Source organism: Salvelinus sp. IW2-2015, linkage group LG36 (genome assembly GCF_002910315.2).
Source record: "Salvelinus sp. IW2-2015 linkage group LG36, ASM291031v2, whole genome shotgun sequence".
NCBI lineage: Eukaryota > Metazoa > Chordata > Actinopteri > Salmoniformes > Salmonidae > Salvelinus > Salvelinus sp. IW2-2015.
In genome coordinates, this window is record NC_036875.1 from 7,080,682 (window position 1) to 7,146,294 (window position 65,613).

Consider the following 65,613-nt stretch of genomic DNA (forward strand, 5'->3'; position numbering starts at 1 on the left):
GAACTACAGACCCAGTACTCTGCTTAGAAGCAGAGGTCAGGAAGACTCAGGTGAACAAGGAGACTGTTGTAMCTTTTTTGATGTGGAGAAGGCATATGATATGATGAGGAATGAGGGGTTGTTATTCAAGCTTGATATTATGAGGGTAGGAGGAAGGATGTCCTGTTTGGAAGGTCTATCCAGGTGAGGGTGGGGATGTCTCTATCAGGCAGCGAACTGGTGGATAACCGTACAGGGGAGCGTGATTAGTCCTCTGTTTTTCTCAATCATGATCAATGATGTTTACTCTCAGGTACAGCCGGATATTGGGAGGTTGTTATTTGCAGATGATGGGGCCTTATGGAAGTGGGGAAGACATATGCCATACATAGTCAGGAAGGTACAGAAAGCAATTGATGAGGTAGAGCGGTAGGCATTCATGTGGGGATCCAGGTTCTCTGTAGAGAACTCAGACAGTCTTCTTTACCAGAAGGAAGGTGGGAGATGAGGTATGCTTGAGGTTATATGGGAGACACTTGGAGAGCATGGGGGCCTTCAGGTTCCTTGGGGTAAACTTTGACACTAGACTGATCTGGGCAGAACACATTGAGAGAGTGGTGGGAAAGTGTAAGAAGGTGCTAAATGTGATGCGCTGTCTGACGGGGATGGAGTGGGGGGCTGGGCYTTCCTCATTGAGGACCATGTATGTTGCATTGATCTGATCTGTAATAGACTATGGCAGTATAGCGTATGGATGGGCAGCCCGGACCTCATTGGAAAGACTAGAAGTCATACAGGGGCAAGGACTCAGAATATGTAGTGGGGCGTTTCAGACTTCCCCAGTTGCTGCGCTACAGGTGGACATGGGGGATATGCCATTGCAGATTAGGAGACAGCAGCTGGCAATGAATTATTGGGTTAACCTTAAGGGACATGGGGTGTCTCATCCTGCAAAAGGGATTTTACAGGAATGCTGGCTACATGAGAGAAGACAGAACACAAGCTTTGGGTGGGTGGGTAATACCCAGGCGAAMGAGATGGGACCGTATGGAAGGGAGTTTAGTCCAATGGTAGCTATTCCTGTAAATCCACCATGGCTACTCSTGCCTCCAGTAGTTGATCTAGAAGTGTTGGAGAAACTAAAGAAAGATAGGGAGGGTGTTGATCCATCTGGTTTGTTTAAGAGACGTCTGGATACTGTGTATCAGGATTTTGTGGCCATTTACACAGATGGTTCAAAAGATCCAAGGACYGGACGTACTGGGTCAGCATTTGTAGTGCAAGAATGTGGGGTGGCAGTCAGGAAACGTATTACAGATCYTCTGGCTGTATATACGGCGGAGCTGATGGCCATACTGTTGGCCTTGCAGTGGGTAGAGGAAGTCAAGCCAGACAGAGAAGTTATTTGATCTAATTCATGTGCAGTGTTGATGAGTCTCCAGTCCTTTAGCTCACATAGCATACAAGACCTGCTTTATGACGCTCTACAAACCCATGGCAGGATTAGACAGATGGGTATACAGATAAGATTTACTTGGGTCCCAGCCCATGTGGAGGTGGAGGGGAATGAGGCAGTTGATGTAATGGCTAAAGAAGCACTTAGTAGTGGGGATGTTGATGCTGTAGTTTCAATGAGCAAGGCAAAAGGCCTGCTATGGAGAGGGATGGTGGAGAGATGGCAGGAGCAAGGGAATAGAGATACTAAGGGCAGAAATGTATTTCAAGTACAGAGGAAATTCGGTGAGGGTTAGGACGGCAGGAAGGGACAGAAGAGAGGAGGCTATTTTTACAAGATTAAGAGTGGGACACACCCCGTTGAATAAGACCTTAAATGTGATAGGAAAGCATCTAACAGGAAAGTGTGATTATTGCCAGGAAACAGAGACCCTGGAGTATGTATTGCTACAGTGTGGGCAGTATCAGAGGGAAAGAGAGAGGCTGAGATCTAGTATGAGGGAGAAGGGGATATACAGTTTAACACAAAAGTGAGTACACCCCCTCACATTGTTGGAAATATTTGAGTATATCTTTTCATATGACAACACTGAAGAAATGACACTTTGCTACAATGTAAAGTAGTGAGTGTACAGCTTGTATAACAGTGTACATTTGCTGTCCCCTCAAAATAACTCAACACACAGCCATTAATGTCTAAACCGCTGGCAACAAAAGTGAATACACCACTAAATGAAAATGTCCAAATTGGGCCCAAAGTGTCAATATTTTGTGTGGCCACCATCATTTTCCAGCACTGCCTTAACCCTCTTGGGCATGGAGTTCACCAGAGCTTCACAGGTTGCCACTGGTCCTCTTCCACTCCTCCATGACGACATCACAGAGCTGGTGGATGTTAGAGACCTTGCACTCCTCCACCTTCCGTTTGAGGATGCCCCACAGATGCTCAATAGGGTTTAGGTCTGGAGACATGCTTGACCAGTCCATCACCTTTACCCTCAGCTTCTTTAGCAAGGCAGTGGTCGTCTTGGAGGTGTGTTTGGGGTCGTTATCATGTTGGAATACTGCCCTGCGGCCCAGTCTCCGAAGAGAGGGGATCATGCTCTGCTTCAGTATGTCACAGTACATGTTGGCATTCATGGTTCCCTCAATGAACTGTAGCTCCCCAGTGCCGGCAGRACTCATGCAGCCCCAGACCATGACACTCCCACCACCATGCTTGACTGTAGGCAAGACACACTTGTCTTTGTACTCCTCACCTGGTTGCCGCCACACACGCTTGACACCATCTGAACCAAATAAGTTTATCTTGGTCTCATCAGACCACAGGACATGGTTCCAGTAATCCATGTCCTTAGTTTGCTTGTCTTCAGCAAACTGTTTGCGGGCTTTCTTGTGCATCATCTTTAGAAGAGGCTTCCTTCTGGGACGKCAGCCATGCAGACCAATTTGATGCAGTGTACGGCGTATGGTCTGAGCACTGACAGGCTGACCCCCCACCCCTTCAACCTCTGCAGCAATGCTGGCAGCACTCATACGTCTATTTCCCAAAGACAACCTCTGGATATGACGCTGAGCACGTGCACTCAGCTTCTTCGGTCGACCATTGCGAGGCCTGTTCTGAGTGGAACCTGTCCAGTTAAACCGCTGTATGGTCTTGGCCACCGTGCTGCAGCTCAGTTTCAGGGTCTTGGCAATCTTCTTATAGCCCAGGCATCTTTATGTAGAGCAACAATTCTTTTTTCAGATCCTCAGAGAGTTCTTTGCCATGAGGTGCCATGTTGAACTTCCAGTGACCAGTCAGTATGAGGGAGTGTGACACCAAATTTAAGACACCTGCTCCCCATTCACACCTGAGACCTTGTAACACTAACGAGTCACATGACACTGGGGAGGGAAAATGGCTAATTGGGCCCAACTTGGACATTTTCACTTAGGGGTGTACTCACTTTTGTTGCCAGCGGTTTAGACATTAATGGCTGTGTGTTGAGTTATTTTGAGGGGACAGCAAATMTACACTGTTATACAAGCTGTACACTCACTACTTTACATTGTAGCAAAGTGTCATTTCTTCAGTGTTGTCACATGAAAAGATATACTCAAATATTTACAAAAATGTGAGGGGTGTACTCACTTTTGTGATATACTGTAGGATATTCGTTTAAAGAGTATATTGAGCAGAGCGTTTTAATGAGCAGTATATTGAGCAGAATTTTCTTTTAAGAGCAACGGGACTGGCAGGTAGGATTTAGTTTCTCCCTGTCTCTGGCCCACACTCCAGTACAGTAGGTGACGGTAATGCACCATAATATTGGTTGCCAACCACCGATATACTCCACCGAAGAAGAAGAGCTTGCTGGTGGCACACGTTTCAAATAAGCAAACAATCATACTAGCAAACATTACTCGGTGTGGCGTCAGTTTGGCATGGCAGTGCTGTGACTGAGTCAGAGGTAGGTTATAGTGATAGAGTAAACAAAGCCAGTATGTAGCATAGTGGTACAAGTAAATGGGGGAATGGGAAACAGAAAAAGAAAGAGGGAGCGAGAGGTCTATGAAAGCGGAGATATTGAAGACAGCAACGTAGATTCCACTGCCAGCAGAGGCAGTTTGGAGGTAGAGAGTGGCGAGGAGGAAGGGCAAGGTACGCCGAGAGGAGATCAATCAAGTGAGCAAAAAGTGACTGAAGTTCATGGAGGAAGGGGCAGGGAGTTGGGGATCTGAATCTGATTAGGTTGATGAATGTGATAAAATAACTGATTGGGGAAGTTGTAAATGCTAAAGTGTTAAGAGATGGGAGCTTTTTGGTGTAAGGGCTAGGTGCAGAGGGGAAAAGCCCTCAAAGTAAAGCAAGTAGTAAGGTGTAAGGTGTTGAACAGAGGGGTAATAACACTTAGACTTCAGTTTATACATACTATCTATATTTTACGGACACAGTATATTTTACAATAGTTCTCTTTTGTTTGTTTTTAGTCCGATCCTTCAGCTCCACTCAAACCCTCCCATCTATTTTTGAGTTCTATTTGCCATATATTTTTCAGCTGTGATTTTTTACAAAAAGTTCTGAACATTTCTATTCTCATAGATTCTACATATTGTAAATAAAAAATGTACTTTTTTGCTAAGAGTTATTATATCATTGATTGACTATGACTTTTTAAATCACCAACCAGTGCTATTTGCAGATGGGGACATTACGTGGCAGGGGGTCTAACATTTCTTTGGGCATCTAAAACGCATTTCTACACAATCTAATATGACCCTTGGCCCTTCTAGCCTTCTCTATTTAGAACAACAAAAAGTAAGCAAAAATGCTCACAGTCATCAAGCTAGGTAAGCGATTATTAAATATTTTTAGGTGATTGAGAAGACTGAACTAGATCCATGATAATTAAATAATCAATATTGTGTTGCACCTTTAACAAATAGCCTAACAAATGAACAACTTTTACAAATAAAGTACAAAGACAATTTTTTATTTACTTTAAGGCATCCTCTATATCAAATTTCAGCCAGACCGCCCACCCAACCTGAGCCGCCTACACGCCCGACCCCCACCAGCCTATTCAATAACTCAACTCTCTCCCCAAGACAACTTCCTTCCCATCTTTGGAAAATAAAAGTTGAATGAAAACACACATACAGCAGTTCCTCCTTTAAAAGGTGTGTCGTATTGCAGCACAGCTTGCGGGCTGCCGCAGAATTCTATGGCACGTTATTTAAGTGTCAGCCACTGTTGCCATTAATGCTAGTTAGTGCTAGTTTGACCACCAGAGGGCATCTTTGAGAAGCATTTGACTGTTTTTAATATTGGCTGTACTAGAGAATTTAAAACCTTTTTTGTAAGAACATAGTGTATGGGATAGATTTAGAAATGTAGTTTAATAAATTGTATTAATATTATGGTGTTTCTATTCCAAGAAAAACAAAAATGCATTTTACAGTAGCCTATGTGCAGTAGCCCTCAGGGTTTCCGTTAGGAAAATATGGCGCTGTACAACGTGACCGGTCGGGATAGGCCTAGGCTACTAAGTGACTGCGAGTGATAATAAAATAATCCTAACATTTCAAAACCCTAATTTTAGACTAACCAATACCCAAACGAGGATTCAGTGAAAATAAAAATCTCATTGATTTATCAAGACCAGTCCCCATGTTTGTCTCAGAGCAGCGCGAAATGGTGCTGAAATAGTTGACCACATGCGGGTAGGCTATTGCTTCAAATACTATTATAATATTATAATAATTATAATTATTATAATAATTGAATGACTTTGGGTGTTCCAGTAAGCAACAATTTGGTGCCTTCATTAGTCTACTTTATTCCAATATTTCTGTCATTCAGTGATATTTATTCCCATAGTAATTCGTTATGGATCCATCCAGAGGTGGTTAGAAAACAGTGCATTTGGTGGGCTATGCAAAAGAGATGGAGTAGTAACATGCCTCGCAAACATCCATTAATGTTTAAAGTCCCTAAACTTGGTAAGAGTCTATTGTCCTGCTGATAGCCCATCAAGGGTGGATGGCTTCTTTTGTATTCTTAATAGATTCTTAATAGAACACAGAGAAGAGAAAGGACCCTTGAATAATTAAACATGTCTGTAAAATACTGTTCGATTTAGGGATTATGGTCACGAACAGTGCTATTCGCAAACACTATCAGGTGCCTGTGTTACACCGAACGCAAAAGCCCAGGAAAATGAACAGGTACAGTAGCCTGCAAAACTGTAAAGTAGGCCTAATAATGCTAAAAATAGTGCTTAAATAAATCTACTGCTGGTCATTACTGTATGCTGCACATTTTTACATTGTATTCCATTTCCAGCGAGACTATTCAAGCCAACGACTCACTGATGGGTGAAGATGATGAGCGATCGGCAAAGGCCATCTGTAAACTGCTGGCATCACGGCACAACATCACTCTAATCACAGTCAGAAGACAGTTGAAGAAACTTGAGTGGACTTATGGAAAGGCTATGTAAGACTTTTTTTTTTTCTCTCCCAGAACATTAACCATGTGTGTTCTCTTGTTTTGTACTGTTCTGTAGTTTCGACCCAATGATTTGTCTGACAACCAAAGCACTTGGTTGGATCAAAGCTGGCGAGACATTCAATGACATCATCAAGAGATATGTCAGAGAAGTGTTTTTGGGACCACATCGTTTCTTTCAAGGTAGATTTATAGACATATTTTGTTATGTTTAGGCCTATTTACATGTATATTTCTATTATTTTATCTAATGTTGACTATTAGGCTAATGTCATTCTTTTTCTCCAAATGCAGACAATGACCCAAAACACACTGCCGCCAGGGTTTGCATTGCAAATGAGTGCATGAACTGGGTCAAGACGCCAGCAGAGTAAGTAGACCTACAACATTTTTAACAGCACATTACTCAACACTAGTGAGACTCACAACACCTACAGTAGGCCTACAGTATATCTACAAATATTTTTTTCATATCTACATCTACAGTTCTCCTGATTTAAACCCGATCGAACTTGTTTGCCTGCAGTTATGCCTGCAGTTAACTGTTCTGCCTGCAGTTATGGAACCGCTACCTGTCCCAGACCTGCTGTTTTCAACTCTTAATGATCGGCTATGAAAAGCCAACTGACATTTATTCCTGATTATTATTTGACCATGCTTGTCATRTATGAACATTTTGAACATCTTGGCTCTCTCTAATTCTCTCCTTCTCTCTTTCTTTCTCTCTCTCGGAGGAACTGAGCCCTAGGACCATACGTCAGGACTACCGGGCATGATGACTCCTTACTGTCCCCAGTCCACCTGGCCTTGCTGCTGTCCCAGTTTCAACTGTTCTGCCTGCGGTTATGGAACCCCTACCTGTCCCAGACCTGCTGTTTTCAACTCTTAATTATCGGCTATGAAAAGCCAACTGACATTTATTCCTGATTATTATTTGACCATGCTTGTCATTTATGAACATTTTGAACATCTTGGCCATGTTCTGTTATAATCTCCACCCGGCACAGCCAGAAGAGGACTGGCCACCCCTCATAGCCTGGTTCCTCTCTAGGTTTCTTCCTAGGTTTTGGCCTTTCTAGGGAGTTTTTCCTAGCCACCGTGCTTCTACACCTGCATTGCTTGCTGTTTGGGGTTTTAGGCTGGGTTTCTGTACAGCACTTCGAGATATTAGCTGATGTACGAAGGGCTATATAAAATAAACTTGATTGATTGTTTGTTTGGCATCAGCTGAAAACATGAATCTGTAACTGTGTCAAACCTACAAGCAAAGATGAACTGGTGAAGGGCATCAAGACATTTTGGCTTGAGAAACTGATGATACAACAATGCAACAAATACATTGATCATCTCAGAAAGGTTTTACCTGTGGAGCAACTAAAATGTAGCTGAAATGTAAGGTAGTTGAAATAAACATCTGCATTTTGAAATAGTATTTTTATCATTATTTTATTAACGAAAGCATAAATTATATGCTTTATCCAACATTTTGCAGTTGCATGAGGTTTGMAGTTAGAGATGTAAAACTTGTAAATTGGGGGAATTTTCTTTTCACACCTAGCCAAGCTATTAGACTATCCTTTTGTAAATAAATGGAGGTATGAAGAGTCTATTGCTTGCTAGTAGCCCATCATGGAAACGTTGTTTGCAGAGTTCGCAACCTGCTACACTTGTGAAAAACAAGTGTTTGACAACATGTTTTCAAAATGCCTCCAGCTGTCACTACTGTAAATAAAAACAGCATCTACAGTGGTACAAATCTGTTATTGAATTCAATTACAAAAATACAAATGCACATAATTTTCTATGTTATACTAACAAGTGGTTGTAATTGTTTGTAAGCTTGTGTAGTCTCAAATGAATCTATGACCGTATGCTATCCATTTGTTTTTTGTATGGTGTTCTTTGTATGCAAGTTTTATATTTGAGAATTAACCAATGATATTAGGCCACATTTGGCCATGATTACAGACATCTGTGTGTCTTTTGACACTATATAAATGAGTCAACCCGCAGTGCTTGTGATTATACCCTGATGAAGACAGCTTGGCTGTCGAAACGTTGGACATTACATTTTTGCATCTGAGCTCCTAGAGTGTGCGGCTCTCCTTTGTTTTCAAGTTTTCTACTCCGCTGGCCAGCACCTCACCTAAATAGGTGTGCGTTTCTTTTTCTTCTAGATTATACTAACAAGTGGTTGCCATGGTGAATAATCGAATTCTATTTGGTATGACACGGCTCTTAAAAMTCTTATGGCTGGGGGCAGTATTGAGTAGCTTGGATGAATAAGGTGCCCAGAGGTGCCCAGAGTAAACTGCCTGCTCCTCAGTCCCAGTTGCTAATATATGCATATTATTAGTAAATCCGGATAGAAAACACTCTGAAGTTTCTAAAACTGTTTGAATGATGTCTGTGAGTATAACAGAACTCATATGGCAGGCAAAAACCTGAGAAAAAATCCAACCAGGAAGTGGGATATTGGTCATGTTGCACTTCCTAAGGCTTCCACTAGATGTCAACCGTCTTTAGAAACTTGTTTACTGTAAAGGCGGGCTGAATGAGAGGGGATTGAGTCAGAGGTCTGGCAGAGTGCCAGGAGCAGGTCACGCGCATTCAGATGAGAAGTAGCTCCCGTTCCATTGGCTTTTTCTGAAGACAAAGGAATTCTCCGGTTGGAACATTATTGAAGATTTATGTTAAAAACATCCTAAAGATTGATTCTATACATCGTTTGACATGTTTCTACGGACGGTAACGGAACTTTTTGACATTTRGTCTGCAACTAGTGAACGCGTGAGTTTTGATTTGTTTACCAAACGCGCTAACAAAAGTAGCTATTTGGACATAAATGATGGACATTGTCGACCATATCAAACATTTATTGTGGAACTGGGATTCCTGGGAGTGCATTCTGATGAAGATCATCAAAGGTAAGTGAATATTTATAARGTTATTTCTGACTTCAGTTGACTGCACAATATGGCGGATATCTTTTTGTCTTGATTGGGCTCTGAGCGCCGACCTCAGATTATTGCATGGTTTGCTTTTTCCGTAAAGCTTTTTTGAAATCTGACACAGCGGTTGCATTAAGGAGAAGTGGATCTAGAATTCCATGTATCACTTGTATCTTTGATCAACGTTTATTATGAGTATTTCTGMAAATTGATMTGGCTCTCTGCAYAATCACCGYATGTTTTTGGAACTACTGAACATAACGCGACAATGTATACTGAGATTTTTTGATATAAATATGAACTTTACCGAACAAAACATGTATGTATTGTGTAACARGAAGTCCTATGAGTGTCATCTGATGAAGATCATCAAAGGTTAGTGATACATCTTATCTCTATTTCTGCTTTTTGTGTCTCCTGTCTTTGGCTGGAAAAATGGCTGTGTTTTTCTGTGATTTGGCGGTGACCTAACATATCGTTTGTGGTGCTTTCGCTGTAAAGCCTTTTTGAAATCAGACACTGTGGTTGGGATTAACAACAAGATTACCTTTAAAATGGTATAAGATACTTGTATGTTTGAGGAATTTTAATTATGAGATTTCTGTTTGAATTAGGCGCCTGCACTTTCACTCCCGTTAACGGGATCGCCGCCATAAGAAGAGCGGCTTCTAAATGAAAACATTTGCAGATCAAATAATTTCCCTGTAGATCTAATTACATTAGAGATTGAGGATTCTAAATTAATATCTAAGGGGCTTTTATACAATTATAATGCAAGTTAATAATAAATTAATATATTTAGGGTTGATGCATTTTTCGTTAGGGCAAATCTGGTCTGTGATATTGAGTTAGAAATGTAAAAACCTTACAGAAAATATATAAGGGGATTTTATACATTATAATGCAGGGTTAATAATAATCGTTGGATAACAAATCGGCACTCGGAATCAATAAGACTTCTAGCTTCAAAAAAATCTGAAGAGCTGGGAAGGTTTGTGTCCCCATACATATAACATTCTATTGGTTGCAAGAATTTAATTGAAAAATTCAGAGTTTTAAATCCGGCGTCATTTTGCGTGTCAATTCATGTAACCTTTATTTATTAACTAGGCAAGTCAGTTAAGAACAAATTCTTATTTACAACGATGGCCTACACCGCCAAACACAGACGACGCTGGGCCAATTGTGTGCCACCCTATGGGACTCCCAATCATGGCGGTTGTGGTACAGCCTGTGCCATAGATACAGCCTGTGCCATGGAATCGGTACATCAAAAAATCTCTTCCCAACTATTTTGCAATATATGGCACAACTGTCAATTTTTTGGTCCTTGAATGAATGGTATTATTTTTTATTCAACACAATTTTCTTTAACCAATTTTGGTCTTTAATGCAAGGCCTCTTCCATTTTTGCGGTATTGCTGCAATTAGTTGGTTGTAATTTTGGGTAGAGCAGACATTTCCATATATTTGTGTTAGCTGTATGTGTGACATTACTCCACCAGTCCTACATATGATATAATTTAAAGATTATACTTTTTGTTCTATAAAAAAAATAAAGTTTTTTTAATCAATTAATGTATTTGAGTTTAACCACAATATTTTATGTATTATTTGTTCTGTCTTTTCTGGTGGATTAAACTGAAATTGCAATCAAGTTTCTATGACTTGGGAACTGTCGCCGGACTTGGGAACTGTCGCCGGACTGGGAACTGTCGCCGGAAGCTCTGGACTGGGGATCGTCGCTAGAAGCCTGGTGCGTGGGGCCGGCACTGGTGGTACCGGGCTGGTGACACGCACCTCAGGGCGAGTGCGGGGAGGAGGCACAGGATGTACTGGACTGTGGAGGAGCACTGGAGGCCTGATACGTGGGGCCGGTACAGGTGGCACCGGGCTGGTGACACGCACCTCAGGGCGAGTGCGGGGAGGAGGCACAGGACGTACTGGACTGTGGAGGTGCACTGGAGGTCTAGAGCGTAGAGCTGGCACAACGCGTCCTGGACAAATGACCACCTTCGCACGGCAAGTGCGGGAAGCTGGCACAGGACGCACTGGGCTGTGAAGGCGCACTGGGGACACAGTGCGTAGAGCCGGCGCAGGATGTACTGGACCCTGGAGGCGTACTGGAGACCAGGAGCGCTGAGCCGGCACAACCCGTCCTGGACAGATACCCACTTTAGCACGACAAGTGCGAGGAGCTGGCACAGAACGCACCGGGCTGTGGATGGGCACTGGAGACATAATGCGTATCACCGCAAAACATGGTGCCTTACCGGTCACACGCTCCCCACGGTGAGTAGATAACCCACCCTAGTCACTGTCACGCCCTAACCAACATAGAGAATAAACAGCTCTCTATGGTCAGGGCGTGACAGATATTTTGGAGATTATTTCGTTTTCAAATAACCGAAAGTGAGTGGTTGTAATCTGAATAAAGGGAAAAAGGCCATTCTTGAACATAGGGTGAGACATTCTTACCAATTTGCTAGAGAACCAGTTRGGATTTAAGTATAACTTRTGTATGACTGACACCTTTAGTGAGAGGTCAAATGCTTTAATTTTCAATCATTTCTGCCCTCCGAATTKATATTCATTATATAAATAGTCCCTTTTAATTTTGTCTGGCTTGCCATTCCAAATAAAATTGAATATTTTTTGCTCATATCATTTAGACGGTTGCTAGGTTTCTAGGTGTAGGCAAAACCATAAGAAAATAGGTAAACTGTYATGTGACTAAAGAGTTTTCCAKAAATAGACAGGTATTTTCCTTTCCATGGTAGCAAGATCTATTTTTTTGCTAACTTTCTATAAAAATGTATTGGAGTGAGATCATTTCAGTCCATTTTAAAGGTAAACTACACGGTAATGTAAAATGRATATTTTTTTGTGATCCAATACATAATATAGTAAGTTWAAAAAAAATAAAGCTTGCAGCACGRATCTGATTATTCCTTACAAATAGGATTTATTTGACTTATTTTGTTTACATTCTTCATTGTAACCACAATGTCACAAATAATTGAACACACACAGCATGAGCAGATTAATTTGGTCAAAAGAGTCAAAGCATTTCTTTATTAAAGACTATCAGAAAGGCTGTTTGGACTTGTTTATTTTGATCCAAAGCCATGAATGAGTGAGTCACTCAGCTTTATGCTGACAAATCCTCGCTGGACTCTCTTTCATTCCGTTTCTTCTTCACATCAGCAAAGAAGGACTCCGTGTTTCAGAAACTCACTTTATATAGAGGGGCTATCACTCTTTCACACTGGTAAATAAATCCAGTTTGTTATTTACAAATATTGTTTTTAGAGGGAGAGAAACCAAAAGCCCAAGGTGCTTTTTCGAATTATCGTCAGTCCACATGTCAAGTGTAATTCCCCCATTTGTGTTTAACTAAGTCTCTCAACTCCAGGACCACCGTCAACGTTTTTTGTTGTTGCTGTTGCCTGATTCAGGACTCTAGTGCCAGAGAAGAGAAACTCTCGGACTGAAAACACCTCCATTCATTTACGAAAAGATAGTCAATTTGTGCCACAGTTTAGACTACCGGTAGATCAGCACTCTAACTCCCCCTTGTGATAGTGTGGTGCAATGACAGGACAATGCAATCTGCCACCATCAACCACAAACGGTCGCTGCATAAAACGTATAACTTTTAAAGGAAGAACCACTGTACGCCTACACAGTAACACACAGAAGCAGTACACCCTCCATATAATTCATATTGTAGGCCTAATAGTACTGTAGAGCTTTTTTTTTTAACTTATAACTGGGTAATCCCGTCCTGCTCTTAGGGGTCCACAGCCCTGTAGTGCCCCAACACAACACACCCCACTCAGCTTTAGGATCTTAGTGAAATATTCATTATTGGTTTTAGATGTGTTAGGCCAAGGCCAGAGTGACAACAGTACAGCAGACCCCCAGGGCCAGGACTGAGCAGCCCAGCAGCTAGGGATTGCTTATATCTCCCCTAACGTGGGCATGTTTTCAATACAGACTTCTTTTGTCTTACAGTATTCAATATAAGGCATCCAGACCMTATGAAATTTGCACAGTATAGCCTTAATCTTAAAACAGATCTAGTGATACTGTACATAACTTGACATTTCTTCCARACATTGTGGGAGGATAACCAACCTTCCAATTAATGGCAATGCATTTATTAGCCATTATAAATGATAGGTTACACAGTTTCTTCAGATAACAGTCTCCAGTATTAACATTTCCAAGCAAACAATAACAGGGAGAAGGGAGAATCTGTAGACATGCTGAGATAAAAGAACATACTCTTTGCCAMAATTCAGCCAGCCTTCACAAGACCACAGCATATGCAAATATGTCCCCTTTTGTGCTTTACCCCTCATGCAGAGTAATACAATTTCTGAGTGCATGATATTCAGTTTCACTGGCATGTAGTACTTTCAATGAATGGTCTTAAACTGCAGTAATTTATGTCTGAGATTATATGAACATGACTGGGCATTCTAACATCTGTACCCATTCATCATTATCAATTGCGTCTCCCAGGTGTCACGTTCTGACCTTAGTTCCTTTTTTATGTCTTTATTTTAGTTTGGTCAGGGCGTGAGTTGGTGGGCATTCTATGTTGTTTTTCTATGTTTTGTTCTGTTGTTGGATTTCTATGTGTTGGGCCTAGTATGGTTCTCAATCAGAGGCAGGTGTCAGTCGTTGTCTCTGATTGGGAGCCATATTTAGGTAGCCTGTTTTTCATTGTGGGTGATTGTTTCCTGTGTCTGTACCATACGGGACTGTTTCGATTTTCGTTTGTGCTTTCACGTTGTTATTTTGTATTTTTGTAATGTTCAGTTTTAACTATTAAAATGGACACTTACCACGCTGCGTATTGGTCCGATCCTTGCTACTCCTCAGACGAAGAGGACGAGAACCGTTACACCAGGTCTTCCTCACATTTTTGTTTTACATGTTTTGTGTCATCGGGAAAATCTATCAACCCTTGATACAGTTTGGAAATCGCGTTTGGAGGTTTGTCAGACTGCCTTAAAATAGCATCTGGCTTGTCCAGTGTTCGCTAGACAGAGAGAATAAAGTGTTGTATCTGTAAAAATTCACCTCACATCTGTCACAGACTGGTCTTTCATGGCTGCCTGACTCTGCTGAGACCCCCTTCACCATCTGATCCTCCTAAAATGAGTCATGACAAAGATTTACCTTGGTGTACATTTATACATTATATTATCCAAGAAAATAATCAATGCTTCAATAATTTAAGTTACCATTATTCCCAGATCCCAGACTGTAGCTTTAAGCTGAAGCTACTGTCCTGTAGCTACTGTAGGTCTACCCATCTAGCTAGCTAGATTACATTCAACTCGGTTCCATTGTGGCAAGCTAGCTCTCTGCCACGAACGTTAGTAGCTATTTGTCCCTGGCTTTATTTGTAACCTAAAAGGGTTCTGTTTAGGCTGGCTGAGTCCATAGGACTGTGGTCAATTTTTAACTAGGTATACCTAATAAGTGTCCCCATGAATCAATTACAATTCCGTGGTAATCAGATTCCATGCTAGGTAGTAAGTTTTCCGTCAGGCCAGCATCTAAAATAGCTAGCTAGTGAGTGAGTGAGAGCTAGCTAGTTACAATGGAACCGAATTTTATGTAATCTAGCTAGTTAGTTTAGCTAGCTAAAGTTTGCATAGCTACAGTTAGCTCATTAGTTAAATACACTATATATATAGATATATATATATATATATATATATGCACTACTGTTCAAAAGTTTGGGGTCACTTAGAAATGTCTTTTTTTTTCAAAGAAAAGCCAGCATCCCGGAGTTGCCTCTTCACTGTTGATGTTGAGATTGGTGTTTGCAGGTACTATTTAATGAAGCCAGTTGAGGACTTGTGAGGCATCTGTTTCTCAAACTAGACACTCTAATGTACTTGTCCTCTTGCTCAGTTGTGCACCGTGGCCTCCCACTCCACTTTCTATTCTGGTTAGAGACAGTTTGCGCTGTTCTATGAAGGGAGTAGTACACAGCGTTGTACGAGATCTTCAGTTTCTTGGCAATTTCTCGCATGGAATAGCCTTCATTTCTTAGAACAAGATTAGACTGACGAGTTTCAGAAGATAGGTCTTTGTTTCTAACCATTTTGAGCCTATAATCGAACCCACAAATGCTGATGCTCCAGATACTCAACTAGTCTAAAGAAGGCTAATTTTCAGCTGTGCTAACATAATTGCTAAATTATTTTCTAGCCCTTTAAAATTATAAACTTGGATTAGCTAACACAACGTGCCATTGGAATACAGGAGTGAGGGTTGCTGAAAATGGGCTGCTGTACGCCTACGTAGATATTCCATAAAAGAATCAGCCGTTTCCAGCTACAATAGTAATTTACAACATTATCAATGTCGACACTGTTTTTCTGATCAATTTGATGTTATTTTAATGGACCAAAAATTAGCTTTTCTTTCAAAAACAAGGACATTTCTAAGTGACCCCAAACTTTTGAGCGGTAGTGTATATGTGCATTAACAGTCAAAAGTTTGGACACACCTACTCATTCAAGGGTTTTACTTGATTTTTACTGTTTTCTACATTTTAGAATAATAGTGAAGACATCAAAACTATGAAATAACACATGGAATCGTGTAGTAACAAAAGTGTTAAACAAATCTAAATATATTTTATTTTTGAGTTTCTTCAAAGTAACCACGCCTTGATGACAGGTAGGCGCACTCTTGGTATTCTCTCAACCATCTTCACCTGGAATGTTTTCCACATATGCTGAGCACTTGTTGGCTGTTTCACTCTGCGGTCCAACTCATTCCAAACGATCTCAATTGGGTTGAGGTCAGGTGATTGTGGAGGCCAGGTCATCTGATGCAGCACTCCATCCTGCTCCTTCTTCGTCAAATAGCCGTTACACAGCTGGCGCCAGAGAGGATGTGTCACGCCCTGGCCTTAGTTATCTTTGTTTTCTTTCTTATTTTAGTTAGATCAGGGTATGACATGGGGAATGTATGTGTTTTTGAATTGTCTAGGGGTTTTGTATGTTTAATGGGGCAGTGTCTTGTATAGGTGTTTGTATGTCTATGGCTGCCTAGATTGGTTCTCAATTAGAGGCAGCTGTTGTTCATTTGTCTCTGATTGAGAGCTATATTTAGGCAGCCATATTCATTGGGTATTTGGTGGGTAATTGTCTGTCTAAACGTTAGTAGCTTGTGTCTGCACTTTCGTTTTGTAGCTTCACGGTCGTTTATTGTTTTGTTAGTTTTGTAAAAGTGTTTCGTTCGTGTTCATCTTCTCTCGTTAAAATAAAAGAAGATGTATTCACTTCACGCTGTCCACTCTTCCACATAAAGACGATCGTGACAGGATGGCTGCCGTTTCATGGGTTCTTAACCAACCGTGCTGTTTTGTTAGTTTTTTTGAATTTTTTGTAACTTATTTTGTATATAATGTTGCTACCATCTCTTATGACTGAAAAGAGCTTCTGGAAATCAGAACAGCGATTACTTACTTTGACCTGGATGAAGAATTTCTCTTTAATGAGTCGCACGAGAGGGATTTACTCCAGACACCCGAACAGGCCCTCATCCCCGTCATTCGCAGGAAAAAGAGACAGAAAAGATATTGCGAAAAGATATCGGGGTGCCTTGTGAGGATCTGCCGACGAGTGGCTAAACGTACAATCGCTGGAAAATAAATTGGACAAGCTAAAAACACATATAACCTACCAACGGGACAATAAAAACTGTATACTATGTTTCAACGAGCCGTGGCTGAACAACGACATGAATAACATAGAGTACAGCTGGCAGGTTACACACTGCATCGGAAGGATAGAACAACAGCCTTTGGTAAGACACAGGGTGGCAGTCTATGTATATTTGTAAACAACAGCTGGTGCACTATATCTAAGGAAGTCTCAAGGTTTTACTCGCCTGAGGTAGAGTATCTCATGATAAGCTGTAGACCACACTATCTACCTAGAGTTTTTATCTGTATTTTTCGTAGCTGTCTACATACCACCACAGACCGATGCTGGCACTAAGACCACACTCAATGAGCTGTATATAAGCAAACAGGAAAACGCCAATCCAGAGGCGTCGCTCCTAGTGGCCAGAGACTTTAATGCAGGGACACGTAAATCTGTATTACCTCATTTCTATCAGCATTTTAAATGTGCAACCAGAGGGGAACACAACTATAGACCCCCTTTACTCCACACACAGAGACGCGTACAAAGCTCTCCCTCACCCTCCATTTGGCAAATCTGACCATAATTATATCCTCCAGATTCCTGCTCACAAGCAACAATTAAAGCACCAGTGATTCAGGTCAATAAAAAAATGGTCAGATAATGCAGATGCTAAGCTACAGGACTGTTTTGCTAGCACAGATGGGAATATGTTCTGGGATTCTTCCGATGGCATTGAAAAGTACACCACTTCAGTCACTGGCTTCATCAATAAGTGCATCGATGTCGTCGTCCCCACAGTGACTGTACGTACATACCCCAACCAGAAGCCATGGATTACAGGCAACATCCGCACTGAGCTAAACGGTAGAGCTGCCGCTTTCAAGGAGCAGGACTCAAACCCGGAAGCTTATAAGAAATCCTGATATTTCCTCAGACGAACCATCAAAAAGGCAAAGCGTCAATACAGGACTAAGATCGAATCGTTCTACACCGGCTCCGATGCTCGCCGGATGTGGCAGGGTTTGCAAACTATTACAGACTACAAATGGAAGTAAACCTGAGAGCTGTCCAGTGACACAAGCCTACCAAACAAACTAAATCACTTCTATGCTCGCTTCGAGGCAAGTAACAATGAAACAATCAGCTGTTCGGACGACTGTGTGATCACTCTCTCCACAGCCAATACAAGTAATACCTTTAAACAGGTCAACATTCACAAGGCTGCAGGGCCAGACGGATTACCAGGACGTGTACTCCGAGAATGTGCTGACCAACTGTCAAGTGTCTTCACTGACATTGACAACCACTCCCTGTTTAAGGGAGTAATACCAACATGTTTCAAGCAGACCACCATAGACCCTGTGCCCAAGTACACTAAGGTAACCTGCCTAAATGACCCATAGCACTCACGTCTGTAGCCATGAAATGCTTTGAAAGGCTGGTCATGGCTCACATCAACACCATTATCCCAGAAACCCTAGACCCACTCCAATTTGCATACCGCACCAACATATCCCCAGATAATGCAATCTCTATTGCACTCCACACTGCCCTTTCACACCTGGACAAAAGGTAGCTAAATATGTGAGAATGCTATTCATTGACTACAGCTCAGCGTTCAACACCATAGTGCCCTCAAAGCTCAACACTAAGCTAAGGACCCTGGGATGAAACACCTCCCTCTGCAACTGGATCCTTGACTTCCTGATGGGCTGCCCCCAGGTGGTAAGGGTAGGTAACAAACATCCGCCACGCTGATCCTCAACACGTGGCCCATCAGGGATGCATGCTCCCTGTTCACTCATGACTGCATGGCCAGGCACGACTCCAGCACCATCATTAAGTTTGCCGATGACACAACAGCGGTAGGCCTGATCACCAACAACGACGAGACGGAGACGGRCTATAGGGAGGAGGTCAGAGATCTGGCCGTGTGATGCCAGGACAACAACCTCTCCCTCAACGTGATCAAGACAAAGGAGGTTATTGTGGACTACAGGAAATGGAGGACCGAGCATACCCCAATTCTCATCGACGGGGCTGTAGTGAAGCAGGTTGAGAGCTTCAAGTTCCTTGTTGTCCACATCAACAACAAACTAACATGGTCCATGCAGATCAAGACAGTCGTGAAGAGGACACAACAAAACCTATTCCCCCTCAGGAGACTGAAAAGATTTGGCATTGGTCCTCATATCCTCAAAAGGTTCTACAGCTGCACCATCGAGAGCATCCTGATTGTTTGCATCACTGCCTGGTATGGCAACTACTCGGCCTCCGACCGCAAGGCACTACACAGGGTAGTGCGTACGGCCCAGTACATCACTGGGGCCAAGCTTCTTTCCATCCAGGACCTCTATACCAGGCGGTGGCAGAGGAAGGCCCTAAAAATAGTCAAAGACTCCAGCCACCCTAGTCATAGACTGTTCTCTCTGCTACCGCATGTCAAGCGGTACCGGAGTGCAAAGTCTAGGTCCAAGAGGCTTCTAATCAGCTTCTACCCCCAAGCCATAAGACTACTGAACATCTAATCAAATGGCTACCCAGACAATTTGCATTGTCTTTTACGCTTCTGCTTCTCTCTGTATCTATGCATAAGTCACTTTAATAACTCTACCTACATATCTATTACCTCAATTACCTCATCTAACCGGTGCCCCCGCACATTGACTCTGTACCAGTACCCCCTGTATGTAGCCTTGCTATTGTTATGTTACTGCTGCTCTGTAATTATTTGTCCTTTTATTTCTTATTTTTATTTCTGTATTTTTCTTAACTTCCTTTTTGGTTACTGGCTTGTAAGTAAGCATTTCACTGTAAGGTCTACACCTGTTTTATTCGGCGCATGTGACAAATACAATTTGATTTTATTTGATTCRGAGTCAAAAAGCAAGCCGAGATCTACCGCTCAGATGTTTTTWAAAAATTTGACTTAAAAAAACATAAGTCTATGCATCATTAATCTACTAAAAACAGTTATGTAGTAATGAGGCTTGTGCAGTAGGCCCAATACATTATGACTGCATATTTGCTACCCTTGAATTGCCCTGCCAATGTGGTTCTTCTCAGACCGTTTTTAAATAATATTTAAAAAAAATTGTAGGTATATGATCACACTGGTAATATGTAATTTATTGTATTACAAAGCTTAGTGAGCATAATAATTAGCTTTATTTTACTGGACTAATGGCCTGCATCTGTTGGTCAGTTTGAGGGGAGGGAGGAAGGGAGAGCGCGGCAGCGAGGTTGAATGACTTCCAACATCTGATTCAGTATAAGCAGGCCCTGGTGAGGAGGACTATACATCAGGCAAAGAGGGCATGTTGGCGTCATTTKTGTGATACCATTGGAAGGGTGACATCTGTGGGAGCAGTGCGAGATGAGGATGAGTGGGGTCAGAAGGGAGTGGGATTATCTTGTGTTGACAAATTTGGGGGATATGACAGTAACAGATGAGGAGAAGGTTGGAGTTGATGGACAAAGCATTTGTCCAAGTGCAAAGCTCTGTTAATCTGTCAGAGGAAGGGGAGAGCAAGAATGAYAGAGGAGCACCCTGGAGTGCTGGACAGGAGGGAGGATGTAAATTATGTGGCGTCGAATGCACCATTTACCATGGCAGAGATGAAGAGGGCAATAGGCAAGCCTGGGTTAACACCTGGGGAAGATGAGGTGTGCTATGTCATGTTGGCTCATCTCATTGATGAGGCGCTGGAGAAGGTATTGGGTCTGTACAAGTGTGGGAGGACGGGAAACTAGTGGGCAGCCGGAAGGAGGCATTAGTTGTGCCGATCCGGAATACAGGGAAGGACCCAACGAGGCCTACAAGCTATCGGCCAACAGCCCTAACATCACATGTATGTAAGATTATGGAACGTATGATTACGGAGAGACTAACGTACTTCCTGGAGAGCAGGGGGCTAGTGTCAACACATCAATCAATCGTATGTATTTCTAAAGCCATTTTTTTACATCAGCAGATGTCACAAAGTGCTTATACAGAAACCCAGCCTAAAACTCCAAACAGCAAGCAATGCAGAAACAGCATGCAACACATCAGAGTGGATTCAGGAAGGGGAACTATGGACCCAGTGCTCTGCTTAGAAGCAGAGGTCAGGAAGGCCCAGGTTGTCTTTTTGATGTGGAGCAGGTGTACAATATGATGATGAAGGAGGGGTTGCTAATCAAGCTTGATCTTATGGGGGTAGGAGGTAGAACGTTCAACTGGATTGGGAATGGGAATGGGACTAAAAACAAACAGGGACTATGAGAAAATAATAAAGGAAAATATATTTTTTATATATACTATCCATTTGGAAAGTATTCAGACCCCTTGACTTTTTCCACATTTTGTTTTGCTAGCTTTATTCTAAAATGTATTACATTGTATTTTTCCCCCTCATCAATCAACACACAATACGCCATAATGACGAAGCAAAAACAGTTTTTTCGACATTTCTGCAAGTGTATTAAAAATTCAAAACAGAAATATAACATTTACATAAGTATTCAGTACCCTCTCAGTACTTTGTTGAAGGACCTTTGGCAGCGATTACAGCCTCAATTCTTCTTGGGTATGACACTACAAGCTTGGCACGCCTGTATTTGGGAAGTTTCTCCCATTCTCCTCTGCATATCCTTTCAAGCTCTGTTAGGTTAGATGGGGATGCTGGCCAGCTATTTTCAGGTCTCTCCAGAGATGTTCAATCGGTTTCATGTCCAGGTTCTGACTGGGCCACTCAAGGACATTAAGAGACTTGTCCCCGAAGTCACTCCTGCGTTGTCTTGGCTGTGTGCTTAGGGTCGTTGTCCTGTGGGAATGTGAACCTTCACCCCAGTCTGAGGTCCTGAGCGCCCTGGAGCAGGTTTTCATCAATGATCTCTCTGTACTTTGCTCTGTTCATCTTTGTCTCGATCCTGACTAGTCTCCCAGTCCCTGCAGCTGAAAAATATCCCCACAGRAAGAAGCTGCCACCACCATGCTTTACCGTAGGGAKGGTGCCAGGTGTCATTCAGACGTGACGCTTGGCATTCAGGCCAAAGAGTTCAGACTAGATAATCTCATAGTCGGAGAGTCCTATAGGRGGCTTATGGTAAACTCCAAACGGGGTGTCATGAGCCTTTTACAGAGGTGTGGCTTCTAAAGGCCTGATTGGTGGAGTGGTGCAGAAGTGGTTGTCCTTCTGGAAGGTTCTCCCATCTCCACAGAGGAACTCTGGAGCTCTGTCAGAGTGACCAAGGAGGTGACCAAGGCCCTTCTCCCTGATTGCTCAGTTTGGCCCGGGCGGCCAGCTCTAGGAAGAGGCATGGTGGTCCAAACTCGGGTGGTTGTTTTCCTTGATAATATTTTTGGCCTTCCTGTGACATCGGGTGCTGTAGGTGTCCTGGTCAGGTAGTTTGCACCCGGTGATGCGTTGTGCAGACCGCACCACCCTCTGGAGAGCCCTGCGGTAGTGGGCGGTGCAGTTGCCYTACCAGGTTGTGATACAGCCTGACAGAATGCTCTCAATTGTACATCTGTAAAAGTTTGTGAGGGTTTTAGGTGACAAGCCACATTTCTTCAGGGTCATGAGGTTAGAGGCGCTGTTGCGCCTTCTTCACCACACTGTCTGTGTGGGTGGACCATTTCAGTTTGTCCGTGATGTGTACGCCGAGGAACTTAAAATCTTTCCACCTTCTCCACTGCTGTCTCGTCCGTATTGGTGATCAAGCCTACCACTGTTGTGTTGCCTGCAAACTTGATGATCGAGTTGGAGGCGTGCATGGCCACAAAGTCATGGGTGAACAGGGATTACAGGAGGGGGCTGATCACGCACCCTAGTGGGGCCCCAGTGTTGAGGATCAGCGAAGTGGAGATGTTGTTTCCTACCTTCACCACCTGGGGTCGGCCRGTCAGGAAGTCCAGGACCCAGTCGCACAGGGCGGGGTTGAGACCCAGGGCCTCAAGCTTAYTGATGAGCTTGGAGGGTACTATGGTGTTGAATGCTGAGCTGTAGTCAATGAACAGCATTCTTACATAGTTATTCCTCTTGTCCAGATGGGATAGGGCAGTGTGCAATGTGATGGTGATTGCATCGTCTGTGGACCTATTGGGGCGGTATGCAAATTGCAGTGGTGACAGGTAAGATGGAGGTGATATAATTCTTGACTAGTCTCTCAAAACACTTCATGATGACATAAGTGAGTATGGGGCAACAGTCATTCAGATCAGTTACGTTTACCTTCTTGGGTACAGGAACAATGATGGCCATCTTGTAGCATGTGGGGACAGCAGACTGGGATAGGGAGAGATTGAATATGTTCATAAACACACCAGCCAGCTGGTCCGTGCATGCTCTGAGCACGNGGAGGGTACTATGGTGTTGAATGCTGAGCTGTAGTCAATGAACAGCATTCTTACATAGTTATTCCTCTTGTCCAGATGGGATAGGGCAGTGTGCAATGTGATGGTGATTGCATCGTCTGTGGACCTATTGGGGCGGTATGCAAATTGCAGTGGTGACAGGTAAGATGGAGGTGATATAATTCTTGACTAGTCTCTCAAAACACTTCATGATGACATAAGTGAGTATGGGGCAACAGTCATTCAGATCAGTTACGTTTACCTTCTTGGGTACAGGAACAATGATGGCCATCTTGTAGCATGTGGGGACAGCAGACTGGGATAGGGAGAGATTGAATATGTTCATAAACACACCAGCCAGCTGGTCCGTGCATGCTCTGAGCACGCGGCTAGGGTTGCCGTCTGGGCCGGCAGCCTCGCGAGGCTTAACATGTTTAAATGTTTTACTCACATCGGCCATGGAGAAGGAGAGCCCACAGTCCTTGGTAGCAGGTTGCATCGGTGACACTGTGTTATCCTCAAAGCGTGCAAAGAAGGTGTTTAGTTTGTCTGGAAGCAAGACGTCGGTGTACGTGACGTGGCTCATTATCTTTTTGTAGTCCGTGATTGTCTATAGACCCTGCCACATACTTCTCCTCTCTGAGCTGTTGAATTGCGACCTTTGTCTCTATACTGACATTTCGCTTGTTTGATTGCCTTGCGGCGGGAATAACTACACTGTTTGTATTCAGACATTTTCCCGGTCGTCTTTCTATGGTTAAATGTGGCGGTTTGCACTTTCAGTTTTGTGCAAATGCTGCCATCTATCCACGGTTTCTGGTTAAAGTTTTAATAGTCACAGTGGGTACATGTCCTATGCACTTCCTTATAAACTCACTCATCGAATTGGCGTATAAATCTATATTTTTCTCTGAGGCTACCCAGAACATGTCCCAGTCCACGTGATCAAAGCAAGCATGAAGTGTGGATTCCGATTGGTCAGACCAGCATTGAATGGTCGTTGTCACGGTACATCCTGTTTGAGTTTCTGCCTATAGCAGGGGAGAAGCAAAATTGAGTCGTGTACAGATTTGCCGAACGGAGGGCGGYGGAGGTCCTTGTATGGATGGTGGAAGTTAGAGGAGCAGTGATCCAGTGTTTTTCCAGCCCGGGTACTACAATTAATATGCTGCTAGAATTTAGGTAGCCTTGTTCTCAAATTTGCTTTGTTAAAATACCCAGCTACAATGAATGCAGCCTCCGGATACAGTTGAAGTCTGAAGTTTACATACACTAAGGTTGGAGTCATTAAAACTAATTTTTCAACCACTCCACAAATTTCTTGTTAACAAACTATCGTTTTGGCAAGTCGGTTAGGAAATCTACTTTATGCACGACACAAGTAATTTTTCCAACAATTGTTTACCGACAGATTATTTCACTTATAATTCACTGTATCACAATTCCAGTGGGTCAGAAGTTTACATATACTAAGTTGACTGTGCCTTTAAACAGCTTGGAAAATTCCAGAAAATGATGTCATGGCTTTAGAAGCWTCTGATAGGCTAATTGACATCATTTGAGTCAATTGGAGGTGTACCTGTGGATGTATTTCAAGGCCTACCTTCAAACTCAGTCCCTCTTTGCTTGACATCATGGGAAAATCAAAGGAAATCAGCCAAGACCTCAGAAAAAAATTGTAGACCCCTGTTTCATCCTTGGGAGCAATTTCCAAATGCCTGAAGGTACCACGTTCATCTGTACAAACAATAGTACYCAAGTATAAACACCATGGGACCACGCATCCGTCATACCGCTCAGGAAGGAGATGTGTTCTGTCTCCTAGAGATGAACGTACTTTGGTGCGAAACGTGAAAATCAATCACAGAAAAACAGGACCTTGTGAAGATGCTGGAGGAAACAGGTACAAAAGTATCTATATCCACAMTAAAACGAGTCCTATATCGACATAACTTGAAAGGCCGCTCAGCAAGGAAGAAGTCACTACTCTAATACTGCCATAAAAAATCCAGACTACGGTTTGCAACTGCACATGTGGACAAAGATCGTACTTTTTGGAGAAATGTCCTCTGGTCTGATGAAACCAAAATAGAACTGTTTGGCCATAATGACCATCATTATGTTTGGAGGAAAAAGGGGGATGCTTTCAAGCCGAAGAACACCATCCCAACCGTGATGCACGGGGGTGGCAGCATCATGTTGTGGGGATGCTGTGCTGCAGGAGGGACTGGTGCACTTCACAAAATAGATGGCATCATGAGGGAGTAAAATTATGTGGATATATTGATATATCTCAAGACATCAGTCAGGAAGTTAAAGCTTGGTTGCAAATGGGTCTTCCAAATTGACAATGACCCAAGCATACTTCCAAAGTTGTGGCAAAATGGCTTAAGGACAACAAAGTCAAGGTATTGGAGTGGCCATCACAAAGCCCTGACCTCAATCCTATAGAACATTCGTGGGCAGAACTGAAAAAGTGTGCGAGCAAGGAGGCCTACAAACCTCACTCAGTTACACCATCTCTGTCAGGAGGAATGGGCCAAAATTCACCCAACTTACTGTGGGAAGGTTGTGGAAGGCTACCTAAAATGTTTGACCCAAGTTAAACAATTGAAAGGCAATGCTACCAAATACTAATTGAGATTATGTAAACCTCTGACCAATTTGTAAGTCGCTCTGGATAAGAGCGTCTGCTAAATGACTTAAATGTAAATGTAATGACCCACTGGGAATGTGATGAAAGAAGTGAAAGCTGAAATAAATCATTGTCTCTACTATTATTCTGACATTTCACATTCTTAAAATAGTGGTGATCCTAACTGACCTAAGACAGGGAATCTTTACTAGGAATAAATGTCAGGAGTGTGAAAAACTGAGTTTAAATGTATTTGGCTAAGGTGTATGTAAACTTCAGACTTCAGCCCTATATGACTTCCAGTTTGCATGGAGTATATTGGAGTTCCTTGAGGGCTGTCGTTGTATCGGCTTGAGGGGGATATACATGGCTGTGACAATAACAAACAATTATTATCTCAGGAGACCGTACGGACGGCATTTGATTGTGAAGAATTCAAGGTCAGAAGGACTTGAGTTCCTGTATGTTGTTACAATTACACCATGAGTCCTAATACATTGGGTGGATCGAACAAAGGATCCACTTCGGGAAAGTCGTATTCCTGTTCGTAGTGCTGGTAAGTTGACGTCGGTCTGATATTCAATAGTTCTTCCCGGCTGTATGTAATAACACTTTAGATTTTCTGGGCTAACAATGTAATAAATATTACATAAAAAATACTGCATACTTTCCTAAGGATTAGAACCGAGGCGACCCTCTCTGTCTGCGCCATCTTGCTTTTTATTTWWTTTTTATCTACGAATAATTACAACGACCAACCACATGATTTGGTTTTTGCTCTGACATGCACTGTCAACTGTGGGACCATATATAGAACGTCGTGTGCCTTTCCAAATCATGTCCAAACAATTGAATTTTACCACAGGTGGACTCCAATCAAMAAGTAGAAACATCTCAAGAATGATCAATGTTAACAAGATGCACCTGAGCTCAATTTTGAGAATCATAGCAAAGGATCTAAATACTTATGTAAATAAGGTATTTCTGTTTTTTTTWAATWAAATGTTTATTTCATTTTGGGGTATTGTGTGTAGATTGATGAGGGGAAAATGAAGGTATTGGAAGAACTTTCATTTACTTTTCGTCATCCAACAAGAAGACTAGGCCTAGTCACCGTAACAGCCCTAAGCGCAGCTCATATTTAGAAATCCAGACTCATAATCCATGCCCTTTTGCTTGGATTTGTCAGAAAAACAGAGACAGTGGGAACCAGACAGATCATTTGGGGATATTCTCAGTGCTGAATGACATACTGTATCTGTCTGATGATGATMATATGATTGTCATGATGATGACCCATTGTATCTGATGACAATTTTGGAAAGGTCTATTAAGAAATTGTGCAGAATTGTTTGGTAGATTTATGGAATCTGATGGAATTATATGGAAATTGAGTGAACAACATGCATCACACATCAGTATATGGCAACATAGATACATTGGAAGGAAATTAACTGTATGTTGACATAATACTGTAGATTCATGAATATCAGGCTGTCTAATGCATGTTTGAATAAGAATGCAATAGGTTAATTGTGTAGCACTGTAAAACTCAAATTCTGGATTTGATCTCAATCCTGGTAATGTATTAGTTCTAATAAAGTTAGATGGATTTTATTTAGGCACAACCACCTATTGTGTCACGTTTTATTCCCCTGGCAGTGTTGATGCTTTGCTCTCAGYGGCTACTGTGATTGACAGCTGTGAAGCTGACTCTGCCTGTTTCACTCAAGCGCTCCCCGGCGTCAGCCATCTTGCCTGCCCMAGACCGAGTGCGGAAGTAACGTTAGAAACTGTACTTTGTGCAGGTTCAGGTTTCCGCCTGTGGACGGTTTGCAATATCCTCCAACCGACACAGACAGCTATCGATTAACAGAAAACATTTGTGATTACCAGAAGCACACGAGATGGCAGGACGATTACCGGCGTGTGTTGTCGACTGCGGTACAGGGTAAGCTATTCAAACTAGACCGCCTTGCATACAGCGCACCGAGATTTTGGGTGTCACCGACTTGGAGCCCATCGCTGTCAGCAACTGGGTGTGTGTGCTAGCTATAGCTTGCTAATACATTGAATCAATGTAACCTTTGGCCATTTATTGCAAAACTAACATGTTTTGTTAGGCTGTTATTGTACTGCTGTTTAACAGCACTTGACTTAACATACATTTATGCTGTATTCACTAGATGGCTAGCTAAGCGCCTGCTATTTGCTTTCATCATCAGAAAATGTTTTCTTCCTATTGGAAAGGGATTTTCAATACAACATATCCACCCAATCTGTTCTTCATTGCTGGGGATCTAATATATTGCATTTCGGAAATACTTTGAATGGACAGTATAAAGGGACTTCCATGTTTATTATAAAGTTACATTTTGTATCGTTAATGGTATTCATTTCATAAGTAATTTTACAGTGCTTGCTTACTAGTGATGCCCGGCTTTGAGCACGCGCAGAGCGACTTCCTACATTGTCGACTTCCTCATTCAGGGTTTTTAGTCCATATATGGTCGTTTTCGGCAACTGAACATGTTTTTTTTATTAGCATACTTCTCTAATTTCCTAAATTTAGCCGTTCCATTACCATCTCAAATGAAACCATACATTAATAATTTTCTGAATAACAAAGACTGGTTTGTATTCAATAGAAAAGTTCGAGGATTCTCATTTGCGTGACCACAGTTCTACAGCACTTTGTTTTGATTGTGCGTACTTCTGCTTCATGCCCTTCCTTTTTTATAATCTGTAAATATTGTGAATGCCAATATGCTGATTGCACGTCCCAAAATCTATTAAAAGCCAGTTAATTAATAACAGTTGGACCTATGCTAATCCCTCAGTGAACTGTGCAATACACCACATCATTCTAGTTGCCTGCAATAATGTGTTCTTAACTGACTTGCCTAGTTAAATAAAGGTTGTTATAGCAGTTAATCACTTTGGTAAATGTTATTCAGCGACACAATAAGGTGTTTGTGCATTCCGTTACAAGTAATGGGGGGGAACAATCGATACAGTTACGTATCAGGATATTATTTTTGACGATATATCGTTTTGACATTATCGCAAAATTATTTTTGCGCGAGTCAGCTATACCTGCACCAAAACTCCAGTATTTTCCTTTCATATCATGTTCTCCGTGTTCTTTTTAATTAAATTGGGTGCCAATTCGATTTCAGCCCTTTTTATTTACATGACTGATCAAAACGTGTTTTCTCATGGCTCTCTCTTGTCCCTCTGCAACAAACATTTGCAACATCGAATCGCAATAAATTCACAGTATCGAATCGCAATGCATATAGAATCGTGAGAATCGCAATACATATCATATTGGTACCTAAGTATCGTGATAATATATTTGTGTTCCCAGCCCTAATTGTTACTCTTACTTGCTGTCTATTAATGCACAGATTGTAATCTAAGGAGCGATATCTAATGTAGCCATTTGATATAGCCTAGACCTAGATTTACGTTTAATACTATAGTTGCGGTTATTGCCTAACTACAGATGCTACATTGTTTGCAATCCATACAGAGATTTGAATTCTTCACTCTGCATGTTTCCTTGCATACCTCTCCACTTATCTTCCCCGCTCCCTTTGGGCTATTAGTTAGGCTAGTGCATCTGGTCCACACTGGGAAGGGGGGACTGGAAAACTCCAGCTGAGGATGGAGAATGAGGCTAACTCCTTTGTAGAGCAGATGTTTGAAACGGCTATAAAAGCCAAGATGCTAAAGTACCAGGCCAGCAGAAGTCTGGTTGAGTAGGCTACACCACCACACAGCTCATGAGTCACGCTCACGACAGCCAACATATTTGAACTGAACTCTACATCCTCTTACCTCAAGCACAAGTGGGCCGCTATTCTTAGCACTCAACAGTGAAATGAAGCAGCAGAGTTATTGTGCTGCTTATTTTGTTCACTTCTCTATAACAGATTTGTTGGGAGGTCTGTGAAGAGCCACGGTTTTATGTAGGCTACTGTATGTTTTTTTCTTTTGTAGGGGTTAGTTCTTGGTCTAAACAAACGTTTCAAATGCAGGTGTTACAGGCCAGGCTTGCAGCTAAGTGTAGTACCTGGGGCTATGGTGGAGTCGGAATTTGCTTYTCATGCTCAGCAAACAGTTTTGATTTCACACAGTAAGGCCATTATCATTATTCAAACTTGGCCTATACCAGGCCACGATTCACATTGTAGTCTTTCATCAAACACAGTAATAAGGTAGCCTAGCTTACATTTCAGGCCTTGCCTAGGCCTAATGCCCAATCCCAAATCAACCTCTATTCCCTACCCTCCAGTTTAGGCACTTGCAGAGGCCTATTTCTAAGAAGATTGAATGGATGTTGCCTAAGCATTGTCATATTTTGTAGGCTATACTTATCTGATCCTCTCAGTGAGGAGGGGCTTGAGGATCGATTTGGATTTGAGCACTCCTGTGGGTATGTCCACTGCTAGGAGTGTAGTGAAACAGGCTTGTTGAGGCAGGTAGCTGCCCCAGACAAGCTAGGACTGTTCTGCGGAATGAAGCCCCAAGCCTATTTTTCTTGTGTCTTCCACATGCAGCTACTAAAATTTTAATGCTTACCAGCTCTGTTATTCCTCACTCATTGGGTAGGCCCTGTTATATTTACAATACTGTTAAAATAGGACTTACAAGCAACTGGGCCTACTTTCTATAGGCTAACCTACTGCACTGAAACGATGTTATTGAAAAGCATCTCAGACAATGTGTCTTAGGCTACTACCGTAAGGATATATGATTCAACTACGATGAGCTCTCTTGGGCTGAGATTTCTAGGCTACCCATTTACAGTAAACACAAACGTAACTGTTGTATGCAGCTTATCGTTCTGCGATAAGGCTTTAGCCGTGTGTAAGTGAACCTTAATTGCGACACTGCTGGCACTCTGACCAGTTGTAGGATGATGCTATGCTAAGATTTCTACTCAAGTGGTGGATTTGGGGAAATGTATGAATAGCCCCTTAGATTCCAAATGCCCTTTACACTCTTCCTATTGAAGGGTAGGCTATTCAGAGTTGAGCTGCAGTTGTTGGCACTAGACTGATCRYTGGAAGAACAGGGGTTGTATTGATAAAAATCACAGAAGCTAGGCCTAACCAAAATATAGGCTATGCCTGCTAATCAATTTTTTATTATTTTCATCCTTTAACAAATGGTCACCCATACAAAAAAAATGTGATCAAGTGATGTTCAATCTAATGGTGTGCCTTCTCTCTTTCAGATACACTAAGCTGGGGTATGCAGGGAACACAGAGCCACAGTTCATTGTTCCATCATGTGGGTATATGTGTCCAGACGATTCACCTCACATTGAGGATAGGCCTAACTGTTGCCTAGACAAAAGTCATCTTAATAAGCAGAGCCCTAACACGGTTTCAAAGAGTCTAGGTTATGATCTGATATCATTGATGCTGAAAGTGTTTTCAGGCCTGTTTTTCTATTTTAGAGCACTTTGGGGCCATGCTTTGGAAAAACAAGGCTGGATAGTGAACAGTGAGGGCATACTGTAGGTCACGCTTGCACTTGGTGTTTGACTGGATTTGTGTCTTAAGCCCTTTCATCAAACACGACCTTAGTCTAATTGATTCTCTCTGTCTCTCTGTGTGTGTTTCTTTCTCCCTCCATCCGTCGCTCTCGTCCCTACCAGGTATTGCAATCAAAGAGTCGGCCAAGGTTGGATCAAGGACGGTCAAGGGGGTGGACGACCTGGACTTCTTCATCGGAGATGAGGGGATAGACAAGCCCAATTATGCCACAAAGGTACCAAACCCATGACTCAAAAAGTCTACAGGACCACCCAATACAGTATATTAAAACTCACATATACCACAAGCAAACCTGTCCAATGCCAAACATGACAGCCCTGAAGAGCCATTTGTATGTGACCAATACAAAGCACAAACCTACCAATTGAACATGACYAATGGCCTACAAGTTGTCATGTGAACTTGCATACTGTGCATTTCAAAGATACCTATTCCAAGGGAATACGGAAACCAGTATACTGCACCAGAGAGGCATCTGTCAACGGCCAGTCACTCTCATTTCACATGACTATTTGTCACTACGCAATGCACTCAATGTTTGTTAGTGCACATTATGTGCTACTAGGCCATGCAGGCCTACTCATCGTATGGTCTTGTACTTGATGTGTCATTCAACCATGCACTAAAATGTATGTTGGTGTACTTAGTCGCAAAGTCATTTACTAGCCAGGGCCTAGTTTCCCAGAAGCGTATTACGGCTGCTTTCGTAGTTAGAACCTTCGTAGGAGCATCGTTAAATCTCTGAGCTGTTTTCCAAAACCACCGTTACTAACGTAGCACTTGAAAATGCTTGTTATTTACCGACTGCCTCAGACCTCTCGTAGAACAGCTAAGTGCGTCATTATATGCATTTCCCCCCACCTACCGCAGCACTTTATACACAGATGAGATCCACTAAACGTAGAATCAAAATGTTTATTTGTCTCTCTGTGACCACTGGTAGCTTCACAAAGAAGTTAACTGTGAGTACAAAGTTGCCAATGTCTTCGCAATTGTTACGAACAAGAGAGGGATGAAAAGATGTTTCAAATGAAAACRGAGATGACTGCATTAAAAGATAAATATACTACATTATAGGATGCATAGGCCTGTATAATGAATTAATATTCAAATCAATTTCATGTTCATTCAATTGAGTTATCTTTTGCTAATTGTAGGCTACTGTTTAATTTTGCTTCAACACGTGGGCAGTGGTGTGCCAAATCTTGATTTTAGTGCATTTATTGTAGGGTAAGCATTAGAATAACCCACCTCAATATTTGCAGCCAGGGATGATATYTTTTTCGGAGCTGAACCGTCGACAGTATTGTGGAATAATTTGAATGTTAAGGTAAGATTTTAWTGGGGAAAGCTGATCCGAGAACACCGATGTCTTTCGATCCTATCAGTATCGACACATGCCTCAACGACGCACTTACCGAACGTTCTCTCTCCGTGGTGTTTTGGTAAATGCATGTTAGAACTTCGGCCSTTGTAAGCATTGTTAAAACACTCGTAAGCCTAAGTTCCATCGCTATCGGAAAACCGGGCCCTGTATGTTTGCCAGTGTGATTGACCTTTGACCTCTTGCCCACAGTGGCCCATCCGTCACGGCATTGTCGAGGACTGGGACCTGATGGAGAGGTTCATGGAACAGGTGATCTTCAAGTACCTCAGGGCGGAGCCTGAGGACCACTACTTTCTGTTGGTAAGAGGACCATGGTTCAAATGGGACATTTACAGGATAGAAAGACACCATACAGATGGATAGAGGGCACACTTGCCAAAGAGGGTGGGCTCTCTTTACAACCTGATGGGTGAAATGAAAACCAATGGTTCTGCGGAACTGGAGGTCCTGAGTTGTGCACCCCTGGATAAAAAGTGCTGTCATAAATGCCATGACACTCGAGGAAGTAGGACTATATCAGCACTGTGAGCCAAGTGAAATAGAACACCCAGTGAAGGGAACTGAAACGAAACGGTTAAAACAGTGGGCTAAAAACCTTGGGTCTTTCTGGGGCATACATCTATACATCTATTAATAGGGTTGGCTACACTTCCAGGATTACAAGCTAGTTACCTTGGAGGTTTCTTGGACGGTCTGATGTAAGTTGTTACTCTGATTTTAAAAGCGCGTCCCAGGAGAATAAAAATATACATTTTCTTTTATCTTTAAACAACAACAAAAAATTAAGCTGCTGATAAATGAATGTAGGGGGAACACTAAGGCTGTTGTAATACATTGTAACTAAAACCTTTTCTGTAGGTACATAGCATAGACTTTTACGTGTAATTGAGGGTGATGTGGTTGTTAATAAATCTGATGCTGGTTGGATTAGTGTGTCTGTGTTGAAGTCTAACTCCCAGTACTGTGGTGTCCTCTTGCAGACAGAGCCTCCTCTGAACACACCAGAGAACCGAGAGTATACAGCAGAGATCATGTTTGAGTCCTTCAACGTCCCAGGGCTCTACATTGCAGTGCAGGTATGGCCTCATCATCCCTGGGAACACTATTTATATCTATCAGAAACAAACACTTGCACACACACACACAGCCTTTATGCTTTTATGTAAAACACAGACTTCCTAACTGCCACTGCCCCCTGCTGTTTAATYTTGTGTTTAAATAATGTGGTCAATGACATCATGGACACCCTCAGTGTTGTTTTTACTGTTGTTTTACAATGGTGACACATTGACCTTGTGTTTTCTATACCCAAGGCTGTCCTGGCGCTGGCGGCCTCCTGGACATCCAGACAGGTGGGGGAGAGGACACTGACGGGGACGGTCATCGACAGCGGAGACGGAGTCACCCACGTTATCCCTGTGGTGAGTGACAAACACACCTGATCTGAGGAAAAGCCTTCTCACGTCTGACAGAAAAGACTGATCTATTACACACATTCACTCACGTGCACACGCTATACAGTGCACACACTCACAATCGCACACACACATAGTGTTTCTCAAAATGCATACTACCGTGCTCACGGGAGTGTCGGAGTATGAGTCCAAATTGAAGTATGCGAAACGGAGCATGGAGGGCACTTCTCAAATGCGTACTCCGTTTGTACATATTTTGAAGCATGCATAGATGCATTCAACGGAAAGTATGCAAAGAAATATGACGCAACCACGTAAAAAATTATGCAACATTTCTTGAAATCAATTTCGGCCATTATTTGAGTTTAAGCCAGAGAAAATACAAGGAGAGAAATGTTGCCTATTCACATCTCATACGTTGCCTGACAACAATATTTTATCTTGATACGTTAGTAAATAAATGCTGTGTTGATTTTGGCATGTTTACTTGCCTACGTACCATAGATCGCAAGCCCATAATAAGTCAAATGGGCGAGCTACTAGTATTGTTAGCTAGCCAGAGGTTAAATTCTTCATGGCTATCTTGCATAATATTAGTTTTAGGTCATTTTTGCCAGTTAAACTATCTGGTTAGCTACATTATTACAATTCYTATAAAATGCATTCTGAAAGTATTCAGAACCCCTTGACTTTCTTCACATACAAATACAGCCTTATTCTAAAATTCATTTAAGTATTATTTTCCCTCATCAATCTACACACAATACCCCATAATGACAAAGCATAAACAGGTTTTTAGATATCTGGCTGGGCTACTCAGACATTCAGAGACTTGTCCTGAAGCCACTCCTGAGTTGTCTTGGCTGTGTGCTTAGGGTCATTGTCCTGTTGGAAGGGGAATCTTCGCCCCAGTCTGAGGTTCTGAGCGCTCTGAAGCAGGTTTTCATCAAGGATCTCTCTGTACTTTGCTCCGTTCATCTTTCCCTCGATCCTGACTAGTCTCCCAGTCCCTGCTGCTGAAAAASATCCTCACAGCATGATGATGCTGCCACCATGCTTCACCGTAGGGATMGTGCTAGGTTTCCTCTAGACGTGACGCTTGGCATTCAGGCCAAAGAGTTGAATCTTGGTTTCATCAGACCAGAGAATCTTGTTTCTCATGGTCTAACAGTCCTTTAGGTACCTTTTGGCAAACTCCAAGCGGGCTGTCATGTGCCTTTTTACTGAGTAGTGGCTTCCGTCTGGCCGCTCTACCATAAAGGCCAGCTTGGTGGAGTGCTGCAGAGATGGTTGTCCTTCTGGAAGTTTCTCCCATCTCCGCAGAGGAACTCTGGAGCTCTGTCAGTGACCATCGGGTTCTTGGTCACATCCCTGACCAAGGCCTTTGTCTTTGCTCTGACATGCACTCCAACCAAGTTGTAGAAACATCTCAAGGATGATCAACGGAAACAGGATGCACTTGAGCTCAATTTCGAGTCTCATAGCAAAGGGTCTGAATACTTATGTAAATAAGGTATTTCTGTTTTTTATTTTTAATATTTTTATTTCTAAAAACCTGTTTTCGCGTTGTCATTAGCCAGCAGCATACCACCCTTCATACCACTGTTGGCTTGCTTCTGAAGCTAAGCAGGGTCGGTCCTGGTCAGTCCCTGGATGGGAGACCAGATGCTGCTGGAAGTCTGTCTCTTATACACATCTAGATGTGTATAAGAGACAGGTTAACCCCGGTGTCCTGGCTAAATTCCCAATCTGGCCCTCAAACCATCATGGTCACCTAATAATCCCCAGTTTATAATTGGCTCATTCATCCCCCTCCTCTCCCCTGTAACTATTCCCCAGGTCGTTGCTGCAAATGAGAACGTGTTCTCAGTCAACTTACCTGGTAAAATAACGGTAAAAAAAAAAAAAAAAAAAAATTATAGGGTATTGTGTATAGATTGAGGATTATTTCAAATGTAATCAATATTTGAGTAAGGCTGTAACGTAACAAAATGTGGAAAATACTTTCCGAATGCACTGCATCTAGCTGATAATTATCAAGTAAAACACTTGCTTTGTGTATATCTTGGAAGAAGGCTCAGTGAATGGGGAGATGAAGCGTGAGGTAATGCAGTAGGGGGAGTGTGTGCTTCTCAAATGTATTGTTTTATGCATTCTCTATACGCATCCTCACAAGAACGTACTCAAGAGATCGTGGTCGAGAGAATGCACTCTGAGCATGAGTGTGGAGTCGCGGTAGTATGTATATTGAGAAACACCCAGAGAGTATAGGGAATTATTTTTAAACAGAGAGACAAATGTACAACCTGAACTTGTCCAATAGGAACACGTTACATTGCTAAATGTTTTTCTACTGCGTGTCATACTGAACACAAACATGGTCCCAGCGAAAGGCTCCCTCAGCCAGACACCTGATCCTGCATGTGTCCTCCTTTGCCTGTTTCCTTCCCCGTTACTAAAGAAATCTATACTGAACAAAAATATAAACGCAACATGCAACAATTTCCATCATTTTTACTGAGTTACAGTTCATATAAGGAAATTAGTAAATGTAAATAAAATCATTAGGAGCTAATCTATGGATTTCACATGACTGGGGAGGGGCACAGTCATGGGTGGGCCTTGGAGGGCATAGGCCCACCCACTGGGGAGCCAGGCCCAGCCACTGAGGAGCCAGGCCCAGCCAATCAGAATTCGTTTTTTCCCAACAAATGGTCTTTATTACAGACAGAAATACTCCTCAGTTTCATCAGCTGTCTGGGTGGCTGGTCTCGGGCAATCCTGCAGGATAAGAAGCCGCATGTGGAGGTCCTGGGCTGGCGTTGTTACAAGTGGTCTGTGTTTTTGAGGCTGGTTGGACGTACTGCCAAATTCTCTAAAACGACATTGGAGGCGGCTTATGGTAAAGAATTGAACATTCAATTCTCTGGCAACATCTCTGGTGGATATTCCTGCAGTTAGCATGCCAATTGCACACTACCTCAACTTGAGACATCTCTGGCATTATTCTGTGACAAAACTGCACATTTTAGTGCCCATTTTATTGTCCCTAGCACAATGTGCACGCACCTGTGTTATGATCATGCCGTTTAATCAGCTTCTTGATATGCCACACCTGTCAGATGGATGGATTGTCTTGGCAAAGGAGAAATTACAGGGATGTAAACAKATTTGTGCACTAAATGTGAGAGAAATAAGCTTTGTGCGTATGGAACATTTCTGTGATCTTTTATTCCAGCTCATGAAACATGGGACCAACACTTTACATGTTGTGTTCATTTTTGTTCAGTATWAAAAAGACTGGATGGGTAAAAGCCAGGGAAAGATTACTATCATGCGCATGTTTTCTCTTGTCCATTTCTTTTCAATCAGTGCAGATGAAGGKAACTATCAAAGTAGGCCACTATGCTTTTGACACACAGCCTTAGATACAGGAGGAATTGCCTGGCAAGTAAACGTATTGCAAGAACACACGTTGTGTGGTCAGTGGAGATCAAGTCAGCGTTTTGTAGGATGTACAAGCCACTGCTTAACATACAGAAAGTCAGGCCAACATAATTCAGGGTGTGAACATGTAAAGCTGCTATGATAGAAGAATATGCCTATTCAATGTTGCTGAAAGAATAGTCAGTTATATATTCACTGATCCCTTTTTCTAACTACTGAGCCAAATTGAGCCAAACTGTACTGGGCTGGCTTGACTACACATCCACCATAGTTGCTGGAAAGGACAATGTGAAAAGAAAATATCCAGGCCAGCACAGTGCGGTTTAGTTCGGCAACAATAGTGTAAATCTGTCATGAGCGTTATTTAAACACGTGCATCTACTTGGAACTATTTATTCTTATATGCTGTGATGTCACCTCACCCTAGACATTGTGACCTCTGAACCACCTTTCTTTTTGTGTTGCTGTAGGCTGAGGGCTACGTCATCGGCAGCTGTATAAAGCACATCCCCATCGCGGGCCGTGACATCACCTACTTCACCCAGCAGCTTCTGAGGGAGCGGGAGGTGGGCATCCCCCCAGAGCAGTCCCTGGAAACGGCCAAGGCAGTCAAGGTAGGTCACGGTGAACTACGTTTCCCGTCAACCACTACTCCACTCACCAACCACTGTGGTTCATAGTACAGTCAAGGAGTCAATCCCAGACCAAATTCTCAACTGTATCCCTGGTTCTCTGAGGCAAGATTTTCCAGAATGTTYATTTTAAATTGAAGCTATCCTGTGTTGCCTAAGGGCATTTTCACACAGGAATAACGCACTCTGTTGCGGTTCCCTAAGCCATTTTGTGAGAATTAAACAAAATATCTCGTGCTTTCACAAGAACTGTTTTGGGATGCGATTTACAAGGTGAATTCTACATTGCAGTAGCATACTAGCTTGGCTTGATAACAACAGTCAGACAGTTCCTCACAACTCGCGCTACTGCATCATAAATAACACTTGTCACTCTGGTCCTGGGTCCTGGACCGACCACTTTGGCAGAAGTCCCACTGTTTTGTCTTTCTCCAACAACTAGTCTACCGCTCTCATTATTGTCCAGCACTTTCATTCAATGAAGGTATGCGCCCCAACCGCATTCCTCTACCACCACTCACCCAGTTCAGATTTTGTCACTGTTTGCAGTGGAAGATGACTGAGTATTTCAACATTGCTAACACAACTCAGATTTTTTAAATGAAATATAAATGAAGAAATAAATGAACCAAGATGTCTACAATTGGAAATGTATAATTCTGACCGTGTCTGTAGTTTGACTATAACACTAGGTGGCGCAATTGTTCTACCGGTAAGTTTAATACCTCCTGCTAAGAACATCACCTGATGTTCAGTCTTCTCTTTTGTAAGGTAGTTTGAAACGTGGGACACGGATGCAGTTCTGTTTTTGATTGTTTAAGTTTACACTTCAAGATGGACGACTTGACTCCCCAGGTGGTTCAAAGGGTGTGACTCCCCAGGTGGTTCAAAGGGTGTGTGGTGTTCCCATTAACCCCAAGCTTGTAATTGCTCCTTGTTTTCACCAGAATCAATTGGGATTCACTACCCTTGATCCAAAGGAGTACATTTTTATTGAAAAGCTCATCTAAATCCTTTCTGGGCGTACTGTTGAAGGTCATTGTTGTTCAACCCGAGACAAACAAACACTCTTTTCATCCTACAGACTTGATCACTGACTGCAATTGGTAGCTTGATTTGTGTGCAATGTTCTTGCACTTAAAAAAAAGCTGTCCAATCAGTTGCATTTGTCTCTATTGTTTAAGTGGAGTCCTGTGTTGTTGGAAACTCTTAAGAAAATAATTTAGAATGTAATTAGGGCCAAAATCATGGTCTAAGCAGGTACTAGTGTTGAGCAATTAATGGTTTTGGTTCGATTACATTTAAAAAAAACATTAAATGCACTGCATTATGTGGGTTGAATGCTGTAACACAGAATACAGCAATACACCATGATGGTAGTGACTTCATTACTGCTTATCACAAGTAATCATTATTTTAGTAGTTCTTCAAAGAAAATAAGACATACTTTTATGACTGCTGAATACCAGCTATCAATCACTTAGATCAGGTATTTTCAGGCGACGCTTTCTATCCCTCTCGATTGCCCTAAACTAACGTAGCACGTGTAAAAGAAACGCAGACCGGACAAGTAGGTGCACAATTGATTATGGTCATTGTAAGTAAATTACCACGTTTTCTGCACTAACAATGTAGAATATTGGCCTGTTGGAAACTACAACTCTCTACTACATCACCCAGTTCGGGCTTGATCTGATTTATCTCTAGAGATACTGTGGAATGAATTACTTCCTGAATTGTATTGCTCACCAAGATCAAAGACCTATAATCATGTATACTAAAACAAAACAAATAGAAATAAATGACTATTGAACTTTAAAAAAAAGTTTCAGTCCAGCTCTGTAAGTACTGTGGACCACACTGACCCTACAGAATGTAACAGACAGAATGTAACCAGTTACACTGTACTTCAGCATCCACTCACGCTTTGTCCTCCACACCTTGCTCCCGAATGGCGCAGCGGTCTAAGGCACTGCATCTCAGTGCAAGAGGCGTCACTATAGTCTCTAGTTTGTATCCAGGCTGTATCACATCCAGCCAGGATTGGGAGTCCCATAAGGCGGCGCACAATTGGCCCAGCGTCAACCGGGTTTTTGCCGGGGTAGGCCGTCATTGTAAATAAGAACTTGTTCTCAACTGACTTGCCTAGGTTAAATAAAAAATACATGTATTTTCCCACCAGGAGCGTTTCAGCTATGTGTGTCCTGACCTAGTGAAAGAGTTCAACAAGTACGACACGGATGGCTCCAAGTGGATCAAGCAGTACACTGGAATTAACAACATCAGCAAGAAGGAGTTCACTGTCGACGTGGGCTACGAGCGCTTCCTTGGCCCTGAGATCTTCTTCCACCCAGAGGTAAGCAGTTATCGCTGTGCTGTTAAACTGCTTCATAGCAAGAGGTTAGCGCTATGCTTATTAGACTAGTATACCATGAGTGGGAAATGTTCTCTTCAGTGTCATCGGGCATTAGCATAATGTTAACTCTGACCCCCAGGTCCTAGGTTACAGTAGCTAAACATTTGTGGTAAGGACCATCTTAAGTAGAGTAATCCTACATCAGGGATCATCAGCTACATTCAGCCGCGGGTCGATTTCTTCTTGAACAGATGTTATGCGGCCAGAACATATTTATAAATAATTTGTAGACTGCAAATTGACCGCAAGAAGCCCAAACGGATATAATATTTGACCAAAAAAATCATAATTTAAAACCTGGCTTACATTTGTATACGATCACATGTACTCTTACCTGCAAAAAAAGTAAATGAGGGATACAGGGTGTGGTTCCTGAGTTAATTAAGCAGTTCACATCCCATCATGCTTAGGGTCATGTTTAAAAATGTTGGGTAGGCCATTATTTTAGCTACCATGGCTATGTTCCCATAGGATGACAATGCKCCCACATCCACAGCGCACTAATGATCACTGAATGGTTTGATGAGCATGAAAACAATGTAAACCATATGTCATGACCGTCTCAGTCACCAGATCTCAACCCAATTGCTCACTTATGGAAGATTCTGGAGCGGCGCCTGAGACGGCGTTTTCCACCATCAACAAAACACCAAATAGTAGAATTTCCTGTCGAAGAATTGTCTCATCCCTCCATTAGAGTTCCAGACACTTGTAGAATCTATGCCAAGGTGCATTGAAGCTGTTGTCGCTTGCCCTTTTTAAGACACTTWAGGMGTTTTCTTTATTTGGCAGTTACCTGTATCTCTTATGTGTGGGAGTACTTTGGAACAGATTTCCAAAATGTAAATCACTTGGAGCTGATTTGCTGGTGTTTTTAGTTTTATATTCAACAATAAACATTTTTAAATATATATATTTTTCCCTGAAAATGTGGGGTGGGCAGTTGGGGACCCCTGTCCTACAATGTCCTATAATCACAAATGACAGGCAGAAGAGGAGTTGTTCAGGGCTGCAGAGGCCGGCGTGAATGATGGAGATATTCTTTAAGATATGTTTCTGTGAACGGGGATGTGTATAGAATTATAAATTCTTTCTCTCACACTTTTCTTCTCCCTTCACTCTTCCTTAAAATCCCCCAGTTTGCCAATCCTGACTTCACCCAGCCCATCTCCGAAGTTGTGGACGAGGTTATCCAGAACTGCCCCATCGATGTCAGACGTCCTCTTTACAAGGTAATCCTATCCCTGGAACTACATAGATCTTGGTTAAAACCACATCCCCATTAATATCCAATAAGCATTTTGGGTTTGACTTGAACAGACTTATCAGCTCTCTGGTCCGCAACTCCTTTCAAAATCAAAATGTTCTGTGTGTGCGTGTGAACGAGTTGAACCCCCTTTTATTTGACACAATATCTGACACGTCCCACTGTGTTCCTCTCCAGAACATTGTCCTGTCAGGCGGCTCCACCATGTTCAGGGACTTTGGGCGGCGCCTGCAGAGGGACCTGAAGAGGTCTGTGGACGCCAGGCTGAAGATGAGTGAGGAGCTGAGTGGGGGCAAGCTCACGGTGAGAGCAGTACCTAGTTATGGTAACCTTACTAGAGCTGTTCCTGTTTCCTTACAGAAGTGGTCCCGTCAAGCTCTGAATCCCTGCTGTTATTAGTCAGAGCTTGTAACCAGCTACTGTTTTGCCTGAGAAATGTATCATCCAGGGATTTTTCAGCCATTGAAATCCTTGGGCTGACCACCTAAGTGTTTTTTTGGGATGCCTAATTCCAAGCATTTTTTTATGTTATTAATTAAAGGACCAGTGCAGTCAACTTGTGTTTTATATCACACTGAGGTTGGAATAATACTGTGAAAATGCTCTTTTAATGTAAGAGCTTTTTGAAAAGACTTAGTTAATAGACCAATAAGAAAGAGTTCCAAACCTCTGCCAGTAACGGCTAGTTTCCCCCGCCCCAGCACTGCTCTATGCTAACAAACAATTTGTCTCTTTTTGACTATTTTAATTGGAAACAGAGTAAGGTAATTCATTGTTACCCAGAAATGATTTCATATAGAGATAAAAAACTGCTGCATTGGACCTTATGCTTTCAGTGTAAACTTAAACGGTACAGTGCATTTGGAAAGTTTTCAGACCCCTTCCCCTTTTCCACATTTTGTTACATTACAGCCTCATTCTAAAATGGATTAAATACAAACATTCCTCATCAATCTACACACAATACCCCATAATGACAAAGCGAAAACAGTCTTTTCAAAATGTTTGAAAATATAATAAAAATGTAAAAAATTAAGTATTCAGACTCTTTGCTATGAGACTCAAAATTGAGCTCAGGTGCATCCTGTTTCCATTGATCATCCTTGAGATGTTTCTACAATTGGAGTTGAAACATTGGAGTCTACCTGGGGTACATTTGGGGATACATTTAATTGATTGGACATGATTTGGAAAGGCATAAGGTCTCACAGTTGACAGTGCATGTCAGAGCAAAAACCAAGCCATGAGGTCGAAGGAAATGTCCATAGAGCTCCGAGACACAATTGTGTCAAGGCACAGATCTGGGGAAGGGTACCAAAAAATATCTGCATTGAAGAGCCCCAAGAACACAGTGGCCTCTATCATTCTTAAATGGAAGAAGTTTGGAACCACCAAGACTCTTCCTAGAGCTGGCCTTCTGGCCAAGCTCGGGGGAGAAGGGCCTTGGTCAGGGAGGTGACCAAGAACCGGATAGAGCTCCAGAGTTCCTCTGCGGAGATGGGAGAACCTTCCAGAAGTACAACAATCTCTGCAGCACTGCACCAATCAGGTCTTTATGGTAGAATGGCCAGATGGAAGCCACTACTCAGTAAAAGGCACGTGACAGCCCGCTTGGAGTTTGCCAAACGGCACCTAAAGGACTCTCAGATGATGAGAAATAAGAATATCTGGTCTGATGAAATCAAGATTCAACTCTTTGGCCTGAATGCCAAGCCTCACGTCTAGAGGGAACATGGCACCATCCCTACGGTGAAGCATGGTGGTGGCAGCATCATGCTGTGGGTATGTTTTTCAGCGGCAGGGACTGGGAGACGATTCAGGATTGAGGGAAAGATGAACGGAGTAAAGTAGAGAGATCCTTAATGAAAACCTGCTCAGCGCTCAGAACTTTAGACTGGTTGCAAAGGTTCACCTTCCAACAGGACAACACAAAGCCAAGACAATGCAGGAGCGACACTCCCCATCCAACATGATATAGCCTGAGAGGATCTGCAGAGAAGAATGGGAGAACCTCCCCAAATACAGGTGTGCACTCCCCATCCAACCTGACGGAGCCTGAGAGGATCTGCAGAGAAGATCTGCTGAGAAGAATGTGAGAAACTCCCCAAATACAGGTGTGCCAAGCTTGTAGCGTCATACCCAAGAAGACTCAAGGCTGTAATAGCTGCCAAAGGTGCTTCAATAAAGGGTCTGAATACTTAAGTAAATGTGATATTTCAGTTTATTTGCAATATATTTGCAAACATTTCTTAAAACCTGTTTTTGCTTTGTCATTATGGGAATATTGTGTGTAGATTGAGGGGAAAAAACTAACAATTTAATCATTTTTAGAACAAGGCTGTAACGTAACAATGTGGAAAAAGTGAAGGGGTCTGAATACTTTCCGAATGCACTGTATGTAAAAGAGATAATGGACCTATTTAAAAAAAAAATATATATATATATATATAATGAGAACTAACAATCATCAAAATAAAAGCTATACAGTCACAGGGGAATTGAAAATTCAAAAACAATCTATTTAGCAATATTGATTTTTTTGTAATTTTGTAATCATTTTGTAATTTTTGAGCAAAAGAACACACCATTAGCCATGGCAATTGCAGGAAATTAGCTTTGAAACTGGCAAAATTTGTAGAATTGCATTAAATTGGCTTTACACCGCCAAAATGGGGGCCTCTAAAATTCAGCCGCGCCGACCGTGCCCATTGCCACTCCTATTTGATCCAAAAAAACCTAACATCTATTTATTTCTGGCTTTTGCTTTTGCCTTCTCAGCCCAAACCAATTGATGTGCAAGTCATCACCCATCATATGCAGAGATATGCAGTGTGGTTCGGAGGATCCATGTTAGCCTCAACTGTAAGTATTGCTATTCTGTGGGGGGGAAACGGTATTATAAGTGGAATTGTAGAAATTCTGTCGTGTTCTTTGGAACAAAATTCATATGATAAGGAAACATTTAACTTGTCACATAGTAAAACAGTTTTAATGATTTTAAATGTAATTCAGAAAATTATTTTATGTGCCATCTGCATAACTTGCCTTCCTAGAATGTAGTCCAAGATGATGCGATAAAAGGTTACTGTTAGCACTTTAGCTGAATATCAGTGATTTGCATGGTCAGCATGATTACTGCCATTTTGTGTTTACTCTAAGGGCATACTATCTTCCAGTTTCCTTGTAACCCGATTTGAAATGCCAAAGTAATTGTGTATAATTCCAATGTCAAAGGGAATCATCCATAATGTAATCAGGGGCATCCATTGATAATGTTCATTGTGATTGTTGCGAGTTTACAACATTGCATTAGTCATGATGAGTCAACTGAATAACACCTTTTTACAACAGGAACTCTGGTACTGTAGGATGTGACTAAAGTGGGTTGTGTCATCACTGACATTTTACAGCACAGCATTAAATGCTTTTAGTCTTCGATTAATAAGGACATATACTGTAGATATATATCTTTTTTTACCGAATGTCCTTTGCTTTGTATGGTAAAGACAGGCATCTTAAACATGTCTTTTAAGATAAAAAAAGAAAATGAAAAACCCTAACCCACACTCTTTGACTCATTTGTTTTTAACGTTTTCGTTTTTTTATGCCAAATGTCAACACATTGCTTTCTCTTTTCTAGCCTGAGTTCTACCAGGTATGCCACACCAAAAAGGACTATGAGGAGATCGGGCCCAGCATCTGTCGTCACAACCCCGTGTTTGGAGTCATGTCTTAACTGTGGCCCTCCAATATCTAATGGTTAGACGGGGTGGGTTGGGTTGGGAGGGTAGGGGGTGGTCATGGGAGGGGAATGCCGCGGATCAGGGTTGGTGCGTTTGTGATTTGTAATTGCTCGTTCATTGAACAGAACGAGAGGCGATACAGAATTTTTTTTTAAGGAAAAAAGAGACCAGACCAAACACAGTCTGGCTGGAAAATGTATTGGAAATGTTTATTTTTTTTGTTGTTTAATTTTCCAAAATTAGGGAAATATGGTTTCTAAACCAAAACTATAAAAGATCATTTCCGGATCTGTCGAGCAACATGCTGAAAGCGTGATGGTGGTGGGGGATTTGATGGTGACGATGATAACATTGATGATGATAATAAAACCAGAAGTCATAAAACATTATTTATGTTTGTAGGACTTGAGTCCAGGGAATATCTGGCAACTCAAGCTATTGTTGATCATGGCAAGGTTATAGAACATATTAATGTCTCCTTTACATTTTGTTCTTCTGCTTCAAATGCACTTCACTTTATGTACCACAGCAAGAGCTTGTTTATATTTCATACAAAGGTTTTTTATATGTAAAACTTGGGATATCCAGGGGAGAAAAATGTAAATGCATACCAGTATCAGCAAGTGACCATTTTAACCCACAATGCAGCTTTGATACACAGTATTTTTTTAAGTTAGAAAACTTTCTCGCCCTCATTATTCTACCCATGTCTGTCCTTGCTATTTCCCTTTTAATTCTACATTAACACGCCTCTGCTTTTATTTTAGATCATTCCAGATTCCCTCTTCTATATTGCAGTGAAAGAAAGAAAGAAAAGAGAACTCTATTCATAAAATAATTATGATGAAATTGAAAGAGAATGACTGTAGGACCAGTATTGTTAGCCTTTTTTTTAATTATTAATGAAATGCCAAATTATCAAAAAAGGTGGGATTTGTGTATTTAATGCCTTACAACATTCCAATAAAGGCTCAAATTTGTTTCTCAGTGCTTGACTGGACTATTGTTTTTACAGCAACAGACAGAACAGACACAACAAACACAATCAACACCACGCAATGCCATATAAAGAGCTCCAGCCCACGATAAAATAAAACTATGACACATTTTTGACTGGGTTCTTGTTTGCTTTGTCTCTAATTGTCCAGTGCTTTGATAATTCACTGGACAATTATTTCTCAGACATCTTAAATAAGAACATCTAGCCTATACAGTTGAAGTCGGGAGTTTACATACACTTAGGTTGGAGTAACTAAAACTCGTTTTTCAACCACTCCACAAATTTCTTGTTAACAAACTAGTTTTGGCATGGCAGTTAGGACATCTACTTTGTGCATGACACAAGTCATTTTTCCAACATTCCTTTACAGACAGATTATTTCACTTATCACTGTATCACAATTCCAGTGGGTCAGAAGTTTACATACACTAAAGTTGACTCTGCCTTTAAACAGCTTGGAAAATTCCAGAAAATCATGTCATGGCTTTATAAGCTTCTAATAGGCTAATTGACATCATTTGAGGCAATTGGAGGTTTTTCTGTAGATGTATTTCAAGGCCTACCTTCAAACTCAGGCCTACCTTCAAACTTTGCTTGACATGGGAAAATCAAAGGAAATTAGCCAAGACCTCAGAAGAAAATTGTTGACCACAAGTCTGGATCATCCTTCGGAGCAATTTCCAAACGCCTGAAGGTACCACATTCAGCTGTACAAACACCATGGGACCACGCAGCTGTCATACCGCTCAGGAAGGAGACTCGTTCTGTCTTCTAGAGATGAATGTACTTCGGTGCGAAAAGTGCAAATCAATCCCAGAACAACAGCAAAGAACCTTGTGAAGATGCTGGAGGAATTAGGTACAAAAGTATCTATATCCACAGTAAAACGAGTCCTTTATCGACCTAACCTGAAAGGCCGCTCAGCAAGGAAGAAACCACTGCTCTAAAACAGCAATCAAAAAGGTAGACTACGGTTTGCAACTGCACATGGGGACAAATATTGTACTTTTTAGAGAATTGTCCTCTGGTCTGATGAAACAAAAATAGAACTGTTTGGCCATACTGCCCATCGTTATGTTTGGAGGAAAAACGGGGAGGCTTGCAAGCCGAAGAACACCATCCCAACCATGAACGGGGGTGGCAGCATCATGTTGTGGGGGTGCTTTGCTGCAGGAGGGACTGGTGCACTTCACAAAATAGATGGCATCATGAGGAAGTAAAATGATGTGGATATATTGAAGCAACATCTCAAGACATCAGTCAYGAAGTTAAAGCTTGGTTGCAAATGGGTCTTCCAAATGGACTTCCAAAATACTTCCAAAGTTGTGGCAAAATGGCTTAAGGAGAGTAGGGGTGTTAACCCCGGTGTCCTGGCTAAATTCCCAATCTGGCCCTTAACCATCACGGTCACCTAATAATCCCCAGTTTACAATTGGCTCATTCATCCCCCTCCTCTCCCCTGTAACTATTCCCCAGGTCGTTGCTGCAAATGAGAACGTGTTCTCAGTCAACTTACCTGGTAAAATAACGGTAAAAAAAAAAAAAGACAACAAAGTCAAGGTATTGGAGTGGCCATCACAAAGCCCTGACCTCAATCCTATAGAAAATGTTTGGGCAGAACTGAAAAAGCGTGTGCAAGCAAGGAGGCCTACAAACCTGACTCAGTTACACCATCTCTGTCAGGAGGAATGGGCCAAAATTCACCCAACTTATTGTGGGAAGCTTGTGGAAGGCTACCTGAAACGTTTGACCCAAGTTAAAGAATGGAAAGGCAATGCTACCAAATACTAATTGAGTGTATGTAAACTTCTGACCCACTGGGAATGTGATGAAAGAAATGAAAGCTGAAATAAATAATTGTCTCTACTATTATTCTGATATTTCACATTCTTAAAATAAAGTGGCGAGCCTAACTGACCTAAAACAGGGAATTTTTACTAGGATTAAATGTCAGGAATTGTGAAAAACTGAGTTTAAATGTATTTGGCTTAGGTGTATGTAAACTTACGACTTCAACTGTATCTTAAAATTATATAGTGGATGGCAATCATACATGAGGCCATGTATTATGACATTTCTATCATGGCTGTGATGTGGACATAGCCACGAGGCAAAGCCACTGTGTCCCAGATCTTATTTTAATATTGCAACAATGTTGCAAGGGTCAGAGATGATGTCGAGATACTTTTTACGGTGGAGATCAAGTTTATAAATTGCATGGCTGGACAGTGGATCTCTAAAAGTAGTAGTGTGTTGCTAGGGATTGACGTAAAATAAGACACTTTTTACAAGTGTACTGGCCATGTGTATGTTGTCTAGTATATCATGGGCAGGAAAGGCTCTAACAATGGGAATTCCAAATCACCCTTTGTATAATTCATTATTAAGTATGGGATGTGACTGACATGCAAAACAGTCTTCACACCTTGTAGTTTTACCCATAAGTCCATATTTTAATTGGAGTTACGGATACCCATTCCCCCCTCCAGAAACTTTTTCAAACATGCGTTCAGAGACCGCAAAACAGGAGAATGGGACGAGTCATAGGTCTCCATCAGGAAGTGATACCCCATCAGAAAGTGATGTCAAACAGACAACAGGTGATGATGCCAGCATTAGCCACATAGGGATTGTTTCCCAATAATTTCGGATGGAGCCAATGCTTTTTCAACGGGAGTCATCCGTTGCCAGACAACAGTGATGATTGTCTGACAAACCCCCGCACAAATAATATTTTTACGAATGCAACATGCTGCGAACTTGTCCCGAAAAAAGTAGAAATTAGTTGTACTTTTGACAAACAATGATGTACAACGATGTAGAGGCAATCATCTCCATTGTCGTTCATCCAGCAACAGCTGACTCCCATTTAAAAAGCATTGGCTCCATCCGCAATACTCAGACACAAAGTCCCAGTGTGTAAATGGCCTTACTGACTGCTGGAAGAAACCTTTTTCCTACCTCTGGGCTATTTCTGTCCTCCTGGAGAATCGAAGCCACCAGAAACTATGAGTGACTGTGAGTACATGGTCACATAGTCCTCAAGACAATTTGGGACCAGACCACTTACACACGAGTGGGATGGAGGGGGTTGAGACCGCAGAGGCCTTTTAGTGATGTCTACTCAAACAGAGTACTAGTGCCTGATTAGTCACTTGGGTGAGGTAGTTAGTCTTGGTCTCAACTTATTTAGCTATTGTCAAAGGGGGAGCACAATTTGGTGCACCACTTGGTGTTTGTAGATTTTGCCCTAATGTAAGATACCTTCGACACAAGGAAATTAGACCACAATTCAAAATAGAAAGTCAATATCAGCTCTCATGCATTAGTTATTTTTGTTGTTGTAATTTTTACCCCCTTTTTGTGATATTGTCTCATCGCTGCAACTCCCCAACGGGCTTGGAAGAGGCAAATGTCGAGTCATGCGTCCTCCGAAACATGACCCGCCAAGCCGTGCTTCTTAACACCCGCTTGCTTAACCCGGAAGCCAGCTACACCAATGTGTCAGAGGAAACACTGTTTAACTGATGACCGAAGTCAGCCTGCAGGCGCCCGGCCCGCCACAAGGAGTCGCTAGAGCGCGATGAGCCGAGTAAAGCCCCTCCGGCCAAACCCTCCACTAACCCAATTGTGCACCGCCCTATGGGACTCCCGGTCACGGCCCGGTTGTGGGATCGAACCCCAGGCTGTAGTGATGCCGCAACACTGCGATACAGTGCCTTGGGAGGCCTCATGGATAAGTTATTTAAAAAAAAATCTGCACTATTTTGAGTTTGCACCTGTTCTTCTCCAATGGAAATGGTTGGAAAGGAAATCCTTGCTGTTCAAGAGACCTATAACTGGTTGTAGTTATGCCGAAGAAAATATGGAGGGAAGGCAGAATTTTGGTAGCACTTTACATTACGGTTTGGAATAAGAATGTTATGTAAAGTGTTACCAGAATTTCCTTAGCTATCTTGCTCCAAATCTAGCTCACCAACCATACAAGTCTGGAAGCCTGGCAGGGGAGGGTAAATCTACCTCAATAGGCAGGGTTTCATGATATTCCTGGGTTTTGCCATTTGTGTAATGGCCCCAATTACACCTGTGAATGGCTCGTAAGTGCTTCAGTTTTGCTTTGTCGGTAGCTAGGTTGTCGTTGGCCAATTAATTGAGAAAACCCCCCTGGGCATTCAGATTCCCCCAACACTGTAGCAGGACAAATAGAGAGTGCGCTGAGAAACGATAGCCTCATTTATATGGAAAATCGTTTTTTTCTTTGAGCACAGGTAATCGGTTCATGCTTGAAAAAAGGAACCTACCCAAAACAAACAATAAATACAGCACTAGAAGATGCCGATGGAGAGCTGCATTCAAACTGCCTTATTCCACCAACAGAAAATCTATTTCAGGGACCGGCACTTAAATGAGCAATTTTCGCATGGTATTGTTTGGGCAAACTGGGACAAAACAAGGCTCTGACTTATACATTTACTGTGACAGAAGGAACAGATTTGTTTTGTTGACATTGCAGGAATTGTGTGTGGGGTAAGAAATTAAAAAGTCTTATATCGGAAATAACTAAATGTTTTGTGCTGGTTTTTACTTTAATGGGACTTATATCTAGGATTCATTTGAACCAACTTGATGTATGTGATTGATTGTATACATTGTATGCCTAAAAGTAAGTACAAACCATGTTGATGTTCCATGGAATCTAGTTTCAGGCTTGGTAGTTTACTCCTGCAAAATTATCCATAATGTTTTAAGTGTTTTTAAATGTGCATTGTATTTAATAACCATTTCTTTGATAGCTTGTCAAGTATAGAACACAGAAATCTAGTTTTTGGTTTGGATTCAATTACCAGCCTAGCTAGATCTTCATCTCAAAAGATACAGATATGGCAGCAACCTTCTTTCATTATCCGGAAGGATTCCTCAGACGTTTTTCACAGATTAAAACAACCCTGTGTAAGCAGCTCAAGAAAAGCCTTGTTCAATAGGGGATCCTACGGGGAAAAAATGCAGATGACAAGTCGGTACGAGACTATTAAACAAACTAAAGTCTATTACGTGCACTCCCAATGAGTGCAGCACAACATGAACACATGAGAAGGATGATAAAGGACAATTGCCACTTCTGCAGGCTGCACATCAGGCAACCCCCAAAGTCATTAAACTGTGTCTTTTAAATTATCCGTAAACAAGGGCTTACTGCTGATTGATATCATCACTGATAGAGGTCTAGACTTTTTCTGACTCACTGAGACTTGGTATCAGTCCAATGAGTACATATCCCACAACCAATGCACTCCATCTGGCTACAGTTACCTGGACTGTCCTTGCACATCCATGCGGGGTGGCGGATTGGCTGTAATCTACAGGACTGACTGTATTGCGACATCTACTCCAGTACCAGCTGTCTCATCTTTGAATGCATTGTTTTCACGATCACTGGCTCCGCATCAGTACTGCGCTGATTAATCTATCTGAGATTAACTAACTATCTGAGCTACTAACACTCCTGAGCCCCTGAACATCTACCTCCCAGCATAACATCTATGATTTATCCTTTTCAGATAAATCTTTCTCCCCCTGATTTGCTTTGGGATCTGTGTTATTGAAGAATAACATCAACTGCTAACACTTGGTGCCGTGACCTGGATGAATTGGTCTGAACAACAACAAGAACAATTTATCAGCTGTGTGTTGATCCAGAGGAAAGAGAGAAGGCTGCGCGCAACCCACTCGGAGTCGACTCTTAATCTCCTGATTAACGGCAGAATTGCTGGGTGAGTCTAGACCAATATCATTTTTAAAGAACCAAATCAGGTTAATTAAAATAGTGCATGCAATGAGTGATATGTATCTGTGATGTATAAGGGTTCAAGCCCTTTGTTCTATTACAGAGTTTAGTCCTTTGTTTGCCGGTTAGGGGTTTGAGTCTTCTATTAAAAGGTTTGAATCTTTTCTCTATTATAGGGGTTCGAGTCTGCTATTAAAAGGTTTGAGGCCTCTGTTTTTGTGACACCTTCTTGTTGCATATAAGTGAGTTGCTAGTTGAGTAACAATTTTTACACGTGTGGGAAATGTAAACCTTGTGAGCTGCATTCAACAAGCTTTGAAGTGAACATAAGTTTTATGGGTAACCAGGCTTTACAGAGACAATGTGTTCTATACGAGGTTTGAGTCCTCAAAAGGGATTATATAAATTCACTGTCTAGTGATATAAAGAACCATTTCAAAGTAGAGGAGGAGACGGGTGAAAAAGTCAGACGTGACCCCCACCTGTTGCCTCTCTGTTCCCAATCTATCCTCACACTGAGTTGTGCAAGGCAGATCAGGTTTCAAGCATCTAGTCAGCACTGCCTGACTTTGAGTCAACAGATTCTGGCAGCAGTGACGGACAATGTCTTAGGCCAACCAGAACACAGGCTCTAAAAGCAAGTAAAGATAAACCTCTAGTGACAGTAATCACACATAAATCAGCATCTCCAAAACAGTTGGATGAATGGTCAAAAAGCATCCACGAGACGTGGTTATCATAGTTGTGCAGGTTCCGAGTGAAACCAACAACATTATTCGTTCAGCAAAAGAGAAACCTGGTGTATGTCATTATTGCGGGATTTCTGGTCACTGGCAATGAGAATGTTGGAAAAGAAAACGTGATTTTATGAGAAGTGGCCAGGAGAAGCAGGGTCTGTCTAAGGGAAAATGGAATCAAGACGACAGCCCCAATGACCCAAAGCTGATGCAGAAATTGAAGAAGCTCTCTCCGGCTCATCAGCAGAGTTTGCTGGATGCTGTGGAGGGAAACTAATAGACACCATGTAATCCAGCTACTCTGATGTATCCTCCAGATACCACATTACTTGAACACGACTGTTGTGAGTTGGTTTTGGATCAGCTCTCTTATGGGTTGATAGAGTAATTCGTTGGAAAACCCTGAGTTTATCTTATACACAGATGGTTCAAGCATTGTGGAAGGGGGGTGAGGAAGGCAGACTGGGCAGTTACTACAATGGAGAATGTGACAATACCAGGCACGTTAGAAATGAGAAAAGCAGACGTTCACTTTATGAGTGACACAATGCTTAACTATTGCATACAACTCTAATGCAGTAGGGGAAGCAGAAAGACAAGTAAAAGAGGCGTGGGGAATAACTCCCGAAGGGGGACATGACATAGTGCTAGGACAGTGGGTGATGGTAAGAAAATATGTGACAGACACATTAGAGCCAAAATGGGAAGGTCCTTATCAAGTTTTGCTCATAACGAGGTCAGCAGTAAAAGTCCAGGGAAAATCACAACGGATACATGTCACTCATTGCAAGGTTGTCCATTTTGATGACAAAGCGGAGCCTGGAAAATAAAGAACTGATTAATTAGCAATCGGGGGCCAATCTCGGGTGAAGAAGCATAGTAATATGATCAGAACCTGATAAGCTTCTATGCTGTATACCGCCGTCGTCATGTTAGGGATATCTAGTGGAAATGTACAACTTTTTCGTGAAAATCGGGACATGCTTACTTAGGGAAATCTATGTGAAATATCCATTTCTCTTGAAACAAGGACATGTTACTTTCACGTTTTTGTTTTCTTTGTTTAAATCAAATCCAATTTTGTTTCAGGTTATGAGACTCTATCGTCTGAGGCTGCAGCAATACCCCTCGACCAGGGACTGTACCTGAAACGATACAAGATCACCGGTGAAGTGCAACCAGTGGAACGGAAGAAGAATTCCTCATTACCGGCAGACTGTCAGAACATAATTTCTAATAGATAATTAGCATGTGGGACTGATACCAGTGTGGAAGAGCTGGTCACTTTTAAAAGGACTTTATGCAGTTTTACGGGCACCCAACCAATTGTGCTATTATGTGGTGTTTTTTGCGTTATTTGTAACTGATTTTGTACATAATGTTTCTGCAACCGTATCTTACGGCAAAAAAAGAGCTTCTGGATATCAGGACAGTGATCACTCACCTCGGATTAGACAAGATTCTTTCACAAACAAGGAGGACTCACAAGACATTCTCCAAACACCCCACAGGGCTGACATCCCGTTATTTGCAAGAGGAAGCGACACAGGTACAGAGGACAAAGAGCCGGATGCCTGGTCAGGACCCAGAGAAGGCGACTGGGAATGCTGCCGTTACCGTCAATACTACTCGCCAACGTGCAATCACTGGACACTAAATTAGACGAGGTACGATCACGAATATCCTACCAACGGGACATCAAAAACTGTAATATCCTTTGTTTCACGGAATCGTGGATGAATGACGACATGGATATTCAGCGAGCAGGATATACGCTGCACCGGCAAGATAGAACAGCACACTCCGGTAAGACGAGGCGGGGCGGTCCTGAAGTCCACGATCATCTATGTTTCGTTGATGTTGAGTGAGAGGTTATTTTCCTGACACCACGCTCCGAGGGCCCTCACCTCCTCCCTGTAGGCTGTCTCGTTGTTGTTGGTAATCAAGCCTACCACTGTAGTGTTGTCTGCAAACTTTATGATTGAGTTGGAGGCGTGCATGGCCACACAGTCATGGGTGAACAGGGCATACAGGAGAGGGCTGAGAATGCACCCTTGTGGGGCCCCAGTGTTGAGGATCAGCAGAGTGGAGATGTTGTTTCCTACCTTCACCACCTTGGGGCGGCTCATCAGAAAGTCCAAGACCCAGTTGCACAGGGTTGGGTCGAGACCCAGGGTCTGGCAGAGTGGGCCTCTCCCTCAAAAGAATGAAGGAGCTGATAGTGGACTTCAGGAGACAACAGAGAGACAGAGTGAAAAGCTTCAAGTTCCTCGGCATACACATCACTGACAATCTGAATTGGTCCACCAACACAGACAGTGTGGTGAAGAAAGCGCAACAGCGCTTGGCCCCTAAGACCCTCACAAACTTTTACAGATGTACAATTGAGAGCATCCTGTCTGTATCACCGCCTGGTACGGCAACTGCACCACCCGCAACTGCAGGGCACTCTCCAGAGGGTAGTGCGGTCTGCCCAACGCATCACTAGCCGGCTACCACCCGGTCACTCAATCCTGCACCTTAGCGGCTGCTGCCCTATGTACATAGACATTGAATCACCCGTCACTTTAAGTGGAACACTAGTCACTTTAATAATGTTTACAGACTGTTTTATTCATTTCATATGTATATACTGTATTCTACTGCATTTTCATCAATGCCACTGAGACATGGCTCGTCTTAATATTTATATATTTCTAATTCCATTCTTTTACTTTTTGATTTGTGTGTATTGTTGTGAATTGATAGATACTCCTGAACAGTGTAGTTATTCCCTCCGCAAGGCAATCAAACAAGCAAAGCATCAGTATAGAGACAAAGTAGAGTCGCAATTCAACGGCTCAAACACAAGACGTATGTGGCAGGGTCTACAGACAATCACGGATTACAAAAAGAAAAACAGCCCCGTCGCGGACATCTTGCTCCCAGATAAATATAACAACTTCTTTGCACGCTTTGAGGACAATACATTGCCACAGCCACATCCCGCTACCGAAGACTGTGGGCTCTCCTTCTCCGTGTAACTCTTGCAAGGCTGCCAGCCCAGATGGCATCCCTAGCCCCGTCCTCAGAGCATGCGCAGACCAGATGACTGGTGTGTTTATGGACATATTCAATCAATCCCTATCCCAGTCTGCTGTTTCCACATGCTTCAAGATGGCCACCATTGTTCCTGTTCCCAAGAAAGCTAAGGTAACTGAACGAGTCCCAGGGCCCCGAGTTTAATGATGAGCTTGGAGGGTACTATGATGTTGAAGGCTGAGCTATAGTCAATGAACAGCATTCTTACATAGGTATTATTCTTGTCCAGATGGGATAGGGCAGTGTGCAGTGCAATGGGGATTGCATCATCTGTGGATCTATTGGAGCGACCTATGCAGCCCGCGACCTGATTCAATACGGCCCGTGGAATCATGCTCAGATCACATAAAGAATTTGCGATAGTAAAGTTTTGAAAAACGTATTTGTTATTCAAATTAAAAGCACAATGAACACTCGCTTTTTTTGTAATGATTTAACCTGTTTGGGCTAGGGGGCAGCATTTTCACGTTTGGATGAAAAGCGTGCCCAGAGTAAACTGCCTGCTACTCAGTCCTAGTTGCTAATATATGCATATTATTAGTCGATTTGGATAGAAAACACTCTGAAGTTTCTAAAACGGTTTGAATGATGTCTGTGAGTATAATAGAACTCATATGGCAGGCGAAAACCTGAGAAGAATCCAACAAGGAAGTGGGAAATCTGAGGTTTGTAGTTTTTCAACTCTTGGCCTATCGAATACACAGTGTCTATGGGGTCATATTGCACTTCCTAAAGCTTCCACTAGATGTCAACAGTCTTTAGAACATTGTTTGATGCTTCTACTGTGAAGTGGGGGCGAATGAGAGGGGATTGAGTATGGTCTCACCCAGAGTGCCATTAGCTGACCATGCGCAATCATGTGAGAGTTAGCTTGAGTTCCATTGCATTTCTGAAGACAAAGGAATTTTCCGGTTAGAACATTATTTATGTTAAAAACATCCTAAGATTGATTCTATACTTTGTTTGACATGTTTCTACGGACTGTAACGAAACTTTTTGACTTTTCGTCTGCTCCTAGTGATCGCGCGTCATGAATTTAGAATACTGGGCTAAACGCGCAAACAAAAAGGAGGTATTTGAACATGAAGAGGAACTTTATCGAACAAATCAAACATTTGTTGTGGAACTGGGATTCCTGGGAGTTCATTCTGATGAAGATCATCAAAGGTAAGTGAATATTTATAATGCTATTTCTGACTTCTGTTGACTCCAACATGGCGGATATCTGTTTGGCTTGATTTGTTGTCTGAGCGCCGTACTCAGATTATTGCATGGTTTGCTTTTTCCGTAAAGTTTTTTTGAAATCTGACACAGCGGGAGAAGTGTATCTTTAATTCTGTGAATAACACTTGTATCTTTTATCAATGTTTATTATGAGTATTTCTGTAAATTGATGTGGCTCTGTGCAAATTCACGGGATGTTTTGGAGGCAAAGCCAAATGTAAACTGAGGTTTTTGGATATAAATATGAACTTGATCGAACAAAACATACATGTACTGTGTAACATGTTGTCCCGGGAGTGTCATCTGATGAAGAATATCAAAGGTTAGTGATAAATTTTATCTCTATTTCTGCTTTTTGTGACTCCTCTCTGGTTGGAAAATCGCTGTATGCTTTCTGTGACTAGTTGCTGACCTAACATAATGATATGTTCTGCTTTCGCCGAAAAGCCTTTTTGAAATCGGACACTGTGGTTGGATTAACGAGAATTTTATCTTTAAAATGGTGTCTAATACTTGTATGTTTTAGAAATTTCAATAATGAGATTTCTGTTGATTGAATTTGGCGCCCTGCAATTTCATTGGCTGTTGGCGAGGGGTTCCGCTAGCGGAACGGGGTTCCCCGTTCCCACCGCTTGTGGGACATTTATTTTGAAGGCACGTATAAATAACAACTGTACGAGGACAGACAGTGACTGACAGGCTGACACACACGTCACAGTTACAAATAGTATCTCGCTAGGAATTGCGCAAACATTATTTTTTGAATATTTCAAAGAAAAGGAAAGTAGACAATGAATGTAGGGTATTCCAGCAAGAATGGACATCAAAATATATCTTTATTGAGGTATCAGGGAAAGCTGTGTGCTTAGTGTGCACAGAGAGCATCACTGTCTTGAAAGACTACAACTTGTCCCAACACTTCCAGACAAAGCATGCAGAGAAATATAGGAATATGTCTTCTGAGCAGAGGGCAAGTGCATCAAAAGAGTTGCTGTCTCAGTTGCAAAGGCAGCAAGGACTTTTCACAGAACTGCATTCAGAAAACAACGGAATTGTGAGAGCTAGCTATGTACTGTCCCACAAAATTGCTAAACCTAGCAAGCCATTCACTGAGAGCGAATTCATTAAAGAATGTTTAATTGACTCTGCAGCAATACTTTGCCCCGACAAGAAAGAGCTGTTTGAAAATGTTTCCCTGTCAAGACGAACAGTGACACGGCGTGTTGAGGTCATCGCAGAGAATATGGAACAACAGTTGAAAGACAAGGTAAAGGATTTCAACTATTTCTCCTTGGCCCTGGATGATAGCAGTGATGCACGTGACACGGCGCAGTTGTTGATATTCTTACGAGGCATAACCACAGACTTTGAAATTACAGAGGAGCTTGCTTCAGTGCAGTCAATGAAGAGCAAAAGCTATCCAGTGTGACCACTGATGGGTGCCAAAACTTGACAGGAAGAAACGTTGGCCTTTTGAAAAGGATATAAGATCAAGTAGCTGAGCTGAACTCAGATCAGAAAATGATTTTCCTGCATTGCATTGAAGTGGTAAACTTCATAAGAGCAAAATCTTTAAACCACAGGTAGTTTGTCTCACTGTTGGAAGAGACAGAGTCGGGTCATGCAAATCTCCCCTACCACACAAACGTGAGATGGCTGAGTTTAGGGAAGGTGCATAAAAGGGTGTGGGTCCTGTAGTCGGAGATTGCTCAGTTTTTGCAAATGAAAGGAAAATATGTGGATTTCCCCCAACTGCAAGATAAAGAATGATTGGCTGATTTTGCCTTCACCGTGGACAACATGGCCCTCGTGAATGAACTGAATTCCAAACTACAAGTGATGGGCCTTTTTGCACATACAGTCTTGTAAAAGCCTTCAAGGGAAAATTACTCCTCCTGATCCGCCAAGTAGAAGCCAACAATTTCACCCACCTTCCGACACTACTAGTCTGTTGACCAGTGGGAGAAGTATACATCGCTGCTGCGTGCTTTGAACAGTGAGTTTTCTTGTTGGTTTTGAGGATTTCAAAGTGTTGGATAATGACATGCTGTTGGTTTCCTCTCCTCTCACCTTCAATGTGGATAACGCTCCCACTGACCTGCAACTTGAGCTTATCAATCTTCAGTCTGATGCAGTGATTGGAGAACTATTCAAAACAATGTAATGGAAAAGGTTCTATGCATCTCTTGATGAACAACACTTTCTAAAGATTAGGAGTCATGCTCAGAAGATGTGTGTACTGTTTGGGTCAACCTATGTATGTGAACAGACATTTTCAGTGATGAAATATAACAAGTCAAGGCACAGATCATCTCTTACTGACTCTCACCTCTCAGCGCATAGCGACGTCAGAAACTATACCTGACTTCACTGCTCTAGTCAATGCCCATCAGAGACTTCACTCCTCACACTGATTGAGTAGTTTAAGTTAATAGCTCTCTATTTCTTGTTTTTGTGCATACCCGTTTTTCTTAGGGATAGGGTCGAGTTTCCTGAATTTCAGCCTGACTGACGTGCCCAAAGTAAACTGACTGTTACTCAGGCCCAGAAGCCAGGATATGCATATAATTGGTAGCATTGGATAGAAAATACTTTGACGTTTATAAAACTGTTAAAATATTGTCTGAGACTATAACAGAATTGATATGGCAGGCAAAAATCCGAATACAATCCAACTGGAAATTATAATTTTCTGAGCTCACTGGCTCTTTTAATGGGAGCCTATTGTTTCTATGTAAATCCGTCTCCCAGATTGCAATTCCTATGGCTTCCACTAGATGTCAACCATCTTTATTCAAGGTTTCAGGCTTGTTTTTTGAAAAACGAACAAATATTTTGAGTTTTTGTGAGAAGAGCACCGGAACAATTATCAGGCTTTCGGCATGCGAGGGAGAGGGCGCGCGTTTACTAATCTTCTTTTCCTATTGAACATACTACTTTCCGTATGAAATATTATAGTTTATTTACATTTTAGAGTACCTGATGATTAAATAGAAACGTCGTTTGACTTATTTGGACGAAGTTTGGCGGTAGCTTTTTGGACTCCTTTGTCTGCATGTTGAACAAGTGGATTACTGATATTGATGGCGCCAACTAAACTGACTTTCTGGGATATAAAGAAGGATTTTATCTAACAAAACGACCATTCATATTGTAGCTGGGACCCTTGGGATTGCAAACAGAGGAAGATCTTCAAAAGTAAGTGATTTATTTAATCGCTATTTGTGATGGTTGAAAAATATGTTGATGTGGGGCGCCGTCCTCAGACAATCGCATGGTATGCTTTCGCCGTAAAGCCTTTTTGAAATCGGACAACGCAGTTAGATTAACAAGAATTTAAGCTTTTAAATTATTTAAGACACTTGTATGTTCATGAATGTTTAATATTACGATTATTTATTTGAATTGCGCGCCCTCCAATTTCACCGGTTGTTGCCGGCTTGTGTCCCGGCTGGCACAATCCGTCCTGGCTGGATGCTCAATTTAGCTCGATAAGTGCGGGGCGCTGGCACAGAACGCACTGGGCTGTGAAGGCGTACTGGCGATACAGTACGTAGAGCCAGCGCAGGATATCCTGGTCCAAATAGGTGTACTGGAGACCAGGAGCGCTGAGTCGGCACAACCTGTCCTGGCTGGATGCCCATTCTAGTGCGGCAAATGCGGGGAGCTGGAATAGAGCGTACCGGGCTATGAATGCGCACTGGAGACACCGTGCGCATCACTGCATAACATGGTGCCTTACCAGTCACACGCTCCCCACGGTAAGCACGGGGAGTTACCTCAGGTCTAAACACTACCTCCGCCAATCTCCCCGTGTGCCCCCCCATTTTTGGGGGGAGCTGCCTCTCAGGCTTCCGTGCTAGCCGCGTCCCCTCGTATCGTCGACGTTCCTCTTCCGCTGCCTCCGCCTGCTTCCATGGCAGGGTTTTGTCCCCTGCCATTACCTCCTCCCAGGTCCAGGATGTCCTCCACTCTCTTTTCTCCCGGGCCCAGGATCCCTGCTCCTCTTGAACACGCTGCTTGGTCCGTGTGTGGTGAGATCTTCTGTCACGTTCGTCATAATGATGAGACCAAGGCTCCACATCATTTTTATAAATTGAAACTCACATAACAAAACAGCAAACAAACAAACGAAACGTGAAGCTACTGATGTGCACTAAGGCAACTATACATAGACAAGATCTCACAACACAAATGAGGAAAATGGCTACCTAAATATGAATTCCAATCAGAGACAAAGATAAACAGCTGTCTCTGATTGGGAACCATATCAAGCCAACATAGACATACAAAAACCCCTAGACATACAAAAACTAGAGTACCCACCCTAGTCACACCCTGACCTAACCAAAATATATAGAAAAACAGAGATATCTAAGGTCAGGGCGTGACAATATGGGACTGATTTTAAGAAATGTTGCTTAATTAATTAGAATAATATTATGGTGTTCCTATTCCAAGAAAACCAAAAACCCTCTGGGATGGAATGGAAAATATAGCGCTGTACAACGTGATGGTCGGGAGTAGGCTACAGTACTGGGCTATTTAGCTGAAGAATCCCAGTGTCATGCGGGCACGCGGGAATACGGGGTTCAATTCCCCAATTGGGAGGAAGGAGTGGGCTGTCCTTGTAAATAAGAATTTGTTATTAACTGACTTGCCTAGTTAAATAAAGGTTACACTAAGAGCTTAATTGTATAATTGTAGTCTAACCCTAATTGTATATTTGTAGTCTAACCAATAACCAAACGGAGATTCAGTTCAAATAAAATCTACTTGATTTATCAAGACCAGTTGCCAATGCTTGTCTCACTCAGAGCAGTGTGAAAACGTGCTAAAATAGTTGTATGCTATTCCTTCTAACTTCAATATGCTCTTTAAATAAATAACACCGACACCACTTTTAACAGCACATTACTCAACACTAGTGAGACTCATGTCGCCTATGGTAGGCCTACACTATATCGAAAAATATGACGTGACTCTCCACCAATAATTACTCAGCAAGTAGAGTTCTTGGGTGAGTTATAGGAAAAATAAAACACTCAAAGATTACTTGGTTACGCCACGTATTCCCAACTGTATCAGACATGCGTGTGCCCTGTCCTGGACTATTCAGCAGGAGTGTGGGGTGCTAAGAGGTGTTTTAAAAATGAACATGTTCATAACAGGTGTCCACAAGTTTGCACCTATACTTGCAATAACTGGGGACATGGGCTGGGAACCCTGTGAGGTGAGATGGAAGGCGGGTATGGTGAGATTTTGGAATAGACTGTGGGATATGCCAACTGCCAGAATAGCTAGTAAAGTTTTTCAATGGGATCTATCCATAGGAGCCTGGGCAACTGAAATGTCTGACCTTTTTCAACAGTCTGACTGTGAATATCTGTATGAAATCCAAATTAAGGGAGGCATAGATATGATTAAAAAACAACTGTTGATGCAATATGAAAAAAATGGGTGGAGGAGATTAATCATAAACCCAAATTGAGAACGTTTTGTTTGATTAAGGGTGAATTCGTGTGTGAGAGATATATTATGTATATACCTACCTAAAAACAAGAGATCGCTATGTGCACAGGTAAGATCASGGATATTGCCTCTGCGTATTGAAACAGGTCGGTATTGTGGTGAAATAGAAGAGGAAAGACTATGTAATTATTGTGACCTCAAAGAAATAGAGAATTAAACTCATTTAATCCTCTATTGCCCTTTCTACCACGATATACGCTTGCTTTTATTCCAGAAACCACACCAGATATACCCTGGCATCATGTGGCTGAGTGATGAGGAGAAATTGAAATGTTTTTTTGTCCATTGTGTATTTCTGTTTGCGGAATATTTACATAAAGCATGGAATAAAAGAAAAAGAGCTCCCTATTTTATTTTTTTATTTCACCTTTATTTAACCAGGTAGGCTAGTTGAGAACAAGTTCTCATTTACAACTGCGACCTGGCCAAGATAAAGCAAAGCAGTGTGACACAGACAACAACACAGAGTTACACATGGATAAACAATAAACAAGCCAATGACACAGTAGAAAAAAAGAAAGTCTATATATAGTGTGTCAAAAGGCATGAGGTAGGCAATAAATAGGCCATAGTAGCGAAATAATTTCAATTTAGCATATTAACACTGGAGTGATAAATGAGCAAGATGATGATGTGCAAGTAGAGATACTGGTGTGCAAAAGAGCAGAAAAGTAAATAAAAACAGTATGGGGATGAGGTAGGTAGATTGGGTGGGCTATTTACAGATGGACGATGTACAGCTGCAGCGATCGGTTAGCTGCTCAGATAGCTGATGTTTAAAGTTTGTGAGGGAAATGAAAGTCTCCAACTTCAGCGATTTTTGCAATTCGTTCCAGTCACTGCGAGCAAGAGAACTGGAAGGAAAGGCGGACAAATGAGTGTGTTGCTTTGGGGATGATCAGTGAGATATACCTGCTGGAACGTGTGCTACGGGTGGGTGTTGTTATCGTGACCATGAACTGAGATAAGGTGGAGCTTTACCTAGCATAGACTTATAGATGACCCGGAGCCAGTGGGTCTGTAGCGAATATGTAGCGAGGGCCAGCCGACTAGAGCATACAGGTCGCAGTGGTTGGTGGTGTAAGGTGATTTGGTAACAAAATGGATGGCACTGTGATAGACTGCATCCAGTTTGCTGAGTAGAGTATTGGAAGCTATTTTGTAGATGACATCGCCGAAGTCGAGGATCGGTAGGATAGTCAGTTTTACTAGGGTGAGTTTGGCGGCGTGAGTGAAGGAGGCTTTGTTGCGAAATAGAAAGCCGATTCTAGATTTGATTTTGGATTGGAGATGTTTGATATGAGTCTGGAAGGAGAGTTTACAGTCTAACCAGACACCTAGGTATTTATAGCTGTCTACATATTCTAGGTCGGAACCGTCCAGGGTGGTGATGCTAGTTAGGCGGGCGGGTGTGGGCAGCGAACGGTTGAAAAGCATGCATTGGTTTTACTAGCGTTTAAGAGCAGTTGGAGGCCACGGGAGGAGTGTTGTATGGCATTGAAGCTCGTTTTGAGGTTAGTTAGCACAGTGTCCAAGCAAGGGCCAGAAGTATACAGAATGGTGTCGTCTGCGTAGAGGTGGATCAGGGAATCGCCCGCAGCAAGAGCTACATCATTGAATATACAGAGAAAAGAGTCGGCCCGAGAATTGAACCCTGTGGTACCCCCATAGAGACTCCCAGAGGTCCGGACAACATGCCCTCCGATTTGACACAATGAACACTGTCTGCAAAGTAGTTGGTGAACCAGGCGAGGCAGTCATTAGAAAAACCAAGGCTATTGAGTCTGCCAATAAGAATACGGTGATTGACAGAGTCGAAAGCCTTGGCCAGGTCGATGAAGACGGCTGCACAGTACTGTCTTTAATCGTTGGCGGTTATGATATCATTCAGTACCTTGAGCGTGGCTGAGGTGCACCCGTGACCGGCTCGGAAACCGGATTGCACAGCGGAGAAGGTACGGTGGGATTCGAAATTGTCGTGATCTGTTTATTAGCTTGGCTTTCGAAAACTTTAGATAGGCAGAGCAGGATGGATATAGGTCTGTAACAGTTAGGGTCTAGGGTGTCACCCCTTTGAAGAGGGGGATGACGCGGCAGCTTTCCAATCTTTAGGGTTCCGGATGATACGAGAGGTTGAACAGGCTGGTAATAGGGGTTGCAACAATGGCGGCGGATAGTTTTAGAAAGAGAGGGTCCAGATTGTCTAGCCCAGCTGATTTGTACGGGTCCAGGTTTTGCAGCCTCTTTCAGAACATCTGCTATCTGGATTTGGGTAAAGGAGAAGCTGGGAAGGCTTGGGCAAGTAGCTGCGCGGGGGGGGGGGGGGGGGGGGGTGGGGG

General features: G+C 42.3%; 1 protein-coding gene across 1 annotated transcript; it reads left to right on the forward strand.

Annotated features, from left to right (window-relative positions):
- Positions 1-27,808: 27,808 nt before the first annotated feature.
- On the forward strand, positions 27,809-46,902 carry LOC111959571 (actin-related protein 3). Its single transcript, XM_023981219.2, has 13 exons — positions 27,809-27,989; positions 31,284-31,339; positions 31,710-31,822; positions 33,185-33,295; positions 33,976-34,071; positions 34,309-34,416; positions 38,328-38,471; positions 40,672-40,845; positions 42,045-42,137; positions 42,350-42,475; positions 44,951-45,034; positions 45,813-45,931; positions 46,683-46,902. The coding sequence occupies exons 1-12, from the start codon at positions 27,946-27,948 to the stop codon at positions 45,906-45,908; spliced, it is 1,245 nt and encodes a 414-aa protein (XP_023836987.1). The 5' UTR covers positions 27,809-27,945; the 3' UTR covers positions 45,909-45,931; positions 46,683-46,902.
- Positions 46,903-65,613: the final 18,711 nt, after the last annotated feature.

Excerpts from the sequence above, each read along its gene's own strand:
- LOC111959571 (XM_023981219.2), top strand. The coding sequence starts at position 27,946 with ATGGCAGGACGATTACCGGCGTGTGTTGTCGACTGCGGTACAGG. Across the intron at positions 38,472-40,671 it reads AAACGGCCAAGGCAGTCAAG|GAGCGTTTCAGCTATGTGTG; the intron begins GTAGGTCACGGT and ends TTTTCCCACCAG. Across the intron at positions 42,138-42,349 it reads TCAGACGTCCTCTTTACAAG|AACATTGTCCTGTCAGGCGG; the intron begins GTAATCCTATCC and ends GTTCCTCTCCAG.